This window comes from Olea europaea, unplaced genomic scaffold (assembly GCF_002742605.1).
Source record: "Olea europaea var. sylvestris unplaced genomic scaffold, O_europaea_v1 scaffold996, whole genome shotgun sequence".
In the NCBI taxonomy this organism is placed as follows: domain Eukaryota; kingdom Viridiplantae; phylum Streptophyta; class Magnoliopsida; order Lamiales; family Oleaceae; genus Olea; species Olea europaea.
The window spans coordinates 2,680-63,232 of record NW_019268474.1 but is presented as its reverse complement, the minus strand read 5'-3'; the positions used below and the strand labels follow the sequence as shown (position 1 = coordinate 63,232).

General features: G+C 34.4%; 5 protein-coding genes and 1 long non-coding RNA gene across 10 annotated transcripts; 2 read left to right on the top strand and 4 right to left on the bottom strand.

Moving 5' to 3' along the window:
- Positions 1 to 3,140: 3,140 nt before the first annotated feature.
- Positions 3,141 to 26,632, bottom strand: LOC111392913 (GTP-binding protein TypA/BipA homolog). 3 transcript variants are annotated; one of them, XM_023018325.1, is made up of 20 exons: positions 26,235 to 26,632; positions 23,494 to 23,568; positions 21,931 to 22,081; positions 20,873 to 20,941; positions 20,534 to 20,706; positions 19,975 to 20,112; positions 18,974 to 19,099; positions 17,757 to 17,855; positions 15,133 to 15,253; positions 14,937 to 15,000; positions 13,441 to 13,495; positions 13,228 to 13,352; positions 12,792 to 12,865; positions 7,349 to 7,398; positions 6,430 to 6,516; positions 6,120 to 6,170; positions 5,959 to 6,042; positions 5,353 to 5,403; positions 4,883 to 4,986; positions 3,141 to 3,521 (listed from the first exon to the last, which is right to left on the bottom strand). In XM_023018325.1, exons 1-19 carry the CDS (start codon positions 26,559 to 26,561, stop codon positions 4,903 to 4,905), a joined length of 2,004 nt encoding a protein of 667 aa, XP_022874093.1. In that variant the 5' UTR covers positions 26,562 to 26,632; the 3' UTR covers positions 3,141 to 3,521; positions 4,883 to 4,902. The 3 variants fall into 3 exon arrangements, with proteins under 3 accessions (XP_022874093.1, XP_022874092.1, XP_022874094.1); XM_023018324.1 differs by lacking the exon at positions 3,141 to 3,521 and having other exon boundaries at positions 4,601 to 4,986; XM_023018326.1 differs by lacking the exons at positions 3,141 to 3,521; positions 5,353 to 5,403 and having other exon boundaries at positions 4,601 to 4,986.
- A 2,946-nt stretch (positions 26,633 to 29,578) lies between these two features.
- On the top strand, positions 29,579 to 30,812 carry LOC111392915 (LOB domain-containing protein 2-like). Of its 3 annotated transcripts, none has more exons than XM_023018328.1 (2): positions 29,579 to 30,190; positions 30,630 to 30,812. In XM_023018328.1, exons 1-2 carry the CDS (start codon positions 29,644 to 29,646, stop codon positions 30,677 to 30,679), a joined length of 597 nt encoding a protein of 198 aa, XP_022874096.1. In that variant the 5' UTR covers positions 29,579 to 29,643; the 3' UTR covers positions 30,680 to 30,812. The 3 variants fall into 3 exon arrangements, with proteins under 3 accessions (XP_022874096.1, XP_022874097.1, XP_022874098.1); XM_023018329.1 differs by having other exon boundaries at positions 30,611 to 30,812; XM_023018330.1 differs by having other exon boundaries at positions 30,607 to 30,667.
- Positions 30,813 to 32,201: 1,389 nt separating this feature from the next.
- Positions 32,202 to 34,244, bottom strand: LOC111392921 (ras-related protein RABA1f-like). Its single transcript, XM_023018334.1, has 3 exons — positions 34,080 to 34,244; positions 33,872 to 33,949; positions 32,202 to 32,501 (listed from the first exon to the last, which is right to left on the bottom strand). The coding sequence occupies exons 1-3, from the start codon at positions 34,242 to 34,244 to the stop codon at positions 32,202 to 32,204; spliced, it is 543 nt and encodes a 180-aa protein (XP_022874102.1).
- Positions 34,245 to 42,540: 8,296 nt separating this feature from the next.
- LOC111392920 lies at positions 42,541 to 43,707 on the bottom strand. The gene has a single exon (XM_023018333.1). It carries the CDS (start codon positions 43,705 to 43,707, stop codon positions 42,541 to 42,543), a length of 1,167 nt encoding a protein of 388 aa, XP_022874101.1.
- A 5,301-nt stretch (positions 43,708 to 49,008) lies between these two features.
- LOC111392911 lies at positions 49,009 to 51,032 on the bottom strand. The gene is made up of 2 exons (XR_002702349.1): positions 50,645 to 51,032; positions 49,009 to 49,586 (listed from the first exon to the last, which is right to left on the bottom strand). It is a non-coding gene; the product is annotated as an uncharacterized LOC111392911 (long non-coding RNA).
- Positions 51,033 to 54,720: 3,688 nt separating this feature from the next.
- LOC111392914 (basic leucine zipper 61-like) lies at positions 54,721 to 57,038 on the top strand. The gene is made up of 5 exons (XM_023018327.1): positions 54,721 to 55,402; positions 55,563 to 55,653; positions 55,776 to 55,902; positions 56,132 to 56,277; positions 56,655 to 57,038. Exons 1-4 carry the CDS (start codon positions 54,861 to 54,863, stop codon positions 56,260 to 56,262), a joined length of 891 nt encoding a protein of 296 aa, XP_022874095.1. The 5' UTR covers positions 54,721 to 54,860; the 3' UTR covers positions 56,263 to 56,277; positions 56,655 to 57,038.
- Positions 57,039 to 60,553: the final 3,515 nt, after the last annotated feature.

Below are 60,553 nucleotides of genomic sequence, written 5' to 3'. Positions count from 1 at the left end.
AAAAATTATACCTATGCGACCGCATAGGTTTAAGAAAAATGTCATTTTTAATCCCTGGAGGTTCACTCGCGGTCGCATAGGTTTTATACTATGCAACCGCATAGTAGAGCTACTTTCTTGTTTGAGTCATTTTGGTCCTCAAGTTTCATTCCTTCACTCCTTGACCTCCTCTCTTGTTCCTAGTTGCTCCAATGTTCCCTTATAACTTCCAATTGGTGATTGGCTTGACCAATTGCTTGATGTGTTTATCGGGTCAACTTTCAGACAATTGCAATTTGGTCCCTGAATTTTCATTTTGCTCCAATTTGGTCCTTTTTCGGCTCTTTTCTCCTGAATTCCACTATTTCAATAGAATTTCCTACATTGCATGAATTTGACAAAGTTAAATAACAATTCAATCATTTTACTTGTATTTAAGTCATGTTTGTGATGTAAATAAGTGTGCAAAAACACACTTATCACATTGCTACAGCACGCGAGTACAACTTTTTTTACTATTTGTAATTTAATACAAACTCTCTAATTATTTTTGAAGTAACTCATTTCGTTATCAACAAATCATGCATTAGTGCTACAGGTATATAAGAATACACATAAGGGTGTCCATAATGCCACATGATACTATATCATTTACATGTTTAAAGCACAATCAACTTTTTCAATCAATCTTTTCCCTCCACATCACATTATATCATCCTTTATGTATATTTATTATGTACCTTAGCAAAATCATTTTTGTTTTCTATATCTAATGTCCTTAAAACTTGCCTGTGCAATAAATACTATTTCTCAATTTGATGCTTTGAATTTTAAATTTTTTCAATATCCATGTATTTTTTAGGTATGAACCATGAGATTTTTATTTTATTTTGTTTTTAATTGGAGTTCTTTGTGTTACTCTATATTGAAACTTACAAAGATACAAATATGACCTGTGGGCATTATTTATTTAACTTCAGTAGGAAAAGATGAAATAATATCATTTTCACCATTGACATGTATAACCAATTAATATCCGTCACATTAACCAAAATAATAATAAGCAGGTCACATTTGGAGTAGACTTTTTATAGGGATAGTTACATAAATACCCATAAAACTAGGGACATTTAGAAAAATCATATTAATGATTATGTGAAGTAAAAAATATTGTCTATGTTATTTCCCCAACAAACGTCAGATTTCATTTTCTTAACCAATTATCCCACCCTTCATTCTACCATCTGACACATCATCGGACCCTTTCCCGCCCTAACCCACGTAATTCTATTGACTGACTTTTTATATTGCGTACTTGTTTGAATTGATAATAATTCATATTTCATTCTACTAATTTTTTTTAGCTATTATATATTGTAATTCAGATTTGATTACTCTGTTAAAATTCAGAAATAGCAACAGTTCTATAAGAATGTTATAAAAAATTTTAAAAAATTGATAAAAACAAAAAAAAATAACAAAAATTTAAAAAAGGCATCAGACACTCAAAAAAATCTACAAATTCAAAAAATTCAAAAAAAGTAACAGAAATTCAAAAAAGTGATGGACGCTCAAAAACATAAATTCTATAAATTAAAAAAAGTGATACACTCAAAACAGTGATAGATGTTCAAAAAAATAAATTCTGCAAGTTCAAAAAAGTGACAGACACTCAAAAATATTCTAGAAATTCAAAAAAGTGACATGCTGAAAAAATAAATTCTACAAATTCAAAAAAGTGACACACTCAAAAGGTGACAGAATTTCAAAAAAAGTGACAAACGCTAAAAAAAAAAAATCTACAAATTCATAAAAAAGTGATACACAAAAAAAAAGTGACAGATGTTTAAAAAAAAAATTCTTCAAATTCGAAAAAATGACAGCAATTCAAAAAAGTGACAGAATTTCAAAAAGAGTGACAGACGTTCAAAAAACAAATCCTACAAATTCGAAAAAATGACACTAAAAAAAGTGACAGTAATTCAAAAAAGTGACAAACATTAAAAAAAATTCTACAAATTAAAAAAAGTGACGCACTCAAAAAAGTGAAAAAATTTAAAAAGTGACATGCTGAAAAAAAAAATTCTACAAATTAAAAAAAAGTGACACTCAAAAAGTGACAGAATTTCGAAAAAAGTGACGCTAAAAAAAATTTCTACAAATTCAAAAAAAAAAATGTGATACACATAAAAAAGTGACAGACGTTAAAAAAGAAAATTTTACAAATTCGAAAAAGGGACAGCAGTTCAAAAAAGTGATAGACACTCAAAAAGAATTCTACAAATTCAAAAAAGACACTCAAAAAGTAACAGACTCTCAAAAATATAAATTCTACAAATTCATAAAAAGTGATACACAAAAAAGTCACAGATGTTCAAAAAAATAAATTCTACAAATTCGAAAAAGTGATGCACTAAAAAAATGTGATAGCAATTCAAAAAAAGCGACATGCAAAAAATTCTACAAATTCAAAATGGTGGCAAAACTCAAAAAAGTGACAGAAATTTTAAAAAAAAAAAAAAGTGATAAATGTCACTTTTAAAAAAGTGACATTGTGTCACTCTTTTAATAAAAGTGACATTTTTTAATATGATATATAATGTCACTTTTATTTTATTTTTTTTAAAAAAGTGATATTTGTCACTAAAAATGTGACTACAAAAAGTGACAAATACTAAACAAGTGTTAAAAATTAAAAAAGTGACAAAAATTTAAAAAAAGTGACGAATTCAACAAAAAAAAAAAAGTGGCAAAAAAGTTACACTGATTAAAAAAAGAGAACACTTTTTTGACAACATTAAAAAAGTGACAATACCTTCCACCCCCTCCTCCTCCTCCAACACGTACACAATGGCTGTAAACTTTGTGCATGGAGTGATAGTCCTAGGATTAGACAAAAACTATCCCCCTCTGGATATCAACCTTTTGAGTGCCTCTCAAGTATCAACAACCCCACATTGTCCCCGACCATTGGCTTGTCCAAAGTCTTTTGAAATATCTCAACACCAGTCACAGACTTGCATTAGTATTCCTAATCTCTCTTAATCTAACAATATCCTTCTCTTTTATATTAAAAAGATTTGCATTCGATTTGCATCTATTAAAATCTCTCAAATGTTGGCAGGACTTAACAGGAAAGCAACAATTTTCTTCAGAAGATATTGAAACTCAAAATCATGATTGTTTACAAGCTGGTGCACAGCCACAAAAGGAGCAATAATTATTTATTACATTCCATATTAAACTAACATATCGCAAGGAAATACAAAGATGCATGTTTAAACAGCTAAGAGCCATTGAATCTAATAGGATGAAGAACTGGGGGTTTAGAAATCAGATCGTTTTTTTGCGTAAAGCGTAATCGGGAGGTGAGTAGAGGACGGCGATCCTGGCTCCAGGAAAAATGCCGTATTGCGCCACCTTTGCCAGCTTCATAACCAGCGGCTCTCCCTTCAATGCGCCCATCTTCAAATTCTTCCCTTTTGCTCTCAAAATCTGACTATATCTACAATCTCCCAAATCCTAATCGTCCAACTCTAGGGCTGAAATGAAAAGAAGATAATGAAGTTGAACGCATACGAAGGGAAGAAGAAATTAACGGAAAGTAGATCATAAACGAAAATTAAAAGTCGAAATCTGTCACCTTGCTGGAGGACATCAACAATTTCTACGGAATGAGGAGTCTAAATATGGCGGTTAGGTTTGGGCTTGTTAACTGGGTTGTGATTTTTGGACGTAATTTTTACTACCTTTTATGATGTTTAGTTAATTAAAGAGTATTAATCAAAACAATTAAAAAAAGGAAGGTACAGGGCCTAATTTCCTCCTTCTTATATGGGAGGATTTTTGGAATTTTCTTTATCATTTCTTTTGCTTAAAGTCGAAAACATTTGTTAGGAGACTGCAACTCATGAAGCCAAATTGCTCAAATTCTAAGAAATTTGCCACTATTTGGTTTAGCTAAAAAATGGGTAAAAATCCAAATCAATTTCAACAATTAATTTTAACCACACATTTCATGAGACCCACAACTTTTATTAACTTTTCAACTACACATTTTATCAAATTTTAACCACAACTAAAAAATATAAAAATATATACAAAACAAGAACTGTAGAAACATTTGAATGGTGCAAGGCTATTTCTACCTCCCACCCTTCACATATGACGACATTAATGCTCACGTGACTCCCAACCGTCGACTTCAACACACCAAGCAGTAATATTATTCAGCGAGGGATCAAAGCCAAGGCTCAAAAAATGTCACACAAGCCTAACTCACCGAAGATGTTATAACTTATAACATTGCATAACCACAGTTTGCACTTGCAGAAGGCAACCAATGTTTTAGCTCTATTTTGAAATGAGTGGTACAAAGATTTTAAAAATAATTACACTCTAGGCAAACTTTATCAGAGGGTTTTACTTCAATTTCATATCGCTGGCAAATTGTAAATTCTAGGAAGGGGTAAGCATTAGAACGATCGAGACAAGGGGACTTCTGGAAGGAACGGAAGCTAGAGAAAAAAATAAAAATAAAAAACAATAAAATACAAATACGCCATCTAGCATGCAATGCAGGTTTGACATGCTGTACTCGGAGGGACAGTACTGCATCATATATACAAATAAACTTCTTTATTCTCATTAATTATATCGTGTTGTCCAGTCTATTTTACAAAAAAAAATTCCAGTTGTGTATTAGTGTATTCCCAGAATAACAAATATTGTCTGAAGAGAACTACAGAAGACTCCAAAAAGGATAAAAAATAAATTGACTCTTACGGTTTAGCACCAGCATATTACCGGCAATAATGTACGATATATAAATCTAAACAGAGGGAATGGTAAATCTGTACTGTGGTAAATGCTCAAGCAGACACAAATATAGGTGTGGGCTTACAAATTTGTTTAGCGACAAATTCACTCCTTCGGTCTTTTGCTCATTGTTTTACGCTTACCAACATCCAGATATCTCTTTCTCAACCGGATAGCTTTTGGCGTCACCTGCATAGCCAAGAAAGACCAATACTGAATATTCCCTACTGAAAAGACCAGTGAAAGTGCAGTTGCAAAAACTACAATTATTGTTAATCAATAAATATGAGTTTGAGGTAAAGATACACTAGGACCCAAAAAACTCGTGCCAAAATAATTTTATTTTGATTCTGAGACAGTTTTGTTAGTACCATAGACGGACTGCAGATTGCAAAAAGTGATAACTCCATAATGAATCAGATAAAGCTAATGGGGATTAAAAAGAAAAAAGAAAAAGAAAAAAAGAAAGGAACGGAAATGAGTCAGCAATGAGCTTCAAAATAAACCTCCAACCTATTTTCTCAGTATAAAGAAGAACAATCAGGAATGAAGTACCTCAATGAGCTCATCAGAGGCAACATAACCTATTGCTTCTTCAAGAGTCATCTGCAACCAATTGCATGGGACGAAATCAACAATAACATAGATTAAAATCAAATTTCGAGAAGATTTTGATAAAAGTTGAGGAAATGTGTGGTTGAAAGGTTGTGGACCTCATGAAATGCGTAGTTAAAATTAATTGTTGACTTTGACTTGAAATTAATCAGAATAAACCCCTATACAGGGGCTTAATAGAAAACCAAGACATTTGTAGATATCTTACAGTTTTCAGTAACAAAGAAATTCATAATCCATGAACAAGTAGGTTCCTAACTGGCGAAAGTTCTTTTAATTTTATTTTTTTAATGCAACTGTCGAAAGTTGTTGACCATAATAAGTTGAAATGTGAGGATGTCTAGTGAAACCTCAAAGAAAGCCTTCAAGCTATATAATCAGATAACAATCCTAAGCCAAATTATACAGTATCTTGTTCTTCTTACCAGGAAACTCATATAACCCCAAACATCACCCCTTAAAATCAATCCCCACGCCCCAATGGAGGAGGAAAAGAAAAACCAAAAGCACGACAAAGGACGAAAAGAGTAGGATTAGAATCCATACAAGGCGAGGAGGAGTTAGCTTCACATTATCATCCTTGCAAGCAGCACGCACATTTGTTAGCTCCTTTGTCCGCACTGGATTAATCTGTAACGAGCAATGGGGTCAGTCATCCACCAAGTAAAGAAAAATATCATTAAAATAGAAAATTAAAAGTTCCTTACATCAAGATCTGTATCTCGCGAATGTTCGCCAACAATCATGCCATCGTAAGTCTACACAATCCCAACAATAAATCAAAACAAGAAAACCAAATATATTTAGAAGTTGAGATTGAGAAAGATTGTCAATCTTCTTCATCCAAATGTTAGGCTCACGAGCAAGGACCTGAGCCCTTGCAAATGTATCAACAAGAGATTGCAAAACAAACTAGTCAGCACCGTGAAGAACAACTACAGTTACATGTATCCAAGGAATATTCACATTACTTGAGAGTTGAATCAAATTCCAAATAGAAAGGGTAATTATTACGACCTCCATTCCAGGAGTCACAAAAAGTGTCCCACGAGCTTCTAAACTCATCAATGCATGAGCAGTAATTGTACCATAACCCATTGAGACCTGTTCAATGAAGTTGAACGAAGGCAATTAGAAGCATTAGTAAATGGAAGATGGATATAACGTTCTCAAAATCTCTGGATATCCAGAATAACTAAGAAGAGATATATTAGTCATTTACAAGCTTCCAGATAAAGACTTGAAAAAAGCGATTGTGGCAAAAGGACCGAATGTGCTAGCATTTTGAAAAAGGACACATAATTTATGGGACTTGCAAAGTGATAGAACGGCAGAAAACAGGTTTAAAAAAAAAAAAGAGCACGATTTTTCTTCTGCTTCCTTGCGACAGAATGTGCCAACATTTAGAAAAAGGACACATAATTCAAACATAACATTCTGGGACTTGCAAGTGATAGAATGGGAGATGACAGGTTCTACACTGAAGAGCTTGATTTTTCTTCTGTTTCCCCCACTTCATATTTTAAGAAGATCGAGAAGTTTCAGGTGGCTAAATTTGTTGTTCCGCAAGTATAAATATCACAAAATAAGAAAAAACCACGGATAATCACCAGAATCGATGAAGGACAAAAGGAGTTGATGGACCTCAGAGCCCCACTATTCTTATTGAGATAAAACAACCTTTAAGGTGGTATTAGCATATGAATTACAGAAGGGGAACTGGCTAATAGTCATGGAGTTGTTTGCCAAAGCACAATGCCAAAGCATATTAAACAAATCGATGAAGATATTATTTGGCCACAACTACAAATATGATTTAAACCCGAAAAGGACAAAATAAAAATAACACAATAATATTTTTAAAAAGAAAATAATAGAAACAATAACAATAATGATAGTTTCTTAATGCATTGAAGAAAGGAGACAGGTTGTGTACCAATACTCCTTTTCTGACATTTCCAAGAGGACCGCGATATTTCTCATAAGCTGCACAAACAGATTATTCTTAACTAAGAACAATTATAAAAGCAATACAATCCGCAGAAAAGCAGAACGCCATAGACAAGCAAGGGAAATTAACTTAGGCAAGAACTGAAATCCAATCTCACTCTATGCTTGTTTTGCTTCCCTCAAGAACACCCATTGAAGTTTTAAAATCTAAAAAGTGTTCATTGGTACAAAGCCAAATTTGAAAGTATTCATATTGAAATATGGAATAGGAAATAGACACAGAATATCAAGCATAATGCATATCCATACTAAGTAGCATCACCTAAAAGCACATACATGGCTGTATATGTATATATATGTATAAATATTATATTATTTATGTACAAGTTTCACATATAAACACATGCAGTCATATCTACCTTACATCCTTAATTTGCCTTGGCTGCTGGAAAATAGCCAGAGGTTGAGACACCAAGCTCCTAAGCATGAATATTAATATTGACGGATCTATTCCCCATACAAGATTAGACCTATAATTCACTCGTTGCTTCTCAGCATCCAAATTCAGCAAGCTAACTTATGTTGCCTTAATAATTCTTCAAAAGACATCCTGCACCCGAGCCCACCACCAAACTGCCCTATCTTGAGAATAACAGTGTTCTGTTATTTTTTCAACCAGGGCATGTTGGGGATCAAGAAAATGTTGGGTAAAAACATGGGTCGAATTTGGCTTAACAACAAAATGGAATTAAGAAAATGCAACGAAAAATGGACACAAGTATTTACGTGGTTCACCCAATTTAGGCCTACGTCCACGGGCAAGTATAAGCAAATTTCACTATAGTAGGAAAATTACAACACTCTCTTTAAATACAAGAAGATAACAACAATTAATATCTTTTGTAATAGGAGAAAATAAGTAGGAAATACTTAGGAGAAAATAATAATTTTCTTCTCTCTACCTTACAATTTTCTCTCCACAATTAGCTTGTTCTTTCTCATCAACTCCAACCTCTATTTATAGAAATATTTGTTGCCCTTCCTCATTAATTCCACCGCCTAATTGCTTGGAAATGTCAAGAATAGTGGCTAGAATTTTCTACAAAGCTGGCTAGTTATTTGCTGGAAATGAGGAATTCAACGTCCTTATTTTGCATGCATTCATGGTGTCTTTCTTAACAATTAAGAAAGTGGCTGGGTCAATTTCTTCAAGACAAATCAAATATTGCTGTATTTTCCTCTCAATTTCTCATTGTGGAAAATGAGAATAAAAGCATTTTTGTGAAAAGATAACTGCTTGGCAGCAATTGGACAGATGCCCGTAGAAATCACTGACGATGCTAAGTGGAACGAGATGGATAGCAACGCAATTGCTAATCTGCACCTTGCACTAGCCGATGGAGTATTGTCAAGTGTGACGAAGAAAAAGACGACCAAAGAGATACGGGATACGCTGACAAAGCTGTATGAGGCCAAATCGTTATATAACAAAATCTTCTTGAAGAGAAGGCTTTACACCCTTCGAATGATAGAGTCAACTATGGTGATTGACCACATCAACCTCAACACTATTCTCACAACTCACATCAATGGGGCATAATATAGAGGCAGGTGAACGTGCTGAAATCTTACTTCAAAGTCTACCATATTCTTATGATCAACTCATTATCAACTTGACCAACAACCTTGAAATTTTAGTCTTCGATGACGTTGCACCTGCAGTTCTTGAAGAAGAAAGTCCGGGAAAAAACAAGGAGGGCAGATCGACAAGTTTGCATCAGGCGAAAGCTTTGACGATGAGAGAGAGATCAATGGAACGTGGCTCCAGTGGGAGTCATAATTAGAGTAGATCGAAATCCAAGAGTAAGAAGAATGCCAAGTGTCATTAATGTGGCAAGAAAGGGCACTTAAAAAAGAATTGTTGGAGTCGTAAGAAGAATAAAGAAGCGAAAGGAAAAGATCCCGAGACGTCAAAAGCTCAGGGTTGTATAGCAAGCACCTCAAATGATGGTGAAATTTTATACACCGAGGCAACAACAATTGTTGAAGGCAGAAAGAGATTTTTTGATGCCTGGCTTATAGACTTAGGAGCTACATGGCACAACACCAAGGAGAGAATGGTTCCATCAATATGAACCTATCCCAGAAGGATCTGTGTTTATGGGAAATGATCATGCCTTGGAGATCGCTCGTATTGGTACCATCAAATTGAAAATGTATGATGGTACAATTCGCACTATCCAGGAGGTACGTGCCGTAAAAGGCTTGACGAAAAATCTATTGTCTTTAGGACAATTAGATAGCATTGGCTGCAAGACCCCATGTACAAGATGGGGTCATGAAAATAATCAAAGGCGCACTTGTGGTGATAAAAGCGGAAAAAATAACTGCAAATTTGTACATGCTTAAAGGAGAAACACTACAAGAAGGAGAAGCCTCCGTCGCATCGATAGGTTCAGCAGAAGAATTAATGATGATATGGCATCGCAAGCTTAGTCACATGTGGGAACATGGTTTGAAAATTCTATCAAAACAAAAACTTCTTCCAGGGCTCAAAAAGGTTTCATTAACCTTTTGTGAGCATTGTGTTACTAGTAAGCAGCACAGATTAAAGTTCAGTATTTCCAGTGCTAGAAGTAAAGCTATGTTGGAGCTGGTCTATTCCGATGTTAGGCAAACACTAGTTATATCGCTAGGAGGTGCAAGATACTTTGTATCTTTTATTGATGATTACTTCAGGAGATGTTGGGTGTATTCAATCAAAAGGAAGACAGACGTGTTCGCAGTATTTAAAATATTCAAAGCGCGTGTGGAGCTTAAATCTAAAAAGAAGATCAAGTGTCTGAGGACTGACAATGGAGAAGAATATACTGGTGATGAATTTGATAACTTTTGTCAATAAAAAGGCATCAAGTGACTTCACGACGGCATAGACTCCACAGCAAAATGGAGGGGCAGAGCGGATCAACAGAACATTATTAGAAAGAACAAGGGCAATGTTGAGAACTGCGAGACTCGCCAAGTCATTCTGGGCAGAAGTAGTCAAAACCGCATGTTATGTGATCAATCGGTCGTCATCAACCGCAATTAATCTGAAAACGCTTATGGAAATGTGGACTGTAAACCAGCTAATTATTCTCGCTTACATTTATTTAAAAGTCCTGTGTATGTTACGTTATGGAGGGCAATATTGCATACTGCTTACTAACAGACGATGGAGAGCCATCAACTTTCCATGAGGCTATAATAGTCAAGAAGATTCTCAATGGATGGCAGCAATGCAAGAAGAAATTAAAGCTCTTCGTAAGAATAAGACATGAGATCTTGTTTCACTACCACAAGGAAGGCCATTGGAAATAAATGGATCTATAAAGTTAAACGAGATAGCAATGACCAAGTAGAGCGGTATCGTGCGAGACTGGTGGTGAAGGGATATGCACAGAAAGAAGGCATCGACTTCAACGAAATATTCTCCTGTGATTCGGCTTACAACGATTTGAGTAGTTTTAGCGATGTGTGCTACATTTGACTTACACATGGAGCAGTTAGTTGTGAAAACTGCATTTCTTCATGGAGAACTTGAAAAAGAGATTTATATACTCCAACTAAAAGGTTTTAAAGAAAAAGGAAAAGAGAACTTCGCTTACAGGTTGAACAAATCTCTATACGGTCTCAAACAAACACCGAGATGTCAGTATAAGAGATTTGATTTCTTCATCATAAGCCTTGGATACAACAGACTCAGTTCAGATCCGTGTGCATACTACATGAGATTTGGAGATGATGATTTCATTACTCTACTGTTGTATGTTGATGACATGTTAGTAGCAGGCCCCAACAAAGATCGTATTAAAGATTTGAAGGCACAGTTGGCTATGAAGTTTGAAATGAAGGACTTGAGATCGGCAAACAAGATTCTAGGGATGCAAATTTACTGAGACGGAAATAATAGGAAAATTTGGCTTAGTCAGAAGTACTATTTGAAGAAAATCTTGGGTCGCTTCAATATGTAAGATTGTAAGCTAATTTCTACCCCACTTCCTATTAATTTCAAGTTATCCTCAAGTATGAATCCTAACAATAAAGCAGAGAGGATGGTGATGTCTCGAGTATCGTATGCATCAGCAGTGGGTAGCTTGATGTTTGTTATAATCTGTACAAGACTAAACATTGCAAAAGCAATAAGAGCGATTAGTCAATGCATGGCAAAGAATCCAGCATTTCATCAGAAGACAACACATTTGAGTTCAATATCACTTTGTTCGAGAAAAGGTGGAGGAAGAAAGTGCAGATCTACAGAAAATCCATATAGTGGACAATCTAGCAAATATGTTGACAAAGCCAATCAGTATTGACAAGTTCGTATGGTGAAGATCCTCCATCGGTGTAGCAGAAACGTAAGTAGCATGAAAATGGCAAGTGTCGGAAGGATTGAAGTGATAACAAAATGACCTTAAGTATGAGAAATGTTGGATAAAGTCATTTTCTTCTCCAACAAGGAAGTCATTTAATAAAGAGAGATTGAAAAATTGGTTCTCTTATAATAGCCGCCAATGTCCAGCAAGAATTGAGAGGAAAATGCTGCAATATTTGACTTATCTTGAAGAAATTGACCCAACCACTTTCTTAATTGTTAAGAAAGACACCATGCATGCAAAATAAATAGATAAATTGAATTCCTCATTTCCAGCAAATAACCAGCCAACTTTGCAGAAAATTCCAGCCATTATTCTGGACATTTCCAAGCAATTAGGCGATGGAATTAATGAGGGAAGGTGGCAAAAATTTCTATAAATAGAGGTTGGAGTTGAAGAGAAAGAATAAGCAAATTGTGGAGAGAAAATTGTAAGGTAAAGAAAAAAGAAAATTATTGTTTTCTCCTATTACAAGAGAGATTAATTGTTGTTATCTCCTTATATTTAGAGAGTGTGTTGTAATTCCCCCACTATAGTTAAATCCTCCTATACTTATCCGTGGACATAACCTCAACTGAGTGAACCACGTAAATACTTGTGTCCATTTTTAGCTGCATTTTCTCAATTCATGCTGGACATTGACGGCTGTTACAAGAGAAAACCAATTTGTCAACCTCTCTTTATTAAATGACTTCCTTGTTGGAGAAGAAAATGAATTTACCCAACAGAAAAGATATAAAATTATAGATAAAAAATAATCTCAATGCAAAATGAAAATGAAGTTGATTAATTGTCACTAGCCTATTGTTGTTCCATTCGGTCAAACTTTTTTGCAAGAAAACATTTTTAGATAAATTAACAGTCATGTTTAGAATCATAGGAAAATACTAAAGAAAACAAGTCCACATGGGAAAATGTTAAAGAAAATAAGTACATATGATAAACTGATTTACCTAAGTTAAAAAGAAAAAAAGAGAGAACAAAAATGTAATGTAGTTAGCAGGAAAACCATACTGAGGAATGCACGGTGCATAAATCCAGTGCCTCGCGTGACACTGCTGAACACACTTCTATAACCAACCAGCCCCCTACAATCACACCAAACGATATTGTTAATGAAAAAAAAAAAAAATCTATAGAAGTATAGAACAATACTATACATGCCTATGTTTGGCCCCATTTTTTCAAAAATCATTTTTTTTCACTTTTCCTTATTTTTTAATCACACAATCTCCAAAAAATCACTATTTCAAAGTATATTCTATTACAAAATGAGGCTCAAATAGGGGCATAGAGGCAATCAATAACTCACAAGCATAAGTTAAAACACAAATTCAAAAGAAATCCCACGCAAAATAAAATCATGCACCACAGAGCCAAACAAATAAACATTTTGTTACATGAATGGAAACAAGTATCGGCAGCAGAAGAATAAGAAACATGCACATACCTTGATGGGCAAGTCAGACAAAGTCTAGTCCTACCAACATTGCCTGGTACAGGACCCATGTCAGTAATCTCCCCTCGCCGGTGTGAGAGGGCTTCCATGACTAGGCCCACATGCTCTTCATTTACCTAGTATTAGTCATGATGCCTAAGTCGTACATTTGAATTCAGAGGGGCGAAAAATATAAAGATCTATGTTATCATCCTATATTCTAACCTCAATGGTGACGTCTTCAATTGGCTCCAGCTTTTCACCCTTCCCAATTTTATACCTGATATATATAAAAAAGGAAAAGATGATCAACTAAAGTAAAGTTACCCAAAATTTAACAAAAGATTATTTTTGACAATATATATTCAAGGCCGCATTGCCAACAAAAACTGCACCACTGTGATCCAGTGAGTTAACTGGTGATACGAATAATAGAATATTAGTAGATCATGTATGTATACTTAATTCCTACATATAAGAATGCTCTGAACCTCAGAGCCCTCATTTGGTGATTTTTTTTTTATTTTTTTTTATTTTTTACTACAATCAGCTTCATTGGACCTTTCTGTTTGCTTATTGACCGGAGTCGATCTCAACAATGTAAATTCAATTTTTCTTGCTAAAGAAAAATCATACTCTCTTGATTAAAAGATGTACATAGTTGGCGTCTGCTTTTCCCAAATAGTGGAACTTAAGTTAATTGTGAGAGTGCACAGTGATTGCCATTCCTGGTCAATTTTATGAAATAGGCATTACATTATGCTTTTACCAGATCAAGGTAAAGTAAAATTAATTTTCACTTAAACTAGTGCAAATTACTGGTTCAGGTTTAGACATTAGACTGAACTGCTTTTAGATGTCCCCAATCACATCCAAAGATATCATTCCAATCTCAAGATCTTGCATTCCAATACTGTAAAGTTAAGACTTGATCATGAACACACAAATTTACGATTTGATTAATGTCATTAATTTTGGTGAAAGCATTATCTTTGAGAATTTACATCAATTCACCTTAAAAATTTCCTTTATTCCATTTTCTCCAAAGTAAAATCAATTAATATCTGTCAGAAAGCATGGTTCTATTCAATTGACTATCCAAGGACTGGATTCTTTTGCAAATGAAACTAAATAACATAAACTTCTGATGAATTATCACAGCGTTCAAAGTCTCACACCCCAAAACTGTAAAGTTAAGAGTTGATCATGAACTCACAATATTCCTATTTTTTAATGTCATTAAATTTGGGAAAGTGTTAATTTCTAGAATTTTTATCAAATCACCATAAAAATTTCCTTTCTTCCATTTTTTCCAATATAAAATTAATTAACATCAAGCATCGCTTTATTCAATTGTCTATGCAAGGACAGGATTTTTTGGCGAAGGTTAATCATAAACATTTGATCACAATGATCAGCATTATTTTTGGCTTCACCACCACCCACGTGACAGAGCAATAAATTTGACGATAACAACCAGGGTAATAGCCTCACTGGACTTTAATGACATTAACATAAACATCACCGTGCCATGTAATCGATGCTTCCCTAAGGATAGGTAACATATTCCCTGTCTTCGTTGTGTGCATATATTTAAATATATATTTTTTTTAAATTTGGAATATTTTCAAAAGCAGCATTTTTGTAGAAAAAATGTACAGCAACACAATAGAAAAACGAAATCAAGCACAAAATAAAAGATGCTCAACATAAAAACCCACATGACTTTAGGCGGTGAGACAGATAGCTCAAATCCTTCACGTCTCATGTTCTCAATTAATATACCTGTTTAAAATTAATGAAATTGAAGCTAAGAAAATGAAGAATGCAAAATGACCACATGAACAGCAATATCTCTTCTAGAAGAGATACATGATCAGCCAAAAGCAGGAAAAAGGTTTTAGAAAAAAAACTCACCCAATTGAAGCTCTCCTCTGCCCTGAACTTCATACGAATCTGACATACCAGGGATCACATTTATCGCAAGATTTGTTTCTGCTTCAGCCATTAGCCGATCACCGATTTTACCTCCAGTCAACTATATATACGAAAATGAATCTATATTCAATATGTATGATATCTAAGGAACAATAAGATTAATTGTATATAGGTTAATACAACATACTGCAACAAAGTCATTGGGTTTCATTTATAAACCCTTCTGCAGTCGCAGTAACTGAAACAAGAAACAGTTATTCTACAGTTTTTCAGAGATTTTTTTGACATGATGGTGTATTTCACATATATTTTCCTTGTTGAAGACAGAATGCAAAGAAATGAATTTGCCCTCCCTCTAAAATGGTTTAAATTATAAATAGATAGAAAAGAATGGTGGATAAGTGGGTAGTACTCGTGGATCCTTCAACGTGTGTAGATAAAAAGTGGTTTGAGCATTTATTTATAAAAAGTGTGGGTCCTTCAAGATGTACGGATAAAAAATGGCTTGCATATTTATAAAAAAGTTTATAAGCATGAGTCACACATGCTTAATTTTTTTGATGAGGTGGTTAATCATATTATAAAAATTGGCAAAATCTTAGGTTCAAGTCAAGTCACAACCATTTATGAAAAGAGAAATTGTTGCCGCCATCTCCAATCTTTACTCCCTTTTGCACTTCTATCCCCAACCTTTATTTCTAAGTATCATTGTCTCCACCTTTCATTCTTTGGCGAGCACAATTGGGAATTTACCATAAAAAACAAGAAATGAAAAAGAGAGAAGAGAGAGAAAAAATAAAAATCATAAACAACTCCATTTCTCTCCCCAAACCTACCTCACCCTCGCCAACACCGCTACCCCTCGCTGCCACCACCACCGCTCCTTCTTCCTTCCAAGTCCCGTCCTGTCCCAAACATAACAACCTAAGACATGACATCCACACCAACTAAACAACAGCAACCCAAGCCCACTGCTGCCGCCCCTCTCCCACATGCAAATGAAGAATAAACCATAACCAAAATGTTCCAAAAATTTTGAGGTTGAGCTCCAGATCTCTCTGCACAGTTCAAAAAAGAACTCCAAAATGTTCCCAAAATTTTGAAACTTGTCAAATGAAACTGTAATCTAATTTTCAGCACGGTTGCTTTAAATTTCAAGGCCTGCATTTTCAGCACGGTTGCTTTAAATTTCAAGGCCTGCAATTGACTTTTAAAGCTACTATTATCATCGGCATCCAAAAATCCCTAGATTCTAGCAAGACTTGTTTGTAAAAAGGAAGAAGGAGGGTTGCGGAGCTGGGGGTGGGGGTGAGTGAGACTTGAGGCTCAGGCTCAGGCTCAGGATGAGAAGGGTGATGAAGATGCTGTTTTTGTTTTCCGTTTATCTTTTCTTTTCCCCTTTTTTTGTTCTGTTTATTTAATATAGAAGGTAAATTCATCTTTCAATGCACACTTATCAGTCAATTTGAACGACCCCGGTCAATAAGCAAACGGAAAGGTTGGGGAAGTGTAAAAGGGGGTGATAGTTGAGAAGGATGGCTGCAATTTTTTTCCATGAAAATTGAGCACTTTTTTAATAAAAAATTGGATCCGTACTGTACACGAGGAAGCATGTGTCAACATTCCTTCCTCATATGGTCACGAGGAACACCTGTTCAGTCAATGATTATTCTTTCCTCAGTATTCCATTCTACTGAAAATATGTAATGGTCCTCCCTTTCCATGTCAATCTATCTTTGAACACTACGTCAAAAACAATTAATCAATTTGAGACTGGAGCCAAGTTCCCTAAACTTGATATGACATTATCGGAAAAAAAGTTGTAGACAAAGATGATTCCTCGACGATTTCCTTCACAAGCACCTATAAGCCATTGTCAATGTCAATCCCCCTCCCCAGAGGTAAAATAGCTTCTTTACCAGATCACTGTTGAAATTCTTTTCTGGGGCTTCACTGAATATTTTCTTCAATAGCATTTGGCAACAGACCAATTACATTCCAACATTGTCAACAGGAGCTCAGTTCAGCATCCTTCGAATTAGTTCGGGTTTTCAGATGATACGAAGTAGAACTTAGGGGAAAGGATTGATGAGCCACCATCTTCAAAATGCATTGAGTTAAAATGAAAAATGAGCAACTGGATGAAAACAACCATCAAAACGCCACTGAGGACGGCATCATCTATGATATTGAAACACTTCAGGGCAGTAAAATTGAATTTGGGCCCGATAAAAAAGGCAGAGATGGATCTGGTACAAGGAAGCCAAAAGACTACACAATTGTAGAAATTTAGGTGAAAAAAAATGCAGTCATGCAGATAGAGTTCTTTCAAATTAATAGTCCCTTGGTCAGTGAGGACAGGCTAAACTATGCTTTAGTACCTTTTGAAGCAGTAGGAAAACCTTGCAGCGGCCAACAAAAAGAGCACTTTGGTTGGGGGTGGGACATGCTACATAAACAAGTTCGAGAGGTATTCGGAATTGTTGAAATAGCAACAGTAAGAAATATAAAACATCAAAATATTCTCTCGTCCCAAGTAAAAATTACCAGATGCAATATGGAAACGTTGAGGACATGCAACGAGAGAGAGAGTACACACTTACATGAGTACCATCTCGACCAGCCAATGGTGAGTCATTCACACCAAAAGTCATGGAAATGGTAGGCGGATCGAGCTCCACTGTAGGCAAAGCAGTCATGACCTGCCAGATATCTAGCAACGTCAATTACAAATGTTTCCATGAAAATGAGTAGAATATGCATCACAGATTTAATCAATTTAATACTCATATAGCCCTGATTATCATCAATAAAAAGCTGCATGCACGTAACTTCCAAAACTTTCTATAAAGAAGTTGATCATATGTTTTACACATTTTTAAATACTGATATAGTATCAGTTATACTGAACAAAAAGTTGGAAAACATGAACTCCAAAAGTTTCCAAATGTGAGAACATATATACACCTTTAAATAATTCACAGTTTCACACAAATGTAGCACATTTTAGTAATAGGAAGCATTGACGTATGCACAGCATTTGCTACCTTCAGAAATAAATTATGAAGACCAAACAAAAGCACTTCAAAAATTGAGAAACCAACAGGAATTAAAACTTAAAATGTCTATATGTTCTTCCACAATCACAAGTGCAAGACATAGGCAATGGAAACTGCAAGAAAGAAGGTATGTATAATGTCATGGATTCCTAAAGCTTAATAAAATTTTAAATTTTACATTAAAATGATCAATCAAGGTAGCAGAATTAATTTTAATTATTTAATAAAATCCTTTTCACACAGATAATTATCCAATTTTCCAGAATGGAATAATTGCACAATGAAGCATGGGTGAGAAAGTGGATCACAGAAAGAACAGAGGGGAAACTGCCTGAGGCACAAAATCAAAGACGGTTGCGAAAAGATAAGAAAAGAAAAGGAACTTGGAAAAACAAAAAGGAATCTTCAAAATTAATACAAAGGCAATTACAGGCTAGCTGGCCGCAAAATCGCTTGAGAGAATAAAGTATACAGCTACAATCCCCTTGGTAGGCTGGCCGCACCTTTTTGAGTCTGAATGACAGGCATAATATCCACTAAATTGCACTCTCTCGTCATTTAATAGAGGCAAAGTCAAATGAACATGATTTTGTTCCCAATAACGAGTAATACAATGCCAATAATTTTCTTAAGAAACCAATATGCACACATTATGTGTTTTATTGAAAAAGTAATTAGTATCACAGACCAAGCAAAAAAAGAAATCAAAGAGAAAAAAGTAGTGCAATCGTTAAATATATATATAAGATGCCTCTATGAACCTCAACAGTTGATATTGTGTGCCCTATTGCTGGACTTGCCAACCCAGCCATAGATACTATATCACCAGCACCAGCACTTTCAACAGAAGCAACACTAGTGCCCTTCTTTTTCATCAGTTTCACAACCTACAAAACAGAATACAAAGTAAATAAACAAGGAACTGAGCCCTCTTGAATCGCCAATATAGCATCAGTTCTGGGAACCGGTGCAAAAAGTAACTCATTTCTGTAATTCCACTTCATGTAAGGCCATTGCTAGTTATCCCAGTAATGATATTACAAATAGTAAAACTTGTAAACAGCTTCAATGTCACAAGCTGTTGTTCCCTGTGATTTGATTCTTCTATGTTTATAACTTGTTCAATCAGAGTTGTTTGATTCCATTATTAGAATGTATTGGGAACGCGATAATATGTTCCTTGCAAAGATATTTGAACAATGATGCCTGCTAGGGAAGGTTACATTTAAACAGCTTCACGTGATCGGTGGCAAGAAATGATTATATAGGTCTGAGATTTCATGGGTTCTAGAGAAGCAGTTTATACGAGCTTCAAGCCTTGGACAAGAAACAGCCACACAGGCAAGCATTGATATGGGTTCTTGAGAGGCAGTCATGAACTTAAGATCCCAGAACAACAAACTAGACTGCAAGTGTAAACTGTTTTTCAAGTTTCAAAGAAATTATTAATTTCCCATTTCAAGGCAGATGCCATCTACATGAAGCTTACAGCAAAGAGAAGCAAAGCAAACTTGCTTCCGTGAATTATCCACTTCGAAGGAGAGAAAAGAAGAAATTGAAAGAAGCGTACAACAACCATTTAGATGCAAGTTGTAACCATTCTTCTATAAACCAGGACACATTATAGTCCATTGATCAAGAAAGATAAAACAGAATACCATTTTATAGCATCAACCTATGTTCTGCACAGACCTTTTACGAATCAACAATAAAGCACAGCAGATCAGCAAATATGTTAATTTCAAAAAACAAGAGCACAAACCTTTCCTTCTTCAATTTTAACAACACCAGAGTCTGAGCTACGAATCCCATGTACTTTATCACCAACACGGAGAATCCCGGTAGATATACGACCCGTCAAAATCCGCCCAATGTAATTATCTTTTTCCATCATGGAGACCTGAAAGGAACTGTTTATCATCTTCTTCAATGTTTCTAAGCAAAACAAGTGCACAGAACACAAACAAGTTTGAAAAGTATACAGATCAATAAAGGACAAGAATACAGAGACATTAAAACACAGAAGCATGATCATTTGCCAGTTACCTACTACAAAAGAGATAAGTCACATGCATCCAAATAACTGCAGATCACCAATGTGAAAGCAGGTATGATTTATCCTCACCTTTGAACATCCTCCTATATCACTCAGCTCATGAAAGAATGCACGAGGAATGCAATTTGAGATCACTTTGTAAAACAGATAATTGTGCGCTTATGGAAGCATTATCATCTTAGTATATTTAGTTGTGCAAGGTGCATAAAATAGAAATGAGTTCGCGCTGATTCATATATTAACAGATAGATATTCCAGAACCAACCAGCATCTGAAAAGGTGCATCAAGGCTAGCAGTTGGAGGAGGAACGTGTCTAGTGATTGCATCAAGCAACTCGGACATATTCTTGGCATCATCAGAAGGGCATTTCGTGTAGGTGGATGAAGCCCATCCTTCCTTTGCAGACGCGTAGAGAACAGGAAATTCTAACTGTTCCTCTGAAGAAAAGTTATGGAGAAGTTAATAACATTGTGTATCATAATGGTAGAACGCATTCACACACTTACATATTCCCTGCATGCAGATGTCAACAAATTCTTACAAGAATACAAGGGCATGAATCAAGAAAATGAGAGCATAGAACGAAAGCAGTACTGCAAGCACCTGTGGCACCAAGATTAGCGAAAAGGTCAAAAACAAGGCTCTCAACTTCATTGCACCTCTCTTCGGTAACTGCACATATGTCACCAAGAACACAAGGGAATGAATAGCTAAAAAATGAAAAAAATAAATTTCATGTTCGTGTGAACAGAAAAGAATAAAAATCAGATGAATGTAGCAAAATGCACTCTCTTATAATTAACTGATATATGTTAACATATATTCTTATAATTCTTAGACAAACAAAGACACTGAATATGATGAGCTTTCCAGCAGCAACTATACAAGAGTACCTATCATGCAAGAGAAGAAACAGATTTGCACTGATCAAATTCTTAGATGACTGTGAACTAAAATTGAATTATGTAACATAATTAACAGGCCTCTAAACTATTCTCTGAATTCAGCCCCTTCAAGTTGGCCACAGGGCACCAGAGTGTAATGTCCCACACCATTGTGACAGGAGGTTTGTTACCCATCAGCGAACTCTGACAAGAGGTGGCAGGAAATGACCTTGCCCAAACCTACCAAAACAACTTAAAGCCTTAGCCTGGTCTAAAAGTAGGCCTTGTAGAAAAACGGATAGACATCAAGGTGAAAATTCACCCATATTCCATGTGAGTCAATTGACTTCAAAACCAAAAACTGACCCAGAAAGGAATGTAGTCTGCGTGTTATGGGGATGGGGAATGGGGAGGGAGGGGAGGAAATTGGATGCAGTTTACAACAATTCCATTCAGCCATAGGTTAAATGTTAGTTCAAAAAGCTGAGAATAGCAAATGCCCTCCCGTGGATAAACTAGTAACTAATAAGACCATAAAGCACAGATTTGTCATCATCACAAGATATTTTTAATTAATGCCATATTTTTCAAGTCCTAAATACCATTCAAAAATGCATATTGTATTCCCAGGTGTGCCTGGTATATAAAGGCCTGAATATGATGCAACTGGTCACACAATTATGGAAGTTAGTTTAAATAAAAACACAGAACAAAGAGATTGACAAGCCAGCATTAAAAAAAATTCTGATAGAACACAAGCATTAGCAGGAGTTATACCTGCGGGTCGATCTACTTTGTTTAGAAGTAGTATAGGGCGTAGACCATATTTTAAGGCCTTAGCAAGAACAAATTTTGTTTGTGCAAGTGGACCTTCACCAGCATCGACAACTAAAACAGCTCCCTCAACCATGCCGACAACCCGCTCGACCTATAACAAAAAATAAAAGGAGAAAGTGAACCCATTTGATGTGGTAAATAATTAATGGAGTCTATAAAAGTTGCAAAGTATAAGATCTTGGAAGTAAAGTAGAAGTTTTGAAAAACTTATAAACTAATCCTTAAATTCAACAAAATATAATAAAAGTCAAAAGAGCACAGAAGCCCACGATCAACTAGAAAATGATATTTAGGTTCCAGCAAGTAAGGCTGTAGAGGAGAAAAAACTTGAGGAATTTCTCATTTTTTTCTTTCTGGACATAATTTGAGAATCATGCAATGGTCACATCAGGTCACATTACAGCTACAGTTGCAAGTCCTCAGCGATTGCAAGAATACGTGGCTTCTGGAATCAATGAGCAGAGTCAATTACAATGATGCAAGAAAGTGGTTGCAAACTGGGTAGAAGTTTGGATCTCATCAACTGAAAGAGTTTGCTTGAGAGATTGAGGTTTTATTCAACTAGGATGATTTCAACTTCATAAGAGAAAATTGGAAAAGGAACTTATTGGTTTTGGGTCACAAGGGACGAAGATTAAGTGAAGACAAAAGATACATAGGAAGCTGCTAGTCACTTATGAACATCAGCTCATCTTGAACAAAAAGGGAACAAATAATTCATATTGGCACCAAAAGGGAACATGTTAATCATTAGCTAGTTATTGAGTTAGATGAGCAAAGCAAAGCAGAGAAACATAAAAGTTTGGAGAATTATCCGGAGTAACATCAGAATACTGGAAGCAAAAATCTTTTTATAGAGAGGAAATTGGGGCCATAAATTCTTGCCAACATTGTTTGCATCAAGTTGAATATATCCTCCTCTTCAGACGGAAACTTGGTCAAAAGCACTTTGTTCATGGCTTCCCAATCCAAAGGCCACACTTTTGGCTACATTGGATTCTTAAATCCTAGCAGAGATTTCAGAGAAAAAAAACTTTTCATCCTCAAAAATCATGCGGCTGTCTCCCCTTACTCTCTTCCCCGTCTCCTTTCCTTCCTCCTTACAACATTATGCTTAATAATCTTCTTTTATTGACAAAAAAAGTTTGTTACATAACAAGCCCTCCATCCTATGGTTTACCAAAGATAAAAAACTGTGCGTTATTCCAGACTTCCAGTAAACATGGGAAGAATACATGAATCATTTTTCTACCTCACTCCTTTTGACACTAAATCACCTACTGCAAAAACTTCAGCAATTAAGTTAATTTTTCAATTTCCCAGATAACTGTACTTTGGTGTCAAGCTTAGACTCTACTTTCCTATTTTTAACCATTAATCGTGGGCCATTTAACCTAAGTGCTCTCTTGATAACACAGGTAAGTTTCATGTTTTTCTAAGCTCTCTACCATCATCAAAAGGTAAAGAACATGATGAAAAAGAATTATTAGGAACAACACATACTTCACCACCAAAATCAGCATGTCCAGGAGTGTCAACCATGTTAAACTCGTTGTCCTTCCATGAAATAGACGTAACCTGCAATTGATGACAAAATGTTGCAAATCACACGTCTTGTAAAATAAATTATTAAAATTATGATTTCTACGATGCAGACTTAGAGAAGCACAGTTATTTGCCTGTCACAGAACTCTAGTTTGTCATCTTTACCTAGTAAATGTCACGAATACTCCACCGCCACAATTTACATTGCCCTTAAATGCTCAAACTTAGAAAATGAGATAGGCTCTAGCTTCAAGATATTTGCAGAAAATTTTCAATAATAAAAGGTGGTATTCAAAAGTGAAAAATGAGTAATACAGTTAAAGCTGTAAATTAACTTGGGGGATAGAGGAAATATTAATATATTTTCATCAATTATGCTATGCAAGCTTTATAGTCTGTACAAAGCACACATCCACTGGCTCAGAAAAAAACCTTACCTAAACTTTCATCACTCTACTACCAACCAAATGGTAGCAGCCGTAAGTCCGGCCTTTTTATCATCATAGCCAGAAGAAATTTTATCTGACATAAAGTTAGAATCCAAGAGATCCAAAAATGTATGGAAGTCACTTCATAAGAATGCTCACAAATCAATAAAGTCACAAATACTACTACACTCAATTTACATTGCTCTTATCAAGAAGGGAGATATCCACCCTCTGGGTTCAAGATCTATTTGCGTACAATTTCAAATCTGATTATTCATTTCTAAAATAATGGTGGTGGATAGTGAAAAATCAGTAATATATTCCATACATCTAAAATTGAAAACTGTAAATTAACACACAAGACAGAGAGAATATGGATATATCTTCATTCACTATGCTACGCTGGCACGATCTACCATACAAAATCTACATCCCTAGGCAAAATTTACATCCACTGGCTCAGCAAAATACCTAACCCAACTTTCATCAATCTACTACCAAGTAACAACCAAATGGTAGCAGCCGTAAGTCCAGCCTTTGTATCATCACTGCCAGGGGAAATTTTATCCAACATAAAGATGGAATCCAAGAGATCTAAAAATTTATGTCAGTCCTCTTCGTAGGGCTGCTTACAAATCAGAGGTCATGAATACTCCAAAACAATTTATATTGCCCTTACATGCACAAATTTAGCAGGAGAGATACCCACCCTATTGCTTCAAGAACTATTTGAGTACAATTTCTACATCTAATTATTCATTTATTAAAAAACAGGTATTATAAAGTGAGAAATCAGTAATACAGTTCATACATCTAAAATTGAAACTGTAAATTAACCTGCTGGATAGTGAAAATATTAACCATGCTAACTGGCCAGCTAATCTGTACAAAATCTACATCCACTGGCTCAGAAATATACCTCACCTAAACTTTCATCAATCTACTACCAACACTATTGTGGCAGCCGTAAGTCCGGCCTTTTTATCATCAATGCCAGGGAAATTTTATCTGACTTATAGGTGGAATCCAAGAGAGACCCCAAAATGATGTATGTCCACTTCATAAGATTGTACAAATCCAAAAGTCACGAATAGTCCTCCACCACAACTTACATAGCCCTTGTATGCTTAATGCAGACTTAGAAGAGGAGATACCCACCCTATTGGCTTCAAAAACTATTTGTGTGTATACTTCTAAATCTCATTATTCATTTCTTAAAGGGTGGTACTGAAAGAAAAATCAGTAGTATACTGAATCCGGACATCTAAATTGAAATTTGTAAATTATCATAAGCAACAGAGGAAACATAAATATAATTTCATTAACTCTGCCATAGTGGCACGATAGACAGACAAAATCTACATCCACTAGCTGCTCATAAAAAAATACATCACGCAGACTTTCATCAACATACTACCAACCAAATGATAGCAGCCATAAGACCGTCCCTTTTTACATTACTACCAGAAGAAATTTTATTCAACATAAAGTTGTAAACAGAGATGTCCAGAAATTTAGGTGACTCCACTTCAAAGGACTGCGTACAAACCCATATATCAGGAATATTCCCTTACAATTTACATTGCGGTGATACAATGTTTTAAAAAAAATCAATCGAGTACTGAGGCGTTTTATCTCTATGAGGGGCAACATAGCAAACCAATAAAATAATTGAAAATTACATTAAAATAATTAAAATAATACTCCAAACAATCTTGAAAATCCAAATTAACACAAGTCTTAACTTTCAAACTAACATGAGACAGATCGAGAAAATAAAAAATATTAAGTTCATGAATTAGTAATCACATAAAAATTGTTATCTACTTACCTAAAGGTCTCATATGTCATCATTACTAGTTGGACCCGTTGAAAGAATCATCATCATGTTTTTTATTCTCTTATCACCCTCCTCATCACTGAATTTTTTTCCCTCATTACTCATAATCATGACTTCTCTATTTAATATAAATATGCGTATTTTGTTCAGAACTTCACCTAATCTATATAGGAGCAATTGATTGACTTGAACACTTCATGTAAAATTAATACAACATTAAAATCACCCCTTTCATACAGTTGGATGTAGTGAATAAAATCTACATCAAAACAGATAGTGCAATACATTTCACGGGAAAAGAGTCATATTAATTAAAAACTTCATCAAGCTGCCATTTTTACCGACAACTTTCCTCCTTCTATGAAATTCATGAGGAAGCAAACATGAAATAGTAATTTACAATTCGAGGAAAGTGGTATCTCATAGAGTACCTTAGAAGCGATGGTGATACCACGCTCGCGTTCGAGGCTAATAGAGTCTAGGGCGCGCTCGTGGGGGATGTCAGCCCCGCACTGGCGGAGAAGCCTATCCATGAGGGTGGTCTTCCCGTGGTCGACATGTGCTATAACAGCCACGTTCCTCAGCTGGCTAGGGTCCACAACACCGCCCAGAGCCGCCGCCGATGGAGCGGCAGCAGAGGCGCTCGCCGTGGAGAAGACGCGTCCGAATAATTGAGGCTTTAGATAATTGATGGATGAGTAAGAGGACGTTTTTCTGGTGGTTGTGGACCAGAGTGATCGGAGCAATGGACCGACCATTTCTGCAAGCAAAGGGAAATGGCCGTTCGTTCGTAGTATCTTGTGTAGAAGAAAAAAGTAGGGTTTTGAAGGGTTTAACGGTTTTTTCTTCTTTTTTATTTTTCCTTTTATTTATAATTTATAATTTTTAAATTTTAAGAAGATGTATTTTGAGACTTTTAATAACTTTTTTAGATTTAAAAAGTTTAAAGGTATTCAATCGATACTTTTAGAAACTCTTTAAAAGTCACAATATATTCAATTAAAACTTTTTCGAGCTTTTTATTAGTTTTGGGATATTCAAATTTTAATAATTTTTAAAAACTTACTTTTGTAAAAGTTTCTGAAATTCTAACTTTTAAGCAGAAAGTAATCATATAAAATTTTAAAATTTATCTCTCACTAATCACGAGATTTTAGAAAATTTTTGCAAAATAAAATTTCAATCTTTCTTTCCTTTAACCTTTCATGAACACGTATGATTAAAATCTTTCTTTCTATTGATTATATTTCATTTATTTTTCTTTCTCTCTTATTATTTATCTCTATATTCTATGAAAAAATTAAATTGGATTCTTATAACTTTTTTCTTTTTTCGTTCTTTTTTTTTTTTTTAAATATCTATTTTTTATTAAATTATAAAAATTTATAATTAAATTTAAATATATTGATTTTTAGTTATTTTAAAAGTATACTATACTAATAATATTGAATCATATATATAATTTTGATTATTATTTATTTAATTAAGGTCTTACATTTTTATTTTTTTCAATTTTTTTTTTATATGGGAAGAAAAGGGGGAGGAAAAGAGGAATTGTGAGAACTAACACCTCATGTGTGAGAATTTCACACCAGATCCACATGAATTATATTTCAAATGAAAATTTTTAAAAGTCTTTTGAATTTCACAAAAGTCTATAAAAATTTTAAAATGAAAAGTTATAGAAATCTACGAAATACTTCGACTAATTCCATACAAATCTATAAAAGATCTACAAAATCTATGAAAGTTATCATTCAAAAAAAGTCCATTAAGATCTTTAAAAGTCTCAATTAAATACAACCCCCTTAATTTCTTTTTTATTGCGCGGTTTAGATGGTGTTTGGCAACCATTTTTATGAAAAAAATGAATTTTAGAATAGTGGATTGATGGAAAATGTGTGGATGAAAAGTAAGAATTTTTTTTATTTACGTGTAATATTATTTTAATGAAGAATGCATTGTTAAAAAGAAGAGAGTGAGAAATGCAATTTTTTTAGTCCATTACTTATTCATTTATTTTTATTTTTATAAATAATTCATTTTTTAAAATAAAATAAAATGTGAGAGTTGAGGGTTGGATATTTTTCTTTTTTCTCTTATTATCTCCACTTGTGGTTATGGTGCCATATCTTGGCCATGAACTGTGTTTTAAGTAATTTCTTAAGGTCGTGTGACATTTCTAGTTTTCATTTGATGGAAATTAAAATCAGATTTTCAGTAAATTTTGAAAAAAAAAATAACGAGATGTATGGTTTAAAAGTTTTGAAACCCAGTATGTGGTTAAAATTAAATGTTAGTTTTGACTTAGATTAATATCTATATTTAAATCATTACCAAACAGGCTTTATAGTTGCAACTATAATGTCTTAGTGTTGGAGTTTATTGGGTATGGTTAGCTGGTTGGATTATGAAAATGAATAAGTGGATCATTATATTAACTAGTTCCGAACATTGAATAAATATTTGTAATATTGCACATGTTTGAAGTTCGTTAGTATTGATATTGGACTCACAACTTAAAAATCTCCTAAACAACAAACTCTTCCAATCTTACATAGCTGAAATGCAGTGGGGAAGAGACTTCAACGACAAAATTTAGCCCAATTCTTAAATAAATATATAATAAAGAATTAATTGGTTGCAGTTCTCAATTTCCTTGCATGTATAGAAAATGGTTAGATGGCCAAAATCCAACGTAACAATGATGTATGATGTACTGTGTGCTTCTATTTGAGCATTTAATTCAAATTGATTGGGAAGGGCGGCTCTCCGACTCTCTTGAAACTTGTTTGTTAGAATTGCACCAACTAGGTCTTCTTATCACTTTCCGAATTGGTGATTTTTGTGGATAACTATGTCTTTCTTATATTTTGTCGTGCCTATGTCATTCACATTTCCTAAGAGGGGCATTGTTTTCTTTTTCAGAGAGAGGAGGCCTATAAGTTGAGCTCATGGCCGAGGTGACTATCCCAATAACAAAAATGAACTACTCTCGTTCATTTTTGTTGATTAAGTGTCATAGTTAAGCTAATTTCCGTCCTAGGTTGCTTAGCAATTTATATTATCTATCATGATTGAGCTCGCCAACATACACTAGTTTAACGTTTAAAAGACATAGGTTCTATTTCTTAAATGGCAAGAGTTCCAAAAATAAAGTAGATGAGGGCACGAGGTTCCTCAAATAATTTATTAATTGCCTCAGATACTAATTCGTACATAGACAATACGTCGTCTTATCTCATGCTTTATTACTTAGCCGAATCATAGAGAGAGAAAGTAGGAAGCAACAGCACGAAGAGAGCAAATAATTTTTTAATCTTTATTTGTGTCACTGTAATTGATAGTGAAACGGTGACATCTACATATAATGAGATTTGAACATAATTAAAGAAGTATTTTCGGTAATATAAACTTATAGCAAGTACTTAACATAATGAAAAAAGAAAAATCTAAAATCTTATCTTTTAACGTGCTCGATATCAGCTATCATTTTGACTCAAATGTCCCAATTCCAATATTGAAACGAATTTCTCAACTACAGATCTTGCATATGTAGAACTATTCGTTAGTATATTCACAAAGAATCTTAGTTTGATTAGTTGTACATTGTGGCTCTCTTTCCTTGCTCTCTAGTCATCAGTTTCTTCATTACTAGTTTTCTACTTATTCTAATTTTCTAAAGGCACTCTTTTCATTCTTTTCAAACAATTTAAGTGTTCGTAACATGTGATTTTTTATTTATTTATATTCTCTTTATTACATGAATCTTTTGCATTGAAATCACATTTAACTGCAATTCTGTCTTCTTTATTTGAATGGCTTGATTTGATTTTTAAGATGCAAAAGGCTAATGGCACATCTGCATGTGCATCATGCAAGCATCAAAGGAAAAAATGCACTGAAAAGTGCATATTGGCACCCTTCTTCCCTGTAGATAAAACCCGAGAATTCCAGGGAGTGCATAAGGTGTTTGGTGTGAGCAAAGTAACGAAAATAGTAATGAATCTCGAGGAAGAAGATCGAAAACGAGCTGTAGATTCGCTCATATGGGAAGCCTTTTGCCGGCAAAAGGATCCGGTTCTAGGTCCTTATGGAGAATACAGAAGAGTTTGTGAGGAGCTAAGGTTGTACCAAAGTCAATACCTGCAAATTCAGCAAGTCCAAAATCAGTTTAAAGCAGCAGCACAAGGGCTAATGGGATGGAACAGTAACAAGTTTATGAGCTATAATAGTGCGGAAATAAACAACAACAACGTTGATAATAATAGTTCTCTGAATATTCAAGAAACTCATAAACTAAGGGGAGAAAGAGACAATAGTTCTGCTCTTATTATGCCTCCGTTGCATTTGCCTAATGGTTTTAACCAACAATACTTTTTTACAGGTATTTAAAACATGCCTTTTATCGTTATTTCACATTTATTACACAAAATAATTTTAAAAAATTTAGGCCGTGGTTGATTTGCAGTTTTCGGCCCATTTTCCGTTTTCCATTTTCGAAAACGCGTTTGGTCCGTCGTTTTTGAAAACGAGTTAAAATTTATAACTGAAAACGTAAAACGACTTTTTATCGTTTTCAGTGTTTTCAATTATAAATATCGAAAACATTCAAAACACGGAAAACAGACCGTTTTCGGGGAAAACTAAAAATCGTTTAGAAAATGAAAATGGAAACCAACCGCACTCTTAACTTTTTTTTTTTTTTTCCAAGTTTATTTATTCTTATTCAATATTGTGCAACCTAACACATAATTATAGTGTAAAATATTTGTCCTTCAGTTTTGGTTTTTTCTACAAGAGATAGATATCTCTATTTGTAACAGGTCAATACAATCAAATTGATTCCAAGTCATTGGAGCTCGTAGATTGCTAGTTCTCCTGTCCTCTTAATTACTTCTCCTTCTCATTTTTAGTTTTTCACCAGATTCATTGGTACATGCATTTTAATGCATATGATTGTATGATTCTTTTGTATTTGATTATTCAAAAATAGTCGATGCTTGCAATCCGACTATGGATAATATTATTCACTATACGCACAATACATCAACAGCGATCGGGGCGGACCCAGACACTTCGAATTGTGGGGTCAAAAATGAATTTTTTTCGAACAATGTATCATAAACAAAAAGGAGAAATCGGTGATTTGCTATTCGTGCTCGGTGTTTGCACTTTGGAAAGAAATTGGTGGATTATATAATATATCTATGAACTAACTAATGAATTTGGACCGTGTGATATGGATATAGATTTAGGATTTGAGCTTTTTGGACATTGGACTAGGGAAATTAATTCGGTTGGTCACTTGGCTGTTGGCAGTAGGAAAAAAATTACGTTTTCAACAGGCAAAAAAAAAAATTTGAAAAATTGTGAGGTCATTTGACCCCACATGACCCTATGTGGGTCCGCCCCTGACCGCGATCGAGCTGCGCCAGACCAGGGCAGCAGTTGTGTTAAATGAAGAAAGTTAAATAGGCAATAATGCTTGAATTGGAAGGGAATTTGAAAAGGAGAATAAAGCTGGAGAGTGCACGAGCCCAAGAAAATGAGTTGATAACTAGAGACCGCTCAAATGTTGGGTGGTGGTTTGTGAGTATTAGTTTTCTCGTGTGAAACCGACGATTGAATAAAGTTAAACAATTTGTTTGAACTCGGCCCTTAATTGAGTTGACATGAACTCAACCTCCGAAATGTCTTGTTCTACTACTCTTGACCTTTTTGTCTTTGTATTTGCATAAAAACTCACAAGTAATATTCTAGAAAAAACACTTTGTTGAAAGGGCTTATTTGATTTAATTTACAAGTAGTCATTTAGTAAATGGGTCACGATAACAAAAATACCTGTGTTCAGCATTTGTGTAAAAAAAAAGGCTTAAAAAATAATATTATTCGTCTAGATGATGATCACAATACTACATGACTATGAGGTCATTGCCACGTTATCAAATGAAAAATATATCACAAATTCAACAAATAATGTGTCAATGGTCTCACTATCACATGGATGGGTAACGATCGCTCATGTCTTAACAAAGAAAACACAGTTTCCAGCCGTAATAAAAATCCCACACATTTTTCTTTTAAGTTAACAACTCAAAAACAATCCAAAGATGGTAAATATAATTCAAACTACCTGCCTAAACAATCAAAAATTTATCGCACGTAGGGGATTTCCAGGAGCTAAGACTGACAATACACTCTGAAGCAACTGTGGATGATGATGATGATGATACGGAGAAAAAAAAAATTTGATAAGTAATCGAGATCCATTTCCCTTCAATGACGAGGATAAAGTTTTGGTACAAGCAAATGAACAATATGTAGTCAATTGTTCAACAGGAAATCACCGGCTCCATGAATATTAAATCTCATTAGAGTAAATAGAGCTGCTTGTTTTAAACAGAGCAACATCCAACTTTCTTCATCTCAGAAACATCATCCTTAGAGCCAATATTAATGGTCTGTCCCTTAGGCAAAGCCGCTGGATCATCACCGACCTCAAGAGCTTTCCTGCTGACAACGTGATATATCTGACTAAGAACTTCTGTGAAGGCGTTTTCCACATTCATAGATTCCAGAGCAGAGGTTTCCATGAAATATGTGTTTTCTCTTTCGGCAAATGCCTTCGCATCTTCTGTGGAAACAGCCCGTAAGTGACGCAAGTCTGCCTTATTCCATAACATGGTGTGGCAAAACTAGTTGTTTCAGAAAATCATTGGAAAGATATATATAAAGCGATATTATTAAGAAGTTATAGAACGCCATGTCCATATATTTCCTATAACTAGTAGTAAGCATGTGCTTCGCACATTTTATATATTGATGAATAATATATCTACTATTTTTGAATTACTAATATCATTTTTTAAAATAATAGAGGTAATTGATATTGTCAAAGGGAAAATTACAATTGCATGAGTGCATGAGTGTATATATATAAAAGTTTTTATGAAATTATGTATATAATGTGAAAATGTTGAATAAACTAAAATATAATGATATGATTACAATAATACTTCTTTGTACACAATTTTTTTTTAAGTGATCGAATATTCTAATTAATATATTAATGCAACATTTAGCACATTTGTTACCTCATTAATACATCAATGCAACATTTCAATTTTGTAACCTCAATTAAATAATAACCTTATGGATAGACTATAATGTAAATCATGATCAATAAGAGCTTTGTTGATGAAAAATAAAATTTGCTTTGTTAATGAAAAATAAAAACTCAATAGATGAATTATAATGTAAATCTTGAAGATTAATAAGGATTTTGTTGATGAAAAATAAAATATTGCTTTGATGATGGAAAATAAAAATTGTAAGAACAAAATATTCAATTGAATGATAATTCACAAAAAAATCGTTGATTTTATTTATTTTCTAATAACTAAACGCCAATTTCACTCCTTATATTAATTTCAAAGCAAATGATAAATATAAATCAAATATTTCACCACTTTAATTAAATTGGTAATAAGGACTTTGTTGATGAAAATTAAAAATTGTAAAGAAAAAGAACCAATTGAATGTTAGACATTGAATTTCCATACGTAATTTCTTTTTAATTCATTGAATGTCCTCATTAATATATTAATGCAACCTTTAAAATATTTGTAAACTCAATTAAATAATAATTTAATGAATGAATTATAATGTAAAGTATGAAGACTAAAAATTGTTCTGTTGATGACAAATAAAAACTCATTGCATAAATTATAATGTAAATCTTATTAATAAGGGTTTTGTTAATAAAAATAAAAATTGATTCGTTGGTGGAAAATAAAAATTGTAAAAACAAAATGGTTAATTAAATGGCAAGTCACTGATTTTTGTTATTATTATTATTATTTTTAATGTTAGTTTCACTCCTTATATTAATTCCGATCCAAAATGATAAATATCAATTAAATATTTCACTCCTTATATTATATTAATTCTAAACCAAATGATAAATACTAATTAAATTGGTATTCCAATTATGAGGGTATAGTGGGCATATAGTTGAATGTGTAGGGGTAAATTTAATATTTAAAAGTTTTTCCATCATCCCCACTTTTAATATACTGTAGATGAGAATACTAAGGTTTATACAGTAGCTGTTGTACCTCGTATTATGAATGACAGTTGGATTCTGTGTATCAAACGATATTATGTTCATGAATTATATCTTAACGACTCATTTTACACACAGGTTGCACTTGCTTTGCCATATTGGAATATCTTCTTAGAAATAAACTGTGTTGTGCAAAACATTCCATCACCTTTTCAGCTTTATGTAAAGTCATAGTTTCACATTTCATTTTTGCTTTAACTATACATATTAGCATAAAAGACTTCCCACCACTATATTTTAGATTCAAAGGAACATCATATCGAGTTTGAATTGCTACAACACTCAAGTACAACTTTTTTATTATTTGTAACATGATGCAAACTTTATAAATATTTCAAAATAAGTAACGCATTTTGTGATTAACACTTGAATTATTTGTATATATTCTTACCTATGAATTATTTGTACATCTTCTTACCTAACATGGATTTAGGTATAAACTATGAAATTTCTACGAGGTTGCTCATAAAGATATGACACATTTACATTATCGTTTCTTTTAATTGAAATTCTTTGCCTTACTCTATTATTTTTATAGCAAATAGCACAAATAATATTTGTTACCATTGAATAACAATTAAAATATTAATATTTGACCATGGCATTAACAATCCTAACTTTATGATTATGCCCCTATTTGGTTCCATTCTTTTCTCACTAAAATAAAAAATATAACCGTTATTCATCACATCAAGTTATCAAATTTGAATTTCTATTTCTTATGTTGGGCACGTAACGACTATATTTTTCATTTTTATTCTTCAAAAAATGAAAAAAAAAAAAAAAGGAGCTATAAATTGAATTGTAAAATTCTACCTTCATGTTAAAGATTCATTTACATCCAATTGATTTTTGGTACTGCTGTTAGTTTAATCATTTGTCATGTGTAAAATCTTAAAATGGACATTTTTCCCCCGGCTAATTATAGCTTCATTAGAATGATCCTTTAGTGCTAAAATACATAATGAGTTCGTCACTAAAATTAATGAATTCGAGGATAAATTATTTAGATCAATAATGCACCGTAACCAAGTAGATTATTATAATTAACGGTGGAGAATTTAAGAGCAAATTTGGTTCGTGGTGGAGCATTCAGTTGAAGTTGAAATTGCTGAAAATGATATTATTTTTACCATTGACATGTATAACCAATTAATAACTACCACATTAATAAAATAAATAAATCAATAGGCGGGGTTCACATTTGGAATAGACTTTTTCTTTGGGAGGATTTTTGAATTTTCTTTATCATCTTTTCTTTTGCTTGCCACCCCCTACTAACTTTCTCATTTTGTGGGGAGATTGCGACTCATGAATTTGGATTGCTCAAATTCTAAGAAGACGTTTGGTGAGTTGCATTAAACACAATTCAAAGAAAACTAAAATATATATTCCATAACCCAACTATGAAAACAAACTCCTAGGAACAACACACACTTCACCCCGAAAATCTGCATGTCCAGGAGCGTCAACCATGTTAAGCTCGTTGTCCTTCCATGAATTAGACGTAAGCAATTGTTGAATATTTGTTCAAAATTAATGGAATGATAATGGACTAATTGTTGGACTCAATTGTGGAATTGGTAGAATAAAAAGAAATTGAAAAAAGAAAATTTTGATTTTTGCCTATGCGTACGCACGAGCTAATTTTTGTGCGTACGCGAGATATGCTTTGGCAAAATCAGAATTGATTTTGCTTCTACTATGCGTATGCACGGTTTATACTATGCGTACGCATAGTGTTAAAAAATAGTCGTTGGCTGATTTTTCAATTTGAAATGTGGGAGCCGTTTTGAATTAAAAGTCGGCACTTTTCATCTTGTTTTGGCACCATTTCGTTATGTATTGATTGAGGCCTATAAATAGGTGATGAATGATCAATACAAACATATTACAAACAAGAAATACATACATTGTTCCACAATTAATCAAATACATGCTATAACTCATATTCATTTCTTCTTTATTGTGTTCATCAAGTTTTGGCGGAAAATTTCTCGTGCTTTGTTATTTTTTGCATCAAGGCTTGTTAAAATCCTTCAAATCATTTGCTATGACACCCTTAAGCGTCTGGAGAGGGGGCAAATATAGTTTGAGGACAACGATCCCGTGTTCAAACCTCAAATTCATTCTTGACGTATTTCGTGATTTCTATTCATTTTATTTCCATAATTTTGTTGTTGTTTCTTCTCCAACCCCTAATAATCCAACAATCTCAAACTATACTTTGCGATAGAGAATGATACAACTATGGCAACCATCAAATTCGTGAATCAAGATCTGGTTAGATTGGATCGTTTTGACAGGACTAACTTCACGCGGTGGCAAGACAAGTTGAAATTCCTCCTAACGGCGTTGAAGATTTTTTATATTCTTGATCCAAATTCGCCTCCTTTGCCGGAACCAACAAATGGAGAATCCGAAACAATCAAAACTGAGAGACAAAAATGCCAAGAAGATGAATTGATTTGTCGTGGCCACATCTTGAATGCATTGTCGGATAAATTTGGCACCTTTGCCGGAACCAACAAATGTAGAATCCGAAACAATCAAAACCAAGAGACAAAAACGCCAAGAAGATGAATTGATTCGCCGTGGCCATATCTTGAATGCATTGTCGGATCGTTTGTATGATCTATACATCAATACAACTTCGGCAAAAGAAATCTGGGAAGCATTGGAAAGTAAGTACAAGGCGGAAGAAGAAGGTACAAAGAAATTTTTGATTTCTAAGTATTTTAATTTTAAATTCTCAAAAAATATCTCTCTTCTTCCCCAAGTGCATAAGTTGCAAGTGATTGTCAACAAATTAAAGGCGATAAAAATTGATTTACTGGAGACCTTTCAAGTGGGAGCTATAATTGCCAAACTTTCCAGAACTTGGAAAGGATACCGGAAGAAGATCATGCATAGTTCCGAAAATTATTCTTTGGAACAATTGTAAAAGTATCTTCGAATCGAAGAGTAGCCGAGAATACGTGATAAAACTGAAAATTCTCATGAGGGCTCTTTTTAAGCAAATGTTGTGGAAAAAATAGAACCGTCGGCAAAATCCAACAAAAGGAAGCTTTCTAGGAACTTTAACAAGTCCAAGAAGAAGACCAAATGAGGTTGCTTTGTGTGTAAAAAATTTGGTCACTATACCAAGGATTGTAGGCACCGAAGACAAAAGGAGGTTGTTTTGTGTGAGAAAAATTTGGTCACTATGCCAATGATTGTAGGCACCGAAAACAAAACAACTTTGAGGTCAAAGTGAATTTCATCCAAGATGACAAAATTGTGGCCACCATAAGTGAAGTAAACGCAATCAAAGGAAATGTTCCCGAGTAGTGGTATGATACTTGTGCTACGGTACATGTATCATATAATAAATTTTTGTTCAAAACTTATCAAGAAGTGGATGGAGAATAAGAGATTCAAATGGGTAACGAGATGCGGTCTAAGGTGTTTCGAAAAGGAAGTATAGACATTATCTTCATTTCTGAGAAAACCGTTACTCTAACTAATGTACTACATGTTCCGGATATGAATAAGAACCTAGTTAGTGGCAATCTCTTGGGAAAATCGGGCATCAAATGTGTTTATGAGTCCGGTATCCCTTAATGGGAAATTTGTTGGAAAAGGCTATTCGTGTGAAGGAATGGTCAAATTATGTACCATTGACAGCGAAACGAATAAAAGTAATTTTGCTTATGTTGTGAATTTATTTTCATTATGACATGCTAGATTAGGTCATGTTGGTAGAAATACAATGAAACGCATGAAAAAATATGACTTGATCTCATATGATGAAAATGATGAACATAAATGCAAAATATGTGTAGAATCTAAAATGATTAAAAAATCATATCAAAGTGTTAAGAGAACCTCTAGTATTTTAGAATTAATTTATACTGATATATGTGAACTTAATAGTATGTTAACTAGAGGTGGAAATAAATATTTCATAACTTTTATAGACGACTTTTCTAGATATGCTTACGTTTATTTGATAAAATATAAAAGTGAAGCCTTTGACATGTTTAAGACATACAAAAATGAGATTGAAAATTATCTAGGAAGGAAAATTAAAATTTTAAGGAGTGATAGAGGCGGTGAATATTTTTCCAATGATTTTAATTTGTTTTGTGAACAACATGGAATTATTCATCAATGTTCTGCACCTAGGACACCCGAACAAAACGATTTGGCTGAAAGAAAGAATAGAACATTTGTAGAAATGATAAATGTCATGCTTATTCGTGCTAAGTTGCCATTTAACTTGTACGGTGAAACTTTATTAAGTGCATGTAGAATACTTAATAGGATTCCTTCAAAATATACTAAGGTTTCTCCTTATGAATTGTGGAAAGGAAGAAAACCGAACATTGGATACTTCAAAGTGTGGGGGTGTCTTGTCTATTGCAAGAACACGAATCCTAATAGGACCAAATTGGGTCCAAGAGGCATTAAATGTTCCTTTGTTGGATATGCAAACAATAGCAAATCTTATAGATTACTAAATTTGGAGTCCAATGTGATTATTAAATCCAACGATGTGGAGTTCTTTGAGGATTCGTTATCTTCGAATAATGAATTGAGGGAAAATCTTGAAAATATCCCTAACTCAAGTGGAACACATGATGAAATATTTTCTAAGGATATTAATGAATCTAGTGAACCACGAAGAAGCAAGAGAACTCGAGTTAAAAAGTCTTTGGGATTGGATGAAATCGATTCTCAACTTATCTCCTTTTACTTTGTAGAGGGAAATGAGTTGAATCTTGTTAGAACAATTCCTTTTGTTCTACAAGTAAAAATCGACCCTAAAACTTATAAAGAAGCTATGACTTCTCGTGATAGCACCTTTTGGAAAGATGCAATTAAGGACGAAATGGATTCGATAATGTCCAATAATACTTGGGGGGAACTTGTTGATTTACCACCGGGATCCAAGCCCATTGGATGCAAATGGGTATTTAGGAGAAAATACAATGTTGATAGATCCTTAAATACCTTCAAGGCTAGATTAGTAGCCAAAGGATATCGACAAAAGAAATGAATCGACTATTTTGATACTTATGCACCGGTAGCTAGAATAACATCGATTATGATATTATTCGCTTTGGTTTCAATTTATAACTTGCATGTTCATCAAATGGATGTCAAGACGGCATTCCTAAACGGAGATCTCGATGAGAAGGTCTATCTGGAACAACCCGAAGGGTTTGCCCTTCCTCGAAATGAACATAAAATGTGCAAGTTGGTGAAATCTTTATATGGTCCGAAGCAAGTACCAAAGAAATGGCATGAGAAGTTTGACTTAGCAATAATATCATTCGGGTTTAAACATAATAGCGTTGACAAATGTTTATATTCTAAAGTTTGTGATGATTATGTGACATTTATATGCTTGTATATTGACGACATGTTCGTTATGAGTAATCACATGGATGGAATAGAAGAAACAAAGAGGTTTCTTTCTTCCACATTCAAGAAAAAGGATTTTGGACAAGTGGATACCATTTTAGGTATCAAAGTCACAAAGACTAGTGGGGGTTACTATCTAAATCAATCACATTATATTGAGAACGTGATAAATAAGTTCAAACATTTGAACATAAAATAATAGAGTACCCCGATTCATCCAAGTTCAAAACTAATAAAGAATGATGGAAGGATGATTGCTCAATTGGAATATGCAAGTGCTATAGGGAGTCTTATGTATGCTGTTCAATGCACAAGATCGAATATAGCTTATGCAATAAGTAAACTTAGTAGGTTTACTAGCAATCCGAGTAATGATCATTGGAAGGCTATTGTGAGAGTTCTTGGATACTTAAAGAAAACCAAGAACTTGGGCCTACAATATACTAAATTCCCAATAATATTGGAAGGATTTATCGATGCTAGTTGAATATCTAGCACGGGTGAAAGTAAATCCACTTTGGGTTGGGTATTCACTCTTGGAGGAGGTGCTGTTTCTTGAAAATCAAAGAAACAAACATGTATAACACACTCGACCATGGAGTCTAAATTTGTAACTTTATCGGATACCGGAAAAGAGGTTGAGTGGCTTAAGGATCTCTTATATGAGATACCTTTGGGATCGAAGAATATCTCTTCAATACCTATCATGTTTGATAGTCAAGCCACGTTAGCAAAGGCAAATAACGAGGTATACAATGGAAAGTCTAGACATATGAGTCTGAGATATGACTACATAAGAAAATTAATCAAAGATGGAATAATTTCCCTAAATTATGTAAGGTCAATTGAGAATTTAGCGGATCCTTTAACTAAAGCACTAAATAGAGATTTAGTGGCGTCTACTTTGAGTAGGATGGGGTTGAAACTTCTTAACTAAAAAGGTCCACCAATGACGGCAACCCTACCTGTCATTACTCAAAAAGTAATCCACGGGTTCAAAGGGTAACAACAAGTTATTCAATATGTGGATGGTTGCAGCATTATTCAAATTTGCAATGACCATATCCTAATTAAATAATGCTGGTTGTTACTAAAGTGAGGGTTAAGCTTAAAGTTCTTAATGAAGTTCAGTGTTAAAACACAAGTACATCTAAAAGTAACAAAGGTACCGGAAGAACTTCACTAGACTAACGTCGAGGTGATGCCGCCTTAATAGAGAGTTGGAGTTTCTCTCTTAAAAGTTTGTCGAATAGGATGAGCGCAAGGCCATAAAAGCGCTAAGCGAGTTGAGGACTTGAAAACACATGATACTTATGTGTGTGTTCTTATCGGTATTGTCACAAGGAATAATTGGTTCAAAGCTTCCATGCTACCTCTAATTCCGACTTTACTTTGTTTGAATTACACTATGGTTAGATTCAAATCGAAAGATATCTAATCCTTATGCATAAGTGTCATCTTTTTGAATATGTGATTTTATTGATTTGAACAAGTGGGGAATTGTTGAATATTTGTTCAAAATTAATGGAATGATATTGGACTAATTGTTGGACTCAATTGTGGAATTGGTAGAATCAAAAGATATTGAAAAATGAAAATTTTAATTTTTGCCTATACGTACGCACAAGCTTATTTTTGTGCGTACGCGAGATGTGTTTTGGAAAAATCATAATTGATTTTTCTTCTACTATACGTACGCACGGTTTATACTATATATACACATAGTGTTAAAAAATAGTCGTTGGCTAATTTTTCAATTTGAAACTTGGGAGCCGTTTTGGATTAAAAGTTGCCACTTTTCATCTTGTTTTGGCACCATTTCGTGATGTATTGATTGAGGCCTATAAATAGGTGATGAATGATCAATACAAACATATTACAAACAAGAAATACATACATTGTTCCACAATTAATCAAATCCATACTATAATTCATATTCATTTCTTCTTTATTGTGTTCATCAAGTTTTGGAGGAAAATTTCTCATGCTTTGTTATTTTTTGCATCAAGGCTTGTTAAAATCCTTCAAACCATTTGTCATAACACCCTTAAGCATCTGGAGAGGGGGCAGTTTGAGGACAACGATCCTGTTTTCAAGCCTCAAATTCATTTTTGACGTATTTCGTAATTTCTATTCATTTTGTTTCCCTAATTTTGTTGTTGTTTCTTCTCCAACCCCTTATAATCCAATAGCAATTGATGACAAAATGTAGCAAATCACGTCTTGCAAAATACAATATCAAAAAAATAATGATTTCTACAAATGCAGACTTAGAGAAGCACAGTTATTTGCTTGTCACACCAGGTAAATGTCACGAACATTCCACCACCACAATTTACATTGTCCTTTAATGTACAAATTTAGAAAATGAGATACCAAGCTCTGGCTTCAAGATATTTTCGCAAAATTTTCAATCATAAAATGATAATTGAGTAATACACTTAAAACTGGAAATTGACATGCGGGACAGAAGAAATATTAACATATTATCATCAATTATGCTATGAGAATCCTTTCAAAAATTAAGTATGATAGTCTTTATGAAGCCTACATACACTGGCTCAGAAAAATACCTCACCTAAAATTTCATCAATCTACTACCGACCAAATGGCAACAGCTATAAGTCTGGCCTTTTTGTTATCACTGCCCAAGGTATTGGGACATGATGACAATCAGCAACAACCAGCAACACTTGAGCTTAATCAGCAGCATTTAGAGCTTCACAAATCTGACGGGACATAAGCATTTTCGTAATTGCTCAGTTGGTTATTTTTGCTAAAGATTCCTAGAAATAGTTAATTTGTTTTGTCACCTGTATATTCTTTGTCCTTTATGTATAGAATTTTTTTATTCTTTTATTTTTGCAAATCTAATATCTCTGGAGCAAGAAGAAATAGTTGAGGAGAAAATGACATTCACCAAAGATCAATATCAACAACCATTGGCCCTAATTCAGCCAAGGAATGTTGCTATTGCCACACACTCAATAAACCACGTCCAAACAGCTTTCAACCCCACAGCCAATAGTCCACAAGATGTCAACATGTCAAGAATATCTCCATGCCCCTGCTCTTCAGTCCAAATAAAACAAAATTTTACTACCTTACCTTGGATCATAGACATTGATTTCGCAGACCATATGATATACAGTTCTTCATTTTTTACATCCATTACATCTCAACTTCCATGCACTGTCAATCTACCTAATGGAAGCACAGCACTTGTTGGTCATATAGGCACAATTAGGATCACAAGCTTCACAATAATATTTAGGAACTAAAGAATGTGCCATACAATGTAGGGGAATATTGCTCTTGTTCCATCTACTCTCCAAAATTTGGAGAATAGTATCAAAAAAGATTGAATTACCACCAACCATATCTATCCCTTCATGCTGAAATATTATTTTTTTCACATTTTCAATCATTGTGTCCCACATAATATATATTGAATGCAAAACTGGAGAATCTAAATCAGCAACTCGTAACATATTAATAATAGGATCAGTAAAGGACAACAAATAATCCAAATCATTCCACCAAGAATCAGTCATAACGCATTTTTTCACTTCTTGTGCTTTATTGTCAATGTTTGCATCCCTATAAACTTTCCAGTCTGAATCCATCACCATTTTTTCTAATGCCGACCTAACTTCTCTCAAGCGTTTAGTCATTACAATACTTGATGCAAATCTTGTGTCAGCCACTCTCAACAAACTCAACTTAGAGTATTTATTGTATATTGCTAGTGCCATACCATGATTAACAATAAAATTCCAAATAGTTTGTACATCACTCAGTAAATCAGCAATCCATTTACTATTTGCATATTGAGGTGATTTTTCAGAAGGATCACAAATACTTTTTAAAGGCAAATTCAAACTATGTACCACACAAGGAGTCCAAAAGATATGAGGATACCTAGACTCGATGCTTAATTCAGCAGCTTTGCAATTGATTGCATTATCTGTGACAATTTGAACGACATTTTCTTCTCCAATTTCCTTGATTGCATTTATAAACAACGTTGCATCATAATCACAATATTTTATATTTCCAGTAGCATCAATTGCTTGAATAAACATTACTCCTTTAGCAGAAGCAGCCATAATATTTATAAGAGGTCTTTTTTGCCTATCTGACCATCCATCGGACACAATCGATGCTCCCTTTTCCCTCCAAGAGTCTTTTATGGGTTGAAGTTTCCTGTTAATATGCTCCTTTTCTTGGGCAAGCAATGTAGTACGTAGCCTGTTATATGAAGGAGGAGTGTAACCTGCCAAATTGCTATTGGCCAAGGCTCGGGAATGCTGGCTAAAGTAGGGAGATTTTGCAAAATTAAACGGTAAAGCACTTGCATAAAACATACGGGCATCCTCTTTATCAGCTACATCCCTTTATGCTATGTCGAATGACTTCCAAAGGTCCATATCCTTCATTTTTTTTCGCTTTTTCTGTGACAAATCTGAACCATCAGGTAGAGAAACATATTCTGCCTTTTTTCTTTCATTATACTCATGTTGTGATTTTTTCCATTTAGCTTGCTCGTGTTCCCTCGTGATCTCGCGGAGTATGTCATCAGTCACGACCTTACAAGGTTGAACCCCATGATTGGAAAGTTTTAGCAAATGAGCCTTCACTTTAGAATGTGATCCGGTCACTTTCTTGCTGCAGTAGTTGCAACTCCAAGTGCGATTTCCTCCTCCACCTGCTGATATACCCAGAATTTTTACATGATTCCATAATGGCTTGTCATCAAATTTTTGCCCACGAATAGATGGTCTTATAAGGGAGTTTTGTGTTTGCAGATTTTCTTGTGAAGAGCTGGATGGGTTCATGGTTGATGGTTGTATTTAGTCTTGCAGATTTTCTGGTGAGAATGGTGGACTGCTGCGGTTTGCGTGAAGAAGGAAATGTAATTGGGATGTTTGTTGTTCCAATAAAATATGGTCCAATGAAAATGAATTAAATTGGGATGTTTACTCTTCCAATAACATGAATTAAATTGGATGCACGGTCCAATTGGATGATAGTTTTAAAACTTCATTTTAATACATATTATATGATTTTCATTTTAATACATATTATATGATTTCCATTTTAATACATGTGATTTATAAATACAGTGGACTGAACCGTTTTCTTTGATTGGGGGAGATGAAGAAAATTATTTTTATTTTGCAAAGAGAATGGTAAAATTAGGAATTTTAATTTCTATTTGTAGAGCATATATATGGGGATAATTTATATTAATTAAGGAACAAGAACTTCTTTCTATGTGGGTCTCTATATAGTTAGAGAAAACGAGTAATATTTATAGGAGAGTATATTTCAATCCTAAGGAACTAAAATGGGAAACATCCATTTTTCTTATATAAATTAGATTAGTAAACACATATCATGTTAATTATAAAGTAGTAGTATAAATTCACACCTTAAGACAATTTTCTCATTTTATTTAATCGTGGTATAGTATGATCGAATCTCAAAATAGTATACAATCGATAATTACTGTAGATAGACGACAAGTTAATTGAATTCCAGATAAATGATGAATCAATCACTGACCAGTGTTTTAGTTGGAGACTAGTTGAGTTTAATCGTGATATAGTGTGATCGAATCTCAAAACAGTATAGGATCGACTATTAGTCTATTTACTATAGATAGATGACAAGTTAATTGAGTTCCAAATAGATGATGAATCAATCATTAACCAATGTTTCGTTTGGAGACTAATTAAGTTTAATCGTGATATAGTGTAATCGAATCTCAAAATAGCGTACGATTGACTATTACTGTAGATAGACCACAAGCTAATTGAGTTCTAGATAAATGTTGAATCAATTAGTGACCAGCGTTTCGTTCGGAGACTAGTAGAGTTCAATCGTGATCTAGTGTGATCGAATTTTAAAATAGTATACGAACGACTATTACTATAGATAGACGACAAGTTAATTGAGTTCCAAAATAAATGATGAATCAATTAGTGTCCAGTCTTTTTGTTTAAAGATTAGTTGAGTTCAATCGTAATAATGTGCGATCGCATTTCAAATCATATAAGATCAATCACTATTGTAGATAGATCAAGTTTGTTAATGTTTTCACAATCTAAAAAAAGTTGAAAATTTTTAATTCGTTTTTCTTTTTTCTAAAGAAGGTTTGAAATAATTATTAGTTATCTTATTTGTTTTAGACAAAAAATTTAATTTAGAACAAAAATAATATGTTTTAGAATTTATTACAATTTTTTTTTTTTTTAGCTTTTCGTATAAACATTTTTAAAAAACAAAGAAACTATAATTAATCAAAAATATTATTTGATTACTTCTATTTTGTCAAGCTTTGATAAAATATTTAATAAGAAAATAGTATGAGATCAGCTATTATTGTATTTGTAATTTGTAAATACATGACAAATTAATTGAATTTCAAACATAATAAATAGATTAGTGACTAGTCTTTTCATTTGATTAATCAACTATTATTTGGTTACTTCTATCTTGTCAAGTTTTGAAAAAATATTAATTTCAAAAAATGCTATTAAATTGTTCAAAAATATCTATTTATGTTGATTTTATAATTATTTGTCAATTATTTTGGCTAAAGAAAAATCACATTTAAAATTTTTTAAAAATTTTGTAACATCATCTACCATGATATATATATTTTTTAATTAATGATCTCATCGTGATCAGGAAAAAAAAAACATATTTAAGGAATAATAAAGCTCATGCAATTTGCTCGATCAATTTAATGATGTAAATATACTTCAACCACAATGAATAAAAAAATAAAAAAAATAAAAAATAAAAAGGGCTCAAAAGGCCCAACTACAACTCAACTATTCCCTAAATCAGCCGGCCTGTTTTCAACCACAATGGCTCAAAAAATTAAAAAAAAGGCCCAAAATTTAAAAAACAAAGGCCCAACTATTGAATCCCTTCTTCTTCCCTAACGAGCATCACGCGAATCTGCAAGATTGCAACAATGGTGCGGCGGTGAAGTCCAGCAGTTTTCCATCCCTTGCCGTGTCCGGTGGAAATTTGCCGTGTCTGTCCCGTATTTCATACCCGTACTCGTGTCATGTTGTGTCGACACGGGTACGCCGGTCGAAAAGCCGAGTCCGAGCATCAGTGCTTGGCCATACACATTTCTCAAGGTTGAATTTAATTTCTGATCCTATTGTTAAGAATGACTTATCCGGCACTAGCAATGTTCCTTGTTGTGTATGTCCACTTGCAAAGCAACGTAGACTACCATTTCCTATCAGCACCCATAAAACTAAACAAAATTTCGAACTCATCCACTTTGACATTTGGGAACCAAGTTCTACAGAAGCTTATGATGGATCCAAGTATTTTCTAACCATTGTGGACGATTTCTCTAGAAGCACTTGGGTCTATCCTCTTAAAGCAAAATTTGACACTAGAGCTTGTTTAGAAGCATCCTATAATCTGGTGGAAACGCAATTTAGTTTTAAGATTAAGATCCTTTGAAGTGATAATGGCCTAGAATTTCAAATGAAGGATTTTTTCAATAAAAATGGCATTACTCATCATAGAAGCTGTGTCGAATCCCCCCAACAAAACGGGGTTGTTGAAAGAAAACATCAAAATCTCTTGAACGTAGCTCATTCTCTTAAAATCCAAGCCAAAATCCCTGCAAAATTCCGGAATGACTGTATCTGCGGTGTATATGTATATCCCAACACCTTTATTTTCAAATAAAACACCTTTTGAGTTATTATTTGACAAGAAACCATCATACTCTCACATGAAAACATTTGGCTAATTGTGTTTTGCTTCCACTCTATCTAGAGATCGGAAGAAAATGTGTTTTGCTTGGATACCCTTTTGGTGTGAAAGGATATAAACTCCCAGACTTTGACACACAATCAATATTCATATTTCGTGATGTTGTTTTCCATAAAGGATATTTTCCATTTCAAATAAATGGCACAACTAATCCTGCCCCTCTTCGTCCTGCTAAAGATTTCCCTCAGGCCTTGAATCTCATCTCACCTCTCCAAGATGGGAATAATTAATACATATTCTCCATCTTGTGGGGGGTATTGGGACATGAAGACAACCAACAACACTTGGAGCTTAATCAACAGCAGCAGCACAATCAGCAGCATTTAGAGCTTCACAGATCTGACGTGACATAGGCATTTTTTAAATTGCTCAGTTGGTTATTTTTGCTGAAGATTCTAGAACTAGTTAATTGGTTTGCCACCTGTATATTCTTTGTCCTTTATGTATAGCATTTTTCCTTTCCTTCTTTATATATAGATGCACAGCTGCTCCAAAATTAAATGAGAATATAATAGTTGCATTTCTTCCTCTCTAATATTTGATTCTGCCGTGTTGATTTTTTACAGAGACAACTTATTCGATATAAAGATAGGCTCCAAGAGATCTAAAAATGAATGTCACTCACTTCATAAGAATGCTCACAAATCAAAAAAAGTCAAGAATGCTGCTCCACTACGTTGGCACGATCTACTATACAAAATCTAATCCCTAAGCAAATTTTACATCCACTGGCTCAAAAAAATACCTCACCCAACTTTCATCAATCTACCACCAAGTACCGACCAAATGGCAGTAGCCGTAACTCCTACCTTTTTATCATTACTACCAGGTAGGGATGGGCATGGGTTAGGTTAGGCTGGGTCGATTTTTTCTCAACCCAAACCCAACTTAACATGGTCGGTTTAATCTAAAATCCAACCAACCCAATTTTGGGCTTCGGCCCAATTAAAGTTTGATCCGATTATTTTTTGTTGAATTTGGATAAATTTATAAAGTTTGAAATTACTCGAAAATCTTTATTTTTTATACAGATATAAGGAATTCTTTTTGAAAAATAACGTATAAAGAAGTTTAAAATTTATAAAACATTTTCTTTTTAAAAATTTTTGGGATTTATTTATTTCATCATCATGTTCTTAATTTTTACTTTATTGTCAAATAACATTTTATTTGTACAAAGTGTTCATGTGAATCATCTATATAAATAAAATGGATGTTTATAAATTATAAGTCCTCATATCCTCGTATCTTTACTATTGTGTTTATTTAGGAATTTTTTTTTCCATCTTAGATATTAAATTTTTTAATTCATTGGGTTGGATTTTAAATTATAAACCAAGACCCAACCGAACCTCAAATTTAATTTTTTAACCCAACTGAACTCAAAAAACCAATCCAAACCGACGGTTTAGGGTTGGGTTGATCGGATTGAGCAGTCTGCCAGGGGAAATGTTATCCAACATAAAAGATGGAATCCAAGAGATCCAAAAAATTATGTAAGACCTCTTCAAAGGCTCCTTACAAATAAAAAAAGACATGAATACTGCAAAACAATTTATATTGCCTATATACGGAGAAATTTAGCAGGGGAGATACCCAACCTCTCGCTTCAAGAACTATTTACATACAATTTCCACCCTCATGCAGGATAGTGTTTATATATTTTCATTAATAATGCTTAACTGGCATGATAGTCTGTACAAAATCTACATCCACTGGCTCAGAAAAATACCTTGCCTAAACATTAATCAATCTACTACCAACCATATGGTGGCAGCCGTAAGTTCGGCCTTTTATCATCATTGCCAGGGAAAATTTTATCAAACTTATAAATGGAATCCATGAGACACAAATGATGTAAGTCAACTTCATAAGAATGTACAAATCCAAAAGTCACGAATATTATTCCACCACAACTTACATTGCCCTTATGTGCAGACATAGAAGAAGAGACCTTATATGCAGACTTAGAAGAAGAGACACCCAGTCTATTGGCATCAAGAAAACAAGAACTATTTGTGTATACAATTTCCAAATTTCATTTTTCACTTCTTAAAGGGTGGTATTAAAAAGTGAAAAATCAGTGGTATAGTCCATCCGGACATCTAAAATGTAAATTAGCATAAGCAACAGAGGAAATATAAATATATTTTCATTAACCATAATACACCGTCACAAGAGACCAAAAATCTACATCCTCTAGCTGCTCGGGAAAAAATACATCTCATAAACTTTCATCGACCTACTACCAACCAAATGGTTGCAGCAGTAAGACCGACTTTTTTCATTACTACCAGAAATCTCCTATGTCATTGTTACTGGTAGGATCTTTAAAAGAATCATCAGCGTGTTTTCCATTCTCCTATCGTCCTCCTCATCTTTGTCATTTTCCCCCTCATTCTTTGTCATCATCCTCCACTCATAATGGTGACTTCCCTTGTATAAAACAAAATAAGTCAAGGAAGTGCCTCAATGAATTGAGACGCGAGCATTCAAAATGACATTTAAGGGGAAATCTTGAGTCGTTCAATGAAAGCCTCACAAGGCAGGCCTCAAAGCGTAAGCTTCAGCTAACTTAACAGATGCCAGTTAGAAAAGGAGATGGCAATCCCTATGATGAAAATCCTAGAAGAGATAATATTTAATTTACTTTCCAAATTATATACTTACTTTAGGTAACGTAATGATGATTCTATGAGTCGTTTAACTTCCAAATTGGATGCTTATTTTAGGAAAAATTATTATGCTTTGATTTAATAAAATTTGCAGTACTTTCCTACTTAAATTGACTAATTTAAACCCTATATAATAGTTAAACTTTGATATTGAATAAACTCATATTTTTCACTCTATCTTCTCACTATATTCTCCTTCTCCTTCTCTTCCTATTTCAAGAACCATTTGTCACTTCAAAGTTGGTATTGTGGTAGTGGAAAGCGTGAAATCAGTAATACAAGTCAGACATCTAAATAAAGAAACACAAAGATGGAACCAAAAGATCTAAAATTGTATGCAATTCCACCTCAAAGGACTTCATACTTGTCCTAGTATATCTTATAACAAATTTACCCACTTGATCTCACTCCTGTTTATTATTTTTAACACACTGTCCATGGGAATAACCTTGTTTCTGGATCAATTTATGGCACTACCACCTGGTATTTTTTAATTTTAAAAATCAATTTAATAGAAATATGTGTATTTTGTTTAGAACTTCATCAATTTATAAGAGCAATTGATTGACTCAAACACCCCACGTGAAATACAACGCTAAAATCACCCCCTTTCAGAAATTTGGCATGTAGTGAATAAAATCAGAATTACAACAGAGTGAAATGCATTTCATGGGAAAACAGAGCGATGTTAAACAAAAATTTTTCATCAAGCTGCTATTTTTACCAATTACTTTCCTTCTTCCATGAAGTTTATAAGGAAGCAAACATAAAAAGTTAATGAATAATTCAAGGAAGGTAGTATCTTAATGAGTACCTAAGAAGCAATGGTGATGCCAAGCTCGCGCTCGAGGCTGATGAAGTCTATTTGTGGGGGATGTCAGAACCGCACTGGCGGAGGAACCTATCTTTGAGGGCGGTCCTTCCATGGTCGACGTGGGCTATAACAGCCACGTTCCTCAGCTGGCCAGGGTCCACAGCACCGTCCAGAGTCGCCGCGGATGAAACGGCGGCAGTGGCGCTCGCTGTGGAGAAGGCGCATCCGAATAAATGAGGCTTTAGATAATTAGAGGAGTAAAAAGAGAGGGATTTTCTGGTGGCTGTTTATCAGAGACGTGTACCAGAGAGATCGGAGAAATGGACCGACCATTTTCTGCAGTTAACTAGTAATGGCCGCTTCGTTGTATCTTCCGTAGAATTAGGGTTTAAGGGGTTTAACTTTTTTTTGCAATTCCTTTTGACCTTTTGTTAGTATTTTAGGCCCCCTTTGGTAGCATTTTCTTCGAAATGCATTTTTTCTCTTCTTTTTAACAACACATTATTTATTAAAATAATATTATTCGTAAATAAAAAAATTTTCCTTATTTTTAAATCACACATTTCACATCAATTTACTATTGTAAAATATATTTTTACATGCCTATGAAACACACCTTAATTTTGGTTATTTCCATTAGTACAAAAATATTCTTCATAGAATTTTACCAGAAGACTCTCGTGTGTGGGCTCCATGTTTTGATAAATAATATCAAAAAAATCTTCCACCCCTTGTCTGTATAAATTTTGTCAACCATTCATCTGTTAGTGTAGAAGTGCTCTATAATTTTTAACCTATGATTGGTTCATGTTGAATTAAAATTTAAATCAAAATCAACAATTAATTTTAATAATACATTTTATACAATTCACATCTTTTAAACTACACCGTCCATCCTCTTCTATTAAAAATCTACGAAAAACTGAATAGGAGCTCAATAGTTTTTATTGTCCATTTCCGTTGGAAAGGGTTAGCATTGGAGGGCCGGGGCAACAAGTGAGGGAACATGGTCAGGATTCGATTTTTATACATAATATTCATCACACGATTTCTTATATTCGATTAAAACCCACCTCATAAGATATATTAATTCGATTAATTCACTATATAAATATAACTTGTGTATTGTCAAATAAGATTTAAAAAATAATAATAATAATAACGATAGAAGTTAGCCGAACACACCCCTAAAGTTCAACAACCGACTAAACTAATTTACATTCGAATGAGAATTAAGGAAAATGCTTCATTGCTCAACACTAAGTTCATGATTTGCTTCATAAAATGGATTTTAAGTATTATTGGATGATATTAAAAAATAAAATATGTTTCCTCTATTCTTACATGAGTTTTGCTTAAGGGTGGGCGTGGGTCGGTTCGGTTTTAGGGATAATCGAACCGAACCAAAATTTTTGAGTATCTAGTAAATGGACCCGACGGTTCGGTTCGGTTCGGTTCGGTTTCGTTCGGTTCTGTTCTATAATTAAATTTTTTAATATTTATAATAACATTATATAAATACAACTAATGATACATTCAATGGTTTTGGAATGTCAAAGACTAGTAGACTACCTTTATCAAATGATCGCTACGGTTAAAACTTCGGTCGGCGGAGGTCACATTGTCGACCGATGATCAATTGTATATATTTTGGAATGTTAGCGGGGCTGTAAGAGTGAGTGTGAGAGTCGAGACAACGTTATGCACTTTAGTGTAGGTGTTTAGGGTTATTTAGTGGATTGGATCTTATTGGGCTAAAAAATGAAATAATAAAATGGGTAATTGGACCAAAAATTAGAAATGAAACAAATTATTGAGCCAAAAATTTGGATTTAGAAATTATTAATTTGTCAATTTGTTTAGAAAAATTAAAATTAAAATAATTTGATTTACTTAATATAAAAAAAATTAAAAAGATTCGGTTCTCGGTCTAGAACCGAGAACCGAACCATACCCGTCGGTTTTCAATTCAGATACCCGTTCGGGTATTTAATTTGACAAGAACCGCCGGATTCGATTTAGTTCAGTTCGGTCGGTTCGGTTCGAGAGATTTGCTCAGCCCTAGCAAAACCCTTACTGACTCTCACAGCAGGTGGGTCCCATGCGGGACCCACCTGTATAAAAAATTGGTCAAAAAGCCACCTCATGATGTGAGTGCTCAGTAGCCTACCCTGTACTTCAAGCTTGATTCATTCTTACATACTTAAGATATATTGATTGTGTCATTAATTTAATTGGTGGCAAGGCAAACCTCATTCGAAGTACTAAGAAATGTCCTCTAATGATGTTTAATGGCTTCCAGCAAATAGTTGCTGTAACAAATGGCATAAATTCTTGTTTAGGGAAGTTGCATAGAAATAGAGAGCATAAAGGACACATGCCCTACATGTGGGTATAGATTGGAGACAAAGAAAAGGAAATTAGGGTATGCAAACACTTCACATGGCAACACATGATCCCATTCAAGCACTCTCACTTTCCACAGCTCATCCTTCTAAATTCTACGTTTTCAACTATTCTCCCTGTCTACCATAAACAATATAACTCTATCAATCAATCCATTTTCAATGTGACACCAATTATTTTGTACATTGTGTGAGATTCTGACAGTTCATATATACTACTCATACATAGTGTTTTGATTTAAAATTTTAAATTCCGTCTTTCAGTAATAACATATAGTTCTATTAGAATAAGCAATATTTATAGGACTAGAGCTTTCCCTAGAATAAAAGCCTCCCACATTCGACTTTCATTTGAAGTATGTTGTATTTAAAATGTTGAATATATAAACATTCACGTACGCGCATCATGTTTCACTTTGAAAATTCTATATTAGGTTTAAGCTATTTATAATAGAGTTGATGTTGAACAAATTAATTTTTCTCCAATTGAATTGAGCCAATGTTTATAACGTTTTTTGAGCATCTTGTATAGTCCTACGTTTTCTAAATGCACGTGCATAACATTATAGTCAAGTATTTTCAAGAGAATTAATTTAGTTGTACAATCTTTATTTACAAACTAAGTGTTAGCCATTGATTTCTATTTGATTTCAAAAACTGTTTTTAATCCCGAGCTGAATTACAACTTTTTAGATAATATGATTAACAACAAGAAGGTGAAGGTGTTACTCTCTCTTTCTTTTCTTTGTTTCTCTCTCACACACAACACACACTGTGATGTTGGGGTCACATGGGGATAGATGGATTAGGCCAGCTATCAACAGCTGGTCGGGGAAGTTTAGTCCCAACGGTTTTACTGGCAAAGTTGCAATTTTTTATTAACTAAGAGTAATCAGAAACCACGTGGTGGTGTGGCCTCCCGCCTCCCTGCAACTTGTAATGATATCACTTTCGCATAATAGTTAAGAACATTCCTCTGCATCAAGTCTACCTGCAATCCCTTGATCATGGCCGTTGGATCAAATGTGATTTAATTACATGGCCATCATCCTTTGATCAAATTACTGTCTGTCAGTCAATTTTGCCGGTTCGAAGCAATGAAGAGCATGTTCTTGGAAAGAGGCATGCTATGTGTACAAATTAGGTTGATAAACTTGATTTACAAATTATATGTTGACAATATTTAGGTCAATTATTTCAAAAACAATTTTTGAAATTAAATAGAAATCAATGACAAACATTCGGTGCGTGTTTGAGTCACATTATTTCGAAAAAACGTTTTTTGAAATAGTAGATTGATAGAGAATGTGTGATTAAAAAATAAGAATTTTTTTTAGATTTAACTGTAATATTATTTTATTGAAGAATATAGTGTCGAAATAATGTCAAATTACTGTTTAAGAATGTATTTTCTTGAAAAAAATACGACTCAAACACGACCTTAGTTTGTAAACTAACTTTTGTGAACAAAGTTTGTACAACTAGATTAATTCTAATATGTGATGGTTCAAATCTTGCTTTTATCATGTCACATCATATTTGAACCAAAATCATTTTTCAATACTTGCATGCACAATTTTCACAAATAGGATTACCGTACTAGTTAACCATCTCGTCTTGAAACTTCATCAATTAGAATGAACAATTTGTATTCATTTAAATATTATTTTCAGCGTTAGTGGCTGTCTTCCATTTTACATTTCTCATGTCCCATGTGACTTTTTGAGTATAAAAGGCCCTCTTGTGCACAAATTGTAGTTTGGTTTGGTTTGTCTTAGCTTTGCTCTTTGATTCATAGACTCTTGACACTAATGGCACATAATTTACCTCCAAAAGTGCCAAATGTGACTCAAAATTGGCATGATTTTTCTCACCAGAAGATGTCTCCCATGGAAAATTTGGTAACAAGTAATGATACTACTCCTCAAGATCCTTCGTGGGTCGACGAATTTCTCGACTTCTCATCTGTCCAGCGCCGTGGCCATCGGAGGTCTATTAGTGAGTCAATTGCTTTTCTTGAAGCACCAATGGTGCAAGAATGCAGAAGATCATCTATAGCTGCTGGTTCTGGGAATGCTAGTGAATTTGAGAGGTTTGATGATGATCAGTTCATGTCTATGTTCACCGATGATGTTGTGATGGGGCCCACTTTGTCATCTTCGAGTCCTTCGTCGCCGTCTGATCATAATAGCATTAATGATGATAAACAAGGTCCACCTGATCAACAGCTGCATCAGCCAAAAAATGAACCTGATGAGGTGTATAGCTCATGCAAATCTGAGGAGCAAAATGCTCAACATGCAACTACAGACAATTCAACTGATAAGATTTCTGATCCAAAAAGGATCAAGAGGTAATCATTACTATAAAACTTTTTATGACATGTTTGATATGCTAAATTTGACCAGATATTTTTACCATGTAATAACATTCTTCTCCTACAGCATCAAGAATTTAACATGCAATGGTAGAAAATTCTGATTAATTATCATTCTCGTGTGATCACATATCAGAATCTTGGCTAATCGGCAATCTGCGCAAAGGTCCCGAGTAAGGAAATTACAGTACATATCCGAACTAGAACGCAGCGTAAATTCACTTCAAGTAAGTTAATTGAACGTGCTACCTGATTTTTTCAGAAAAAATTATAATTTTTCTTCTTAATTAATTTTTTTTAATTAAGCTTTCATAATTAATTGAACTTACATCATTGGCTTGATGTAAAGGCTGAAGTTTCAGTATTATCCCCAAGGGTTGCTTTTCTGGACCACCAACGCCTGGTGCTAAATGTGGATAACAGTGTTCTCAAGCAAAGATTAGCAGCTTTGGCTCAAGATAAACTCTTCAAAGATGGTAAGAATTTATGCTGTACTGGTTAGTATTCGATAAGATTAAGAAAAACTAGTTCAAGTCTTGTAAATTGAACTGCAAAAGTCCTATCTACCATTATTGCCAGAATGAACTGATTTATTTAAGTATCGAGAATTAAACAAATTGTCAAAAGAAAATTGTAAATCCAAGTTTTTGTTCCATTCTAATGCAAGTGCAAGTGATTATTGGAAGTTTACTTGTGTGAAACCAGCTCATCAAGAAGCTTTGAAGAAGGAAATAGAGAGACTGAGGCAAATATATTATCATCAAAATCTCAAGAAGACTGAAAATGGTACCCCAAACTCACCACCAAGGCCTGCTGAAGGACAACTTGTTAGCTGAGCCATTATTGCCAAGGTACTATATCCTATTCGTGCTACGTGCATGTTTAATAAACAGGATAGGACTGAACAATATTAAGATCTTGTTTGGCCCCCCATTTTGTAAACTTAGTTTTTTTTTAAAATTCATTTTTAATTACACATTTCATGATATCCACAATTTTTCAATTTTTCAATCACAAATTTCATCAACTATTATCTAAATCTATTAAAAATCTGGTTTTTATTTTAACCAAATAAGGGTCAAATAAGAAAATAAAAGAGATACCATCAAGTCTTGTAGTATTTCTCACCAAACATGATGTGTATGCATAGAAACACTAAATTTCAACCTTGAAATTAAAATTAAAAATAATTTCATTAAAATTTAAACTTTATTTCCCAATCATGCAGGGATTTTAAATACCGGAGGAAATTTCTAATTGAAGAGAAGCCTGCAAAAATTCATTGAAGGGATCTCAAGATTGTTAAGAAGCCTTCTTTTTCTCATTTTGATTTTGAGAGGATTTTTCTTTTTAGTACATAGATGAGGTGTGGTTAATTTTTTTGTTTACCAGTCATCGTATTTTTTTTAATTATTTCATGGATGACAAGTGACAGTGGCTTGTATTGGGAGGTTGGTTTCATGACCTTTTTTCAGTGTCTTTTTATTCCATGTGTGTGGTATTCATTATTTGTTCTTTTCAAGAAAAGAAAAAGTAAAAATGTAGATATTCATCTTTGACTGTACTTAGTTAATTTTAAAGTTTAATGCAAATGGGATTGTTGGATTTGTAATTCATAGCCTCTGTTTGACAAAGATTTTGAACATTAAAAATTGATGGGTCTCATGAAACATAAGATTAAAAATGAATAAAAGTTATCGATCCAATAAAATGTAAGAGTAAAAACGAAATTTGACGAAATTATAATCTCAAAAAAACTATATCATTGCACCATTGGCAAGGTCTTCATGACCACTTTAATAAAGGGAGAGTTGCTATGAGGAATCAGTCCTACCCACTTGCATAGATAAAGATAAAGATAAAGATAAAGATAAAGATCAAGATTGAGATTATTCTTGAATATTTTTTTTGGTTTTACAGCAAAACGCTTTAGATACAAACATTAACAACAAATTAAGCTATATTTTTAGTTGTTTCGCGCGGGTTAGTCGCTAACAATTAAAAAGGATCAAACGATTGTGTAAGGGACAAACCTCTTGAGACAAAATCCCAAAAAGGAGTGTTCTTTTATTGGCGATGACTTTACAATTGGAAATTAAAAATAACGTGCCTCCAAGGGGCGCAAGCACACGAGTTACTGAAAGAAAAGTGTTTAAATCTAAGTTAAGGAAATGAAAATTATATGTTCTCTGTTCGAGAGTTTTTGATTCGGTCCTTTGCTCTATGTTTTTTTCTCCCTTTTATACTTCACAGACGATCTCTTTGTGATCAACCGCCTAAAAATCGCTTGATCGTCCTATAACTGCTCACTTTCCTCATAATGGCCAACTTGTCATGAAAACTGCTTTTTTTAACTGCTGCCATTACTTTTTGTCGTTCAACCGCTTTCAATTGAATTCCTTGAATCGTAGAACGTGATAGGGCTGCTTTAATAACTGCTTTGATAACGGCACGTCTTGATAACCACAACGCTTTATATTTGTTAAGATCTTGGGCGATTTGAAGGTTTGGGTGAGAATAGAGTAACAGCTCTGGGAGACTGTATGGCACTCGATTCGCTCAGATTCTGGGCGACTTGCAAACTTGGGCAATGGCGTTACCGCGTTCTTGGGCCTCCTTATTTAGGCCTTCATCTTGATTTGTTCGATTGAGTTTCGTTCTTTGGGCTATCTGATTTGGGGATCTTCCAATTGGGCTTCACTCCTTGGACCGTTTGATTTGGGCTGAATTTTTATGTGTTAACAATTACCCTCCAATATGACAGAATTAATAATTATTAAATTTTGCCATATTCACTTTGTGTTTCCAGCAATATTCGAAATTTTCAAGAATTCCAATCATTGTTTTCATCTATAACTTGAAAAGGTGCGTCGTTTTGCAAACCCTTATAACCCCCAAACACGCCATTTCACTGCATCACTAAATCACGCCTCAAATTTTTCGCGTCTTTCTCAAGATTTACTGTTCATCCTTTGCTTCCCTGCTACGTAACCCTGAAAAACTTCGTTCCATCTCAAATGGCTACTTCACAATCTCAAGCTGGCGACTCCTTTAGTTTCAATGACTTTCAGAAACTCCTGAGTCGTCCATACATAACTCCGAGTTTTCTCGCGCCCGCCGACGTTGAATGTAATGAGTTCTACTTGGGTCCTTTCTTCAACAATGCAGAGGCAGTTGAACAGGCGGCGGTGGGTCAACTGTTTCCTTGCACTCAAGGCCCTCCAATTCTGAACTCTTTACCGCTGGGGCCACTTCGCGAAAGAGGTATTCGCACTTGGCCTAAATCTGATGTAGCTTTCTGTAGGTGGCATGCTCGCCTTGTGGGTCTTGATCTTACTAAGGCACTTTTTGATAGCGCTAGAATTTCTGATTTGTTAGAAATCTCTATTCGCCCCCCTACTTTTGATTCAACACTCTTTTCGATTGCTTTGAGTTTTTGGTCTCCTGAGTATAACACATTTATTTTCCCTCTTGGCCCCATGTCTATTACTTTAAGGGATGTTGGGGCCTTGGTGAATCTACCACCTTTGGGCGATACCATTTTTCCTGTATCTTGATTTCTGGTGGCGCCCCAAAGTTTGGTAAAAACTACACCGATTCTTATCAACCCTGCAAACCCTTCACAATCATTCGAGCGATGAGCCTTCCCATACTGAGCGAGTGGCCTTCCTTCTAGTTTGGCTTTGTAAATATATTTTGTGTGTGCCAATCATAAAGCTCTCCCTTAGCTATTTACCTATAGCGCACGAATTGGGGCGTGGCAGGCCTTTGAATTTATGTTCTTTGTTTTTGGCTGCCCTTTATAGAGGCATGGCCTCTCTTCAAGCTCAATTAAAGAATGATGCATCTCCCACTGGCAGTGGACCTCTTTGGTTCACTCAACTGTGGTTGAGATCCTATTTTCCATTGCTTGGTGCTCCATCAATCTCTCGCTCCTCTGCTAGCTATTATGGGCTAGTCATGGAGCCCTTAGCTCCTGTAAATATGTCCAGAAGGGACATTTTCATTCTTTTATTTTTTGAATTCAATCCCTTCCTTTTTTCCTTTTCCTCCTTTTTTGACTCCAAACTATGTATATCCCCCTTCTACTATAGATAGCGCGAGCACCTCCCTGCTCATTTGGATCCATTTTTAGCTGGGAGGGAGCTATTTCATGATATTCTAACTGGGACCAATGCCAAGGCGGGGGTAGAAATTTATGCTCCCCAATTTTTTACTCGTCAGTTTGGTTTCGGCCAAATTTGGCCTGTTCCTCCTTGCTATTCAAGGAACTTAGTTGACCGTTTTTATACCATTAATAAGGTGGAGGCAGAGGCTATAAATGCTCGTAATCTTCTTTTAACCAGCCATTTTTCATTAGCCCCCTTCAATTCTAGCCACGCCATTCACCCTCTTTTTGAACAGCTCTGGCCATCAGTGAAGTGCAGATTATTTGCGACTGACGCCAGTCGTACCTTTCATTCATTAGACCAACCGAGCATTTCTTCCCCTCCTTCTGTTTTAGTCACTCCCTTGTCCATTCGGAGTCCTTCTCCTCCTCGTCGCACTAAACAGTCTGCTAGTCCATCTTCTTCTCTTTCTGCCAAGCCTACTACGGCCAAGAATGCCCCAAGCCGCAAACGGCCAGCCTCAGCATCTCCCATTCTGGAGGATGATGTTGATGATGATGATGATGCCCCTCTTATCGTCAGGAGGAAGGAAATTAAATTGGTTTACTCACAAGTATACCTTTCCACACTTGAAACTTTTCTGTGTGCTGATGATCTTTTGGACTTCTCAGAAAAGCTCAGCCTCTCCTTCAAAGGCTTTGGCATCGACAGCTCCTGCTCCATCATCCTCTACTGAGGCTACTTCATCCAAACCGGTTGATGAGGGGACTATGCTTAAAGAGACATCTTCAGTCCCGGAGTCCTCATCACAATCCATGGATGAGCCACCTTCTTACCAGGGCGTCAACCCCCCAAACATTGAAGCAGAAGGTAATTCAGTCTTTTGATGTCTTACATTTGCTTGTGTTGTTGGTTTCTGATTTGTTGCTCTTGAGTTTTGCAGATACTCCTATGAGTCCGCCCGTTGTGGCAACATCTTCTCGCTCAGACAAGGGGAAGTCCTCACGAATGGAGGAGT

Coding starts and splice junctions, on each gene's coding strand:
- LOC111392914 (XM_023018327.1), top strand. CDS start 54,861: ATGGCACATAATTTACCTCCAAAAGTGCCAAATGTGACTCAAAATTGG. Junction 55,403..55,562: donor GATCCAAAAAGGATCAAGAG/GTAATCATTACT, acceptor ATCACATATCAG/AATCTTGGCTAATCGGCAAT. Junction 55,654..55,775: donor GCAGCGTAAATTCACTTCAA/GTAAGTTAATTG, acceptor CTTGATGTAAAG/GCTGAAGTTTCAGTATTATC.
- LOC111392913 (XM_023018325.1), bottom strand. CDS start 26,561: ATGGTCGGTCCATTGCTCCGATCACTCTGGTCCACAACCACCAGAAAA. Junction 20,113..20,533: donor ATGCACCTTTTCAGATGCTG/GTTGGTTCTGGA, acceptor AGTTCCTTTCAG/GTCTCCATGATGGAAAAAGA. Junction 5,404..5,958: donor AGCTAACTCCTCCTCGCCTT/GTATGGATTCTA, acceptor AATTGGTTGCAG/ATGACTCTTGAAGAAGCAAT.
- LOC111392915 (XM_023018328.1), top strand. CDS start 29,644: ATGCAAAAGGCTAATGGCACATCTGCATGTGCATCATGCAAGCATCAA. Junction 30,191..30,629: donor CCAACAATACTTTTTTACAG/GTATTTAAAACA, acceptor TATTTGTAACAG/GTCAATACAATCAAATTGAT.
- LOC111392920 (XM_023018333.1), bottom strand. CDS start 43,707: ATGTTTTATGCAAGTGCTTTACCGTTTAATTTTGCAAAATCTCCCTAC.
- LOC111392921 (XM_023018334.1), bottom strand. CDS start 34,244: ATGTTACAAATAATAAAAAAGTTGTACTTGAGTGTTGTAGCAATTCAA. Junction 33,950..34,079: donor CTTTACATAAAGCTGAAAAG/GTGATGGAATGT, acceptor TTTGATACACAG/AATCCAACTGTCATTCATAA. Junction 32,502..33,871: donor TCATCTACAGTATATTAAAA/GTGGGGATGATG, acceptor TGAAACAACTAG/TTTTGCCACACCATGTTATG.